General features: G+C 48.7%; 1 protein-coding gene across 4 annotated transcripts; it reads right to left on the reverse strand.

The window, feature by feature from the left end:
* Window positions 1-563: 563 nt before the first annotated feature.
* ACVR1 (activin A receptor type 1) lies at window positions 564-53,153 on the reverse strand. 4 transcript variants are annotated; one of them, XM_065637604.1, is made up of 11 exons: window positions 29,905-29,927; window positions 29,688-29,784; window positions 24,045-24,118; window positions 17,580-17,846; window positions 16,931-17,148; window positions 14,213-14,312; window positions 12,439-12,585; window positions 9,747-10,022; window positions 6,139-6,336; window positions 1,533-1,663; window positions 564-1,065 (listed from the first exon to the last, which is right to left on the reverse strand). In XM_065637604.1, the coding sequence occupies exons 2-11, from the start codon at window positions 29,738-29,740 to the stop codon at window positions 931-933; spliced, it is 1,599 nt and encodes a 532-aa protein (XP_065493676.1). In that variant the 5' UTR covers window positions 29,741-29,784; window positions 29,905-29,927; the 3' UTR covers window positions 564-930. The 4 variants fall into 4 exon arrangements, with proteins under 4 accessions (XP_065493676.1, XP_065493677.1, XP_065493679.1 ...); XM_065637605.1 differs by lacking the exons at window positions 29,688-29,784; window positions 29,905-29,927 and adding an exon at window positions 53,063-53,153; XM_065637607.1 differs by lacking the exons at window positions 29,688-29,784; window positions 29,905-29,927 and adding an exon at window positions 33,459-33,522.
* Window positions 53,154-64,254: the final 11,101 nt, after the last annotated feature.

The raw sequence follows: 64,254 nt of genomic DNA on the forward strand, positions 1-64,254 counted from the left end.
TGGCTATATATATGTTCCGTATTTGAACTGAAAATATGTTACAGACCACACACCTACAAATGTGAAGCACTTAAAATGTGACTATCGAGTTGTAATATGATAATACAGAAAACAATTTATGTTTCAGGTTATACTGTGTTACAAAAACATCTGTGTAAGAAATCATGAAAGAGGCCACATAAAAATAAGCTTTAACTTTATGCACTTATTTTACAGTTTAAAAAACTGGCAAGTGCACTAGTAATAAATAATTTGCAAGTTTTGTATAAACGAGAAATTCCTAATGTTCAGCATTATTGTAAACATCAGTACACATGTAAAATGCAGCTAAAATCTGACAGTTACATTTTCAGTTTACCAAATTCATTTCCTATTAATCAGGCATAGATCAATGTAGTGTACAGCCAATCTTATTTTTGGCAAGTCATGTCATTAAAATTAACAGTGACAGTGCAAGTAAGGAATGCAAAGAATTCCTAGTGCAATAAAGAAGAGAAGCACAGGCAATATTGCTGATTAAAATTTACCACTTCCATGTGTTCACCCTGGGAGTGATTAGGAGAATTTAAAAAAAAAAAAAAAAAAAGAAAAAAAAAGAAAAAAAAAAAAAGAACGAAAAAAGAAAAAAGCCATTCAAAGCCATTATTTAATGCCCTGATCTTGTCTTAGGATTTCTCTGTCTTCCTTCAGGCCACTACCTTCGCAACAGTCCATCCACGTGAGTCCTTAGAGCTTGACCGTCTGTGAAATGCCCGCTGTGGTCACCGAGCAGAGTCCATGCGGTGCCGCTGTCCCCAGAGCGACGGCTCGGTGACAAGGTGGTGACCAGGCGGTGACAACGTGTGCCGGGGCCGCGCCGGGAGCAGGCGTGTGAGCGGCCGGCCAGACCGCGGCCGGCCCAGCGCCTTCCCGCAGGAGAGCACCAGGGGGTCAACAGTCCGCTTTCAGTTTATCTAAGGAATTGTCAATTTTGGTCAAAGTCTTTTTGATTCGCAGGGCTGTTAGTCTCGCTGATGGGTTTTGATACCAGCATTCTTTCATCAACTTGGCAAGAGATGTTAATGTCTGGGAAAAGAATAAAAACCAAAACACACACGTAAGTCCACAAATCACAAGCCAAGGAAGCACTAGATTGGGTTAAGCACTAAGACAACAAGGTTTTATTGCTATATTAATACTCAATTTTCAGAGTCTACAGAGAGTTTACTGTTATCTATCAAATATACGTGTTAAAAAAAACCCCAAATTTGATAACCTGGTTAAAGCAAGAGCAGCTTTAAAACAGTCACTGTTCAATGGTGCTGCTGAAAGGCTGATCTGTGAAGAACTCAGACTTGGCAGTCACAAATCTGCTCATTGTGTTTTCTCCCTGCTCACAGATACACCAATGTGCTTCTGAAACCTGCACAGGTAATGCCCTTACAGGCAGCACCGAGATCGTTTCAATTTCCAGTGATAACTGGGAAGAACGTTCAAAAGCAGAAAGGTCAGCAGGCATCGCCTGCAAACCAGTCGCCGGCGCAGCCACTTACGGGGTCGGAGAACCATCTGTTGGGAATGTTTGGCCTCTGCTGATCCACACAGACCACCTTCCTCATGTCTTCAAAACTGGGATCGTTGGGAACCAAGTCATAGAACGGTGGTTTATAGTCCTCCACAATACCTAGTGAGACACAAATGAGAGGCGGTATTCAATGGCTGTGTCAGTGAAAGAGCATTTCTGCACACAAAGACAACAGATGACTGAGCTAAGCAGCTCAAAAATCTTTCAAAAGTTAACACCACAGTGTCAAGCAGCCATTGAACAACAGAAGAGCACTTACTATCATAGGAACACCTTTTTCTACCCAAAATGCTAATTAATCGGCTCATATTACAATTCTATAAAGTAAGAACTATATCCATTTTGCAGATGCTCGAGCTAAAATGACAAGAAATAAATTCACTTGCCAAAAAGCCTTCTTTTAGAAAGCAGGGAGGTTTACTGACTACACAAAACAGGGATTTCTACTAGCAAATGCAAAAAAATTGAGGTCTGCGTTGTGCTTTTCAATATGTTTACCACACACTTTGCGTGGTTTTATGATTCCTGGAAGAGTCCAGTAAGCATGTCAGCATCGACACATCCTCACGCTAGTGCTTCGAGTAATTTTATTTCTGATTATTAAGACAGTAAAACACCCAGGGTAATTGGCACCACATGCCACCACAAAGCCAAACACCTGAGAGTTGCGGCTCCAGTGTCTGAACGCATCAGCCAGGATTCTGTGTTGAAAATATGAGTTGATGCGTGTGCTCTCACAACTGTCACCCAGCTCACACAAACCCAGCAGGCTCCAAAGCCTTTTGCTGCTCCCTAAGGCACATGTGCAGCACTGCTGGTTCGCCAGGGCACTGAGCTCACAAGTGATCCAGCTTTCTTAGGAAGCCAGTTTAAAAACTGGTGTTCAAAGACAGGCACTTGGGTCAGCAGCTTGCAAAAACACCGAGCCAATGAGGCCTTTATGTCCAGTAGAAACACGGGCAGAACAATCTCAAAACCGCTTTTTAGCAGCCTGACAACTGTGCCACAGCCAGACATACACAAAATCCAGGAGAATTTCTGTTGCTTTGGATATATTGAAACAGAGAAGAGATTCTCAAGCTTTGCTACAGTGGCTGGGATTTCGTTTTCTTGTTCTATTGGGGAGGAAGATCAAAATCCCACAGATCTTCTGTAAAAATCTGTAAATCCCTCTCTGTGACGACTACCGCAAAAGGGAAACGGTCTTCAGGAAACGACAGCTCCTTAGGAAACAGCAGGACAGCGTGGAGCTCTGGCCACCCAGCTGGCAGACGGCAGGGTTTGCCGACGGCACTGCGGGACGGACGCACAGGACAGACTGCGTTCCGTGCTGCGCAAGGACACGCCACCCGCCCTCCTCCTTCGAGCGATTCAGCATTGCATACACCAACCAGCACCTGCGGGGCCCACTCCTCCTGCTTCCTCCCAGAACACAGAATAAAGCTTACTGTGAGAACTCAAGAAAACAAAAAACCTCCCCATTGTCTACACTCCCCTGTCAGATAAAGCAGAGGCTTTACACTCCAGCGCAGAGCTTCAGCGCTACAGCACATGGCTCTGAAAACGGTTCCAGGGTCCTTAGGGTATTACAGATGAACTTTATCACAAAAAGAGTTTGTCTCTGATTTACTATTTTCATATGGTCTTTCCAAAGCATCGGGTGTATAAGAGGCTATTCCAGCTGAGAGGCACGGCAATAAGTGCAAAGTGCTCTGGGTCTGGCCTTTACTCCAGCAGAGCCCGGGTGCCCAGGCAGCCGTCCCGGCGCCCGCCAGCCCGTGTGCTGCCACCCCCGGCACGCTGCCCCGGCCACGGCCCTCAGCACGCCTGGAGCTCGCTGCCCTCTGGAGTTTACAGTATATTGTAGCTTTTCCCGGGGGGCTGCTGGCTTTCTGCCGCTCGAATCCACTAAAGCGCACACACGCAGCAGCGTTTTCTTCACCTTTACTCCTCGTTACTCAACGTCAGCTTGTCCTGCGCGTGCGGGAACCTGGCTGCCAGAGCAAAGCGGGATCCGCACAGTGACCGGCACAGCCTGGCAGAGGTAACAGTGACCACACACCGCGGTGGCTCAGGGCAGCAACCAGCCTTCAGCTCCGGTCTTGCTGTTAATATTGAACAACATCCCAACGCTGGGAACGACTGTGAAGATTCACAAGGAACAGAACCGTGAGTGCCAGGCGCCAGGTGAGCCACAACACGAGGCGCCGTGCGCTGGGAAGGGAGCGCGCCCCGAAGCACTGAACCAACACTCTACCAGGAACTAGCATTGGTCTGTTTAAAGAGAGTAGAACTCTGATTTGGGGGCTTAACCTGCATTTTCAAGTACAGAGAGAAATGCTGAGTGGCTCCTGCTACAGCACAGAGACCATACACAAGCACTCTTGGTTATGGAGAAGGCATTTCCAAGCACATATTCCTCCTTACACTAAGCCACAACAGGAGAGTACTGAGAATTGCTGTGTCACCTTGAGAATCATTAGATAAGTTTAAAAAAAAAAATTTAAAATGTAAAGTAAACATTAAAATAATAATTAAAAAAAAAAAATCAAATTTTAAAAACTATCAGACTTATTATTGGTCAGAATACAGCTTCAGAGTCTCCATGAACTGAAGTACTAAAGCAGGCTAGCTCCCTGGAACAGACTCTGTATTTCCGCCCAGTAAGAGGTGACAAGTGTCCCTCGGCAGGGGACAGCAGCAAATGTGCCAGCACACACAGCTGACAATGCATGCAGCTCACACCAGTGTCCTACCCCGACCTCAGCAGCTCACTCCCAGTGCCAAAGTCTTGCTGCAAATCACACAGGGTGACCCCAGCGACCACCTGATGGAGCAATGATGTCCACACAGCTAAGCACCCGGCGGTGAGAGAAAAACGCTTATTCCATTTCAAACCAGCGCAAGGAAACGTAATTACTTATGGCAACAGCCAGAAATACAGAGCGACTGGAAATAAGCACTGTGGAATAAGCATCACTGTTTTCTTAAGCTTAAGATGTTATGGCCCATCTCATGACATACCTGCGTTACTGTTCACCGTGCTTCCCCGGTGGCGCTGAGCTCAGCCCCAGTCAAACCACTGCAGCGTCCTCCCATCACCTGGCAGCTCTGCAGCCCACACTGAGTTTCACGGCACTTGCTGCAGCTGCTGGCACTATCTGAGCTCCCGAGTTTAAATGTAGCTCAGGTAAGTTGTCTGTGAACTGCAGTTACTGCATTAATACATGTATATCTAAACTTCAGCATGGGAATATTTAAATAATACATACCATTTAATGAAGTTTTTATTGCAAGAGGTACCTAGGTAAGACTGTGTGTATTTTTATATATGCTATGTACAGCATAGAATCATAGAACCATTTTGGTTGGAAAAGACCCATAAGATCATTGAGTCCAACCATAACCCCCCCCTGGCACTACCCCATGTCCCTGAGAACCTTATGTCCGTCTGTCCAACCCCTCCAGGGATGGTGACTCCAGCACTGCCCTGGGCAGCCTGTTCCAATGCCCCACAGCCCTTGGGGGAAGAAATTGTTCCCCAGATCCAGCCTCAACCTCCCCTGGCGCAACTTGAGGCCATTTCCTCTGGTGCTGGCGCTTGTTCCTGGGGAGCAGAGCCCGACGCAGTTCAGAGATCAGAAGGTCTCCCCTCAGCTCCTGTTCTCCAGCTGAACCCCCAGCTCCCTCAGCCGCTCCCGTCACACTTGTGCTCCAGCCCCTCACCAGCTCCGTTCCCTTCTCTCAACTCGCTCCAGCACCTCGAGGCCTTTCTTGGTGTGAGGGGCCCAGAACTGCTCCCAGGATTCGAGGAAGGCCGACTGCCTCCTCCTCCTCCCTTCCGCTTGCAGCATCACCTCTGGCACAGGGAATTCATCAGCCCCCAGCAAGCCCATCGCACTATGGCAATGGGTAAGCTACTGTGCTCCGAGATTGCTGAGACACAAAGTGCAGAATATAAAACTGTGCTTTTCAGTGTTTTCACATTCTCAAGGCATTCACACCGAATGCAACCCAGAGGCATCCAAATATGGGGAAATGCAATGAGCAAGTCTTCGTAATTGCCCACATTCATTTGCCAATAAACAGAGTACATCATAAAAAAAAAACCAAACCACACCACCGTGTGCTCACAAGACTTTCCTCCTTTCTCTAATTAACCACATAGACCTTCACCTGACATCATCATGCTCTGTGATTCAGCTGACATATGTTCTTGTATCAGAACAATACCTGTTCCCGATGCTGCACACATCTCCAGGTAACTCCTCTGACAGAAAAAGTTTAGAGACTTTATTATCTGACTATTTGGTATGAATTATTTCTCATCAGGATTTAGGATGTAGCAGGGAACCCTGTCTCTTCTGTACCTGAACAGAAATGACAACAATATTCAGCCACGGCACCCAACATACCAACAACTTCAACACGGGCAGCAGTGTCAGGAAACAAAATACTTCAGAGGCCTGGTACTTCACTGGGCACGCTGTGCGTTTTGGTGGCAGATGCTTTGCCGTGAATTACCATTCGCTGAACCCCTTCTACAAACAAGTAGAGGAGTCCCCAACACTTACCGTTGCTAACCATGCGCCTGGCTACCTCCCAGAGGACCAGCCCAAAGGCCCAGATGTCGACCCTCTTGTAGGAGTCGAAGCAGTCAGCCTGGATGCTCTCGTCCAGCACCTCCGGGGCCATGTAGCGCTTGGTGCCCACGCGGGGGTTGTTCCCCACGTCCAGCTGGTTGGTGCTTTGGGAGTGCATTACTGCCAGGCCTGCGGGACACAAAAACAGCGCTCGTAAGGCCCCTTTACAACTACAGCAGCATATGTTTAAAATTACATGTGAGCAGCGACACTCAGACAGTTGCTTAAAAAGAAGGAGCTGAGAGTGCAACTGTCCAAAGACCAACCAGGTCAGCTCCAAACGAGCCGTCAAAAACAGCCCCTGTGGCCTAGACCGAGACCAATTATCTCCTCAGGGATTACCATTAAGTATGTTATTGCACTGTTGCAAAACGTTGTCATTAAGTGTTTTGCGGCCACTGGATGTCACCAGCGCTCTGGGCACGTATACACGGAAGGCCAAGCATCTGTTACTTAGAAGAAAACAATTTTACACAGCATTCAAATTTATTTATAGAGCTTTTGGGTAGGTGGATATATCCGAACCGTGGGGAAGAGAGAAGAAAAACACTGCATGACGGATATACACAAGTTAAAAAAATAAAGCTGGAATATAAAAAACACCATATTTGCAGTAGCTTGAAAAATAAACATCCTCAAGCTGATCTAAAATGAGTCAGTCAAAACCACTCTACCTGGTTTCTACTAATTACTAAACATTTAAGCAAAGAACATTATGTGAGGGGCTAAATTACTGTAAATTTGGAAACACAGAGTACTCATTTTGCCACGGTAAACAGAGAGCACTGCAAATTGAACAGCAACAAGTGCATGACACAACTAAGCAATCGAAAAGATGACACAAACTCTCCCTAATTTCCTCAACAACTCTTGTAAGAACAACATATACTATTTACATTTAGCATGAGTTCTTTAGATTAAACTTTAAAAGGTTTTTAACTCGGTCCCACAAAAAAAATAACCTATCAGCAGATCATTAATTCTTTTTCTTTCCAAAAAGCAGCCTGTACTTCACTGTAACAAAAATTTGGAAAACACTTTCCTACAATTCAAATGCACTTCCAAGTAATTTCAAGATGCTAAGAAAATGCTTCTGGCACCTCCAGAAAGATACCGTCTACTAACCCCGCGATTGCTAAGAAGATTGTTTGGAAAGCCTGCTCTCCCGATAAAAATATTTTTGTCATATCCATGTATACACACATGGAGGACGCATATTTATAAAAACACTTAACATTTATGTATTTTTTATATTTATATTCATTTATATTATACAATATATATGGATTATAACATTAAAAAAACCCTGACTTATTTTGGGGTGCCTCCATGACACTTGCCCCATTTCCTGGCAAACTCTGAAGACTTCAAGACTTTGGAGAATGCTCTGATAAAAATGGTAATACTCTATCCAACTTGGGCAAACCAGACTCAATAAATTGACAGGCCAAAGGTTGAAGGCTGAGGGATGCAAGTCACCATCCCGCACGCTACAAACTGAGAAGTGTTGCAATAAGGTCAGGGGCCAGCAGTGTTGTAACCGGGCTCTTGCCACGGGGGCATCTGTGCAGATTTTGCGCTGCTTTGGGCTCTTCTCGCCAGGAGACCTGGGTGCACATTGACCTTCAGGGTGTGTAAGTGCCCGCCAGAGAAACTCTTACAGGAACATACCAATTCTTAAAAAAAATGGTTTTTTAAAAAAGAAAAATCTTGACAGGAATACAAATTGATGAAACACATCAGTTTTCAAGACACCAAAAAATCCTCTCTAGTATACTGGTGTAGCTGGCCAGAAACAAAAATTGAGCAAAAATGGGTTTTCAGCATTCTTTGCACCTTCCTTACAAATAGCAGTGCTTGTTTCAAACAGACATTCACTACTCTGTATGGACAGGGAAGGAAGGAGTAAGTGGAGGGTTGAGCTTTTTCTTCTTTGCCGATAAGCATTATTCTGCTGTTCTATGAAGCTACTCAACTGAGACCTATTACCATGTGTGTGAATTGTGTTAGAAGGGCAGAACTCTTCCTCAGTGCTGACAGACTGAAGTGAGACTGACATCTTTGGGCTTTATCACGCCGTTTCTGCTCAGCTAGAAGGCCCTTGCAGCAGCGGTTTGGGAAGCGCAGCCCCAGTGCGCGGGTTGCTGCTCCAGGCAGGAGTTCCCAGCGCCTGCGGGAGGACGAGCGGCCAGTTCGCAAAGCTCGAGGGACGGGACGCGTGGCGGCAAACACAGCCCCGGCTGCTGGCAGGACAGGTGGGCACCAGACACACAAAGCCAGGTTATTCCGCTGGTTTTAGAGCTGGCACCTAATCTTAACGGGTACATCGCAAGCCCAGAACCCAGTGTGATCGACAGAAGCCCAGTCCAGCTTAGCTCTGAGCAGCTGTAGCGCACCTTTCCATCTGCTCACACCAGTCTCTTAAGTGCCATCTTTCTTGTGCGGTGCATGTGTTTAAATATAGGAGGAGACCAGAGGAGGAAAAGAAAGACAAAGCTCTACAGAAAAAAAGGACATGAATGTATCTGGCAGAAGGAACAAACTCTTTGGTAACTCTCCTTTACAGATAAGGAACGAATGGAAAACATGTCAGATACACACCCGAAGATTTCGTGTTTAAAAAATAGCTAATTTATCACCATAAGAACTAACTGGGAAATGTTTATTGCTGTACTCTTAGAAAATCTCTCCCATATCTGAAGTCTCTCGATAAATAATGTAGTAGATTTCACTTTATTAGTGTGATGTCAATCAATGTCAGCATGTGCTGCCTCCTCCTCAGTGTGAGCCAATCTCTGAAGTTTTGTATTTTCAACTTACTGTACCACCTTTTACTTACTATTCCCTCTGCAAATTTAGAGAGGCCTGGGTGTGTGGCTTTCATGTTTGCCCTGTATCTCCGGTCCCTCAGGCAAAACGGATAGGAACTATGCAGTGGAATCATTATGGAAAAAATCCCATCTCCCAATACACTTTTAATCTAGCTAATGACCCCCCAATACAATTGTTCTGCCCGCTATCTCCTCCCTTGTCTTCAAAGAAAAAAAAAACAGTGTCAGACATAGCCCGGAGGTGTGAATGAGCCATGATGCTGCAGCTGTTTCTCAGCATCCTGCCAGCTCAAAGTCTAAAACCCATGGGTCACAGAGAACCCAGCTCTGGGCACACAGCAGTGGGCTCGAGCTGGACAGACAGACAGAGCCTGGGACAGCGAGCACACAGTTCTGTATGTGGAAGACGTTGATTAGTTCAGAGATGGGCTGAAGCCCAACAGCAGCTGTCTGCTGGGATCCACGAACAGGATTTAACGCCAAACACCCAAGAGGTGCCCGCAGTGTCGGTGTCAGGGCTGCTCCTGGTCGCAGTGACATTCCCGAGGTCTAAGTGCCACCTAGTGGCTGTTGTAAACCAGCCCGCTGCACCACACCAGAGTAGGGCTATTTTAAGTTACTTAAGACTTTTCTCTACAGTTGCAGTTATCCAGTGGATTTGATTTCCACAGGAATGTGCTGGGTCTATCAGCACTGAGATGAACTCACCCAGATCCGCTATGCAGCACTGCCCGTTTTTCTTCACGAGGATGTTTTTGCTCTTCAAGTCCCGATGAGAAATGGCAGGCTTCCCCTGGGTGCCAAAGATCTCAATGTGCAAATGTGCGAGGCCGCTGGCTATGGAGAGGACGATGCGCAGGCAGCTGACCGTGTCCAGTGTGGTGAGCTGCAGATAGTCGTACAGAGAGCCCATCTCGTGGTAGTGGGTGATCAACCACAGCTGCGTGCTGGAGTTCCTGGAAGTCATATCGGACGCGATGAAACCTGAGAGAGGGGAAGAGAAAAGGAGGAACAACAAAATGAAATGACAGAGCTCCTTCAAGACTCGCCCAAGAAAAGAATCAATACTACTTAGGCGCTGCTTACAATTTAAAACTGTTTAATTAAAACTTTTCCACAATTGTACTGCACTGAAAACCAACTACAGGTATTACCATGTTGAAAAAAGAGCTGACATATTCTAGAACTCGTCTGTTCACAAGAATGTATTTATGTATTTTGTCAGCCACACCAAGCACAAGTACTTGTTAGGACCACATCCTTAAAAAAAAAAAAAAAAAAAAAAAAGTTGTTTTGCTTTGTTTTATTTCTTTTTGAAGACCCTTGGGGTGGGGAAGTTTCCAGCCAACCGAAGACCAGCAGGTCACAGCACATCTGCTGCTGTCCACTCCAGAGGATTCCACTGGAGAGAAGCGATACCTTGAACAGACAAGTCCTACGGAATCACATCCACTTTTAAGAACAATGAGCAGCCAGTGCAGGCTGCTGAGAAAAGGGTTAAACACGTTTCACATTCATGTCACACCCCGATAAATGGACACTGTGTGCTGTGCCAGCTTCACCTTGACATCCAAGGTAAGTCTGTTTGGAGCGCTTCAACAATCGACCCTGGCATGTCACAAGCTTGTTGTCCCCCCGGGGACCATCACACCCTTCTGACCACGTACGGACTGAAAAAAGCACAAGCACATCTCAGCACAGCAACGACTGATCTCCGGCTGCCCAAGGGCTGAGGAGGGTGGTTGATGAGCTCTGCACCGCTGCAGGCTCCCAGCACCACATCTCCCGGGCCGCCAGGATGAGGAATTCTCTGCTTTAAATACCAGACAGTTCAGCTGGCGTGCTGCTGACTTCCACGGTGACGGAAGGCACAGCCCCTTCACGCATCACAGCTGTATTTCACTGTGATTTTCTACAAAGGAACCGAGCAAAACTTCTCTCTGGAACTCAAGAACTGCTTTAAAAAATGTGGTGTCTCTGTGAACCCAAACTACAGGAGCAGTTCCCTTCTGTCACCTCTGAGTTTACTGTGCCTCAGCACACTGTTGACCTCAACAGCTTTAGCTAGGAAGCAACAAAAGTTTTATTCCCCAGTTAGAGGAACAAATCACGTTTATTAAAAGCCCACATATGACATTTGTCAGGAAGAACATCCACTGCTTCCTCTCTTGAACTCAGATTTCTGCACAATGGGATACTTTTGTAATCTCTGATATTGTTTAATACTGCATCTAAAAAAATTCTATAAAATAGCCAACAAATTTGACAGTTATCAAGAAAGACTAAACACAGACAGAGGAACATGGGAAACGTGTAATATAATTTCAGCCAAGTTACTTGCTCTCTTGGGAAGGAAAGTTCAATAATTCGCATTTCAGAAGGCCACCAAATTCTTTTTGTAGTAACAAAGGAACTGCTTCAGGAAACATTAGACAAACGTCTAGCAGGGTGAGCTATAGAGCCAAGGAATATTCTCTGACAGGAAACAAGAATAAGGAGCCCAAGTAAAACTGATGGAAGACAGACAGATTGCGGGCGAGGTAATGTCGACACATGGAAAACACTCTCCTGCTTTGACTGTAGAAGTGGCACATGAATGAAAGGTCATGTCTGCCAGGAATCAAAAGGGCTGCTTACACTTCGGCCATGGCTCACAACACAAAAAAGCCATTTTCTAAGCTCTCAGAACCGAGCACATAGGGTACAAGGGACGCAGAAGATTCAAAATCATCATACTTTCATATTTACAGGGAAATGGGATACATCATAAAGGGGCAAATCTAGCTGAAGTTTAAACACCAAAGGAGCTTAGTTGGAGCCTGAGCAGAACAGTTAAACAAAGAAAATAATGGATTCACACTGCAGTTTATTCAGGCACAAGGAAAACTATTCAAATATTTACATCTCATTATAATCTCCTCCCCATTTTTTCTCCCTTTACTTCTCCCAGGTAAACTGAAGTTATATAAACCCAGACCCACTCAAACCTCCCCACCTGACACTCTGCACAACGCTCCTTGCCATTAGGCTGCCCTGCAACACGAGCTGCAAGGCTCGATTCTTGGTCTGCAGGTCTGTGGCGCCTCCTTCTTCCCTGCACACTGCACCGCCGACAAGCCGTTCACCTCGCTGACCTGGCTGACTGCTTCTCCCTAGAACACTTCTACAGGAAGACAACGATTCATGGTTTTTTCGACACTTTCTCCAGCTGAGACTCAGACTTCAGTACCTCCTGCAAGTCTCCTCCTTAAAATTTCCCTTATTTACCGCGAACACAAAAGCTTAATCCCAAAGACTGCAGGATACCTGGCAAACCTGCAGTGTTTGCAAGGGAACTGTTCAGTGAACTCACCTTTATGCAAGCTACATGAGGAAACATGAATACAGTTGCTCTGCTTACCTAAAATATTTTCATGCCGCAGCAATACAGTATTGTACAGTTCGGTTTCCCTGAACCAGGATTTTTCATCCCTAGAAGAGAAGATCTTCACAGCAACATTTTCTCCTTGCCACTGACCCCTCCAGACTTCTCCATATCGGCCCTTTCCTGGTGGGGGAAAGAACACAGTACAAGTTGTCAGCTAACAATCTGCACAGGGCAGGAGGACAGGAGTAGCTCATAGGATGGAAACTCGGCAGCTCTGGCCCAAATATCCCCCAGACGTCGTCTGATCACCCCTGCGTACACTTGTCACCACTTCACAGTCACACAGGGCTCCACTGGCCCCTGATTTCTCCCGTTTGTTCCAGCTGCAGTTCAGAGAGGGTGGACGTCTCTTCGCACCTCGGCACAACACGCAGTTTGGCACCGGACAGGTGTGGTTACGCAGCCCCCTGCAATGACAGCACTTCTGCAGCTGCAGCAGCGCGGGCAGCGCACTGCAGGGGCCCTGCACACTGAGCCTGGGGATCCACCAAGCAGGAGCACTGCAACGGTACAGAATGCTGGGGATACAACCCTTATATCTCTAGGACATCATCAGCCTTTGCAAAAACAATCAGCTCAGCCAGGCGCACAAAATGCAGAATGACAATTAAAAACACAAATAAACAAAAACGCCCATGCGCATCATATTCTACGGTTTCTGATAAAGAGAAATTGCAGAGCCTCAGAGGATGTACACTTGGATTTAAAGTGAGTGTGAACATTTGTGCTACTCAGTAGACATGATAAGCCAAAAGCAAAGAACACTGGTAAAATGTGCACCCAGATCCTGCAGATTCACAGATTCATCTGCTTTAGTCTAGGGCTTGGTTTAACACCCTGATGAGTTAAAACCTCCAGTGACTTGCAGGAAGGTGTTAACTTCATCTGAGTTCAAGTCACTGAAGAAGCACCATAAAACATATTTAAACCAGTTTTGTGGTTGTTTTTTTTTTTTCCTCCCAATAGACAGAACGGCATCTTGGCTCAATGTCTCTGCCTCAGGGTCTCTCTGACCCAAATGCTTCCTAAAATTACTAAATTCAAATCTAACACTATTCAAGTAATACATAAATATACCAAAGAAAAAATTAAGCCATACTTAAGATTAACACTGAAGGCCTACAAAAAAGCCTTAAGACCCAGAAGAGTTTTAGGGAAGAATTACTAGAGAGATTCTCTCTTTCAGGGGGAAGAGCAGCAAGAGCACACCACTGCTGCACAGTGCCAATGCAACGGTGCGGAGCAAGTAAGCTGCAAAACGTTCGTGTTACCAATCCAATGGCACAAAATCACTCTTCTTTTAAACGCCACTTGGATGCTTCAGCTCCATATCTCAAATCTGCATTATTCTTTTCTAATTCTAAAGCTTTCTAATTGAACAAATGATTGCATCACAGTTTGACAGTGTCAGACTGCAAACTCAGCTTGCTTTTCTAAAAAAAAAAAATAGTTTATTTTGCTTCCAAAGTACTCAAACAAGCCTAGTTTGTATTTTCTAACATCACCTTACTGAACAAAGCTTTAATTTTTTGATCATAAAGCACAGATGATATTTGCCTTTTTCTTCTGCATAGATCTGAAAGGAATTTTTTCACTTCACTTTCCAAAACCAAATATGTTCCATACACCAAAGCCTGAAAAGTTCCACATATGATATAAGCAACAAAGGAAAACCAGTTGATTAGCATGGGAGATAAGAGCTTCCTCTCTGCGTTTGGCACTAGATATGAACAAGATTTCCACTGACCTACACACTCCACAAGCGTGATCTGGCGAGCCACTGTTCTTTGCACCAGGAACGGGAGTCCTGAGCCGCTGCCCGACGTGCAGGAATGGTCCAACAAGTCCTGTTCAAAAGGAAAAGCGCAAGTTTACAACCCATGAGAAACTGCTGCTCCCCGTTCAAATACACCAAGGTACACGACTTCACCGGGCAGGGGAAGTTCAAGCTCCCTGGGATCTCAACGGCCCTGCTGATGCCCGAACTATTCCAGTTTGGTACAGTTAATTAAAACTGAAACTAGTTTTAAAATAAACAAGGTGATACGAGTATTACCTGTATCACCTACACTAGATATGTCACTGATACTCCAGAAAATTTTCCATAACAAGTCCTTCTTAAAAGCTTTTTATCAGTTTCTGGTATTTTTAGTGCCTGGAAGCCAGGCTTTAAACTGTAAGCTTATTAAAAAAAAAAAAAAAAAAGATGAGTGAGATTCTAATTGAATGTTAAAATCTTATTAGCCTTTTAAAATGCTAATAGCCAGCTACTGTTCTGGCTGGGTATTCTGAATTAGTTAAAGTATTAACAACTGCATTAGTGCACAATTCTTTCTGCACAAAGGAAAATAAGATTAAAAAAACATAAGCATAATCAACTTTCTAATATTTTTAGCAAACTGCACTACTGGGCTTTAACCAGATCTGATGAAATCCCATTTTTCCTAACGATTTTTTAAACAAGTACTCAAGAAAAAGATAATCTAAGAATGACAGGAGGCTGCTATTTAACTTTTTAATGCAAACTGAGAGCTCATTTTCCTTCCTGCTTGTATCAGAGGGAGAAAAAAAAAATAAAAAAGCTTATCTTCAGCAACTATTAAAACAAGATTTGCAGAGGCCACAGCTCTTTACATTCCCTGTTAGGAAGCCTAGGGTTTTAAGCATTTGCTACACCATAGAGACTAATCCTAAATGTAAAGTAATCTAATGGGTAACAAAGCCAGTCATTTAAAACACACAATGGAGAAGAAACATTTGGAATTTAAAAAAGGCTTACTGTTTAGATGAACATTTAGAAACACAGAACTACCAATTTTTTGTCCATCAGCAGCACTCAGATGCACCGGAGGCACCACAGCCATCCTGCTCAGAGGGGCTGAGGACAAACCAGCTCCTCCAGACCCAGCCTTGCACTTAGCAACTTCTCCAGTTTCTTTTAAAAAGAAGATTGATTTATTCTTCCCAAGTTTTATCACCGCTTCCAAGTAACATTAAATGACTGGAAGTGCAAAAGGTTTGCAAACGGAATGGCAATGGTCTTGCACTGATAAGAGGTGAGAGCTGGTAACAGCTGCAAGTCAGGCTTGGAGACAGAACCAGCTGCACACACGCCTGGTTTATGGTCACCAGACCAAAACTGGCTGTTTTAAAACACTAACACAGAATCAAGCCCCGTGAGCTAATTAAAGAGAGACAAAATCATTACAAAAAGATTCGCAGGTGTAGTTTGTCTCAATCTCTGCAGCACAGCAGGGCAGTGGCAGAAAGCCGCTGCAGTTGGCAGCACGGCTGCTCCTCACCACCTGCACGTCTCACACACCTTCTTTCTCAGAAACACCCGCAGAGCAGCGCTCAGCCTACAGGCCAGGAGCTGTGGACACTTTCCGGTGGCTTTTTTGGCCATAGTCAAACTGCTTGCCTAGTTGGTGGTAACCAACACTTTCTAAGGAAGATAGCAAAGGTTATTCCTCATTTAAAGAAATACCCATTTCAGTTTCTCTCTCCTACAGACAGAAATACAGTTCAAAACACAGAAAGAAAATACCCAGTTGGTGTTAGTAGCATATTATTAAAAATATCTGTGTTTTGGACCATTTTTTTAGCCAGTTTTCAACCGTGCAGTGAAGATACATTATGGTGGGAAAGCACCAAAATAGAAAATGTTTTCCAGCCTCTTCATGTTAAGGAGATTTTATCTCAGAAATGCAAGCAGAAGAAAACTTCTCCTGTTTGTACTGATTTCAGAAACAAACACTCGAGCTGCCTCTGAAGCCTTACTTGCTCAGTTTCGATAACGCACAGGAAAGCTGCTGGGAACACTTATTTTCTGGCCTCAAGTGAAAGGGTAAGATAAACAAGTCTTCAAAAAGGAAACACTGCCCCGTGTCATTTTATTTTCCAGAGAACACATGAACAAGAATGTATTTTAAAAACCGAATTCTGAGTAAGCGGTTCTTGTTTCTTAAAATTCCTACTGCACTTCTGTCAACAAAATGTCACTAATTTCTTAGAGCCCTTCTACTGAGAACATGGGAGTCAGGTTTGGAGTTTTTAACAATTAAAAATATCAGTATTTTCTTCTTCCACTAGCATCTCATCTTTTCCAGCCTTTCATATATCAAATACGCAGTTCACTTTTGCACCTTTCCTATCACTTCAGGCTACCCAAGAATGAGGCAAACTCCGTTCCGCTGTTCAGACGTCACTTCTAGGAACAGCCACAGTTTGGTGGCAGTTTATGGCAGTTCTCCAGGTCAGAGGAGCTATACTTGCAAATCTATCTTTTGGTTAAAATCCATTTAAACAATGGCTTTAGCACAGGGATGTCATCACAGAAGTGCTGACACTAGGCAGCATCCCCTGGCGGCCAGAGGTCCCCCTGTGGACGTGGCCGTGTCTGGAGGGTACGAGCGCTGGGAAGGGCAGAAAGCTCACCCAGACTCCACCACATGCAGGTACTTACTGCCAACGTGCTGTCTCCAACGTTTGATGCAATGAGCCCCTCGATTGTGCCGTATTCTGCATCTCTCGAATTCAGCCTCTCCATGTGGTTCTTCTGTATTCTCCGGATGATCAGCACAGCTACTGCAGAAAACACTATCAGCACCGTCACAGGTGCCAGTATGACGATGATCAGTGTTTCCACACTGTAACCTGCAGCTTCTCCTTGAAAGTTTTGGCCTTGAAGATGGGGGAAAAGAAAAAAAAAAAAGAGAGAGGAAAAAAAAAACCCTGTGAATTCCAAATTTGCAAAAACCAGAAGCACTGACAGCAACACTTAACTTGGCAGCCACCTGGTCTGAAAGAGAGGCCACACAGAGCCAGCCGTGTGCCCTCAGACCCAGCGCCAGCCGTGACGGTGCGCTCAGCAGCACTGAGCCAGCCCTGGCCCTGCCCTGCGGCACCATCGTGCACCCAGCACCACGGGACATCCAGCCTGTGACGTGGGCCTGTGCCGGAGGGCCCGGGGTGGGAATGCAGCAGAAAGGGCCATCCCGTGCTGATTCAACCCTCGCTTCCCCAGCGCTGAGGCCAGCTCGTCCCATCACACCAGATGAAAGCCCAACCTTTTTACTTTCTCGACGCTCACCACTTAGTGGTTAAGCTCTCACCTTTAGAAGAAGGCAGCTGCGCAGTGATGTTCATGTTGCACAGGTACCCTTGGCAGCACTCCACAGCCTGGTCTGGGGACGGAGGGGTTTTGCACGTCATTTTCCCTTGTTCGTAGACTTGGAAGCAGCCTTTCTGGTAAACCTTAGCACCATCATTAATGCTCAGGGAAGCAAAACACTGCTGGCCTTGGCAACGGTCTCCATTCCCACAGGACATGCCTTCACACACACACTCGTAGTGGACCATACTGAGCTTCAGTTCGTCATCTGTAAAGGGGGAGAGTTAAGGAGAAAACACCATTGTATGCTTAATATCTTCAGAGAGATAAAGAAATCATCAGATAACAGAATCTTCTGCTTAACAGAATAAATATTACTTGTAGCTAGTGCTGAAGAACCATCAAGTAGGAGCTAATGACACTAATTTAGCCGTTTCAGCTAGACAAAGATATGAGCTTGAACCATCAAAGAAATACCAGCCATACCTGCGCACTCCAAGTCATCAAGTTTTGAGAGTTCAGTGACATTCTACATCGCATCTGCACACACTGCTGCGGGCATACAACACGGGAGGGTCGTCTACATAGGGACCCTCGGCAGAGGAAAAATCCTAACAGTGTACATTTAAAACAGATTTACTAAACCACTTTATACTTCCATACGGAAATAGTTATTCTCCAGCATTCCAGAAACGATTTTAACTACATCAAATCAAGGCCATTTAAATTTGCAGTGGACACAGCCACACAGGATTTAGCAAGTTTAACAAGCTTGTTTGAAAAGTTAATCTGTACTGCCTTTGCCAGGCAGACAAGCCTTTGAGGAGAAGCAGCATGCACTATCGGCAGGTACAACACCTCTTTCCAAGCACAGATTGGAACTCAGCTTTCGCTTTCCAACTCAGCTTTGGCTGAGTAAGAGGAAGAACTTTTAAGAGAATGTAGAGAGTAGGAAACTGAACTTCTAAGTACCCTCAGCAAAGAGATGCCCAGCAGGGAACAGCCGCTCTGCTGGCACAGAGCCGCTTTCGGAATGGACGTGCCATGAAACACAGGGCGCTGGGTCACGCCAGTCTCTGTGGGAGAAGACACAGCTCCACGAGCTAACGGAGAACACGGCAAGTTCCTCAGTCTCCTGGAAACTCCAGGTGGCCGTGGTGGTGCCAGCCAGGGGCAGCCAGAGCTGGCTGAGCACAGGGGCAGAGCTGCCCAGGACAGCACAGGTCACTGCTCTCCGTCACACACCTCCCGTGCACACACGTGCATGTTTATGGCAACTTAACTCATATCTACGTTGTCTTTTTCAGTTCTAACACACAAGAAAAATGTCCAGCCACAAATACAGCGGATGCTCCTAAAATAGCAGCTGAGCATACCATGTGTTGGACTTCTTCAAGCCTATCATTAGAGCCTGCCCACTGGGAACGTAACTCTGTTTTCTGCTTTGTCTTCCTTCCCTCCTCCCAGAATGAGCAAATACACAAATATAATTTTCCATTTTTGAACCACTAACAAAGTAAATTAGAGAAAGAATCCTGGAATCAGATAGCATCTGTCACATTGAGTTCAAGTACCCGTATACACAAAACCAGTCATACACATACCAAGTAATAACTTCACAGAATCACAGAACTTTGCTAATTTTGTGAAACTTTTTTAAAAGGAAGAAAGAAAAAAATACGCCAAACATTCCTATAACGAAAGCTCCGGTTCTTCTCGTCCCACAACAGCAGCAGTTAAGACACAACTGGCACTGTAACACACAGGCCCTTCATCTGGGTTGGTCAGGCTGGAGCGGCAGAAGGCCCTCGAAGCCAGGGACCACAAGGGACTTGTCCCGAGCCACGGTCACAACCGGCCCAAAGAGCCCAGATTCGCCCCATTGGTGGGGACAGCCCTGGAGCAGCGAGGGGTTCCCCACCTCCCAGCGAGACACTGCTGTCATTGCTGAGAAGCGCTGGCCGGTGAGGACAGAGCCCAGCAGGTCTGCGGGTCACAGCAATGCCATCGAAACAGCTGCAGGACAACTCACCCGCCACCCGGGAGCCCTACCAAGTCCACAAGGAAAATTCATCTGGTTCACAGCCTGGTCAAGCCTAATGTTTCCCTCTTCTCTTGACCCAAGGGCCCTTCAAGCCTGAGCAAACCTCAAGCAAGCCTGAGGTTCAGGAGGAAATCACCTCTGCTCCTGTGGCAGCTCTTGGTGCAGCTCTGCAACCCCAGCAGGGGCCAGGCAGGGACTGCCCGGCACAGGGGAGGTCACCAGCCCGCAGAGCAAACCTGACAGCGCCCATGAGCAACAAACCGGGTCACTGCACCCCCAAACACACCGGGACACTGCGAGGCACTGCACCCCCAAACACACAGGGGCACTGCACCCCCAAACACACCGGGACACTGCGAGGCACTGCACCCCCAAACACACCGGGGCACTGCACCCCCAAACACACCGGGGCACTGCAGCCCCAAACACACCGGGGCACTGCGAGGCACTGCACCCCCAAACACACAGGGGCACTGCAGCCCCAAACACACCGGGACACTGCGAGGCACTGCACCCCCAAACACACAGGGGCACTGCAGCCCCAAACACACCGGGGCACTGCAGCCCCAAACACACTGGGGCACTGCGAGGCACTGCACCCCCAAACACGCCTGTCTGTGGGAAAGCTCGCTCTGGTCCGAGGGCTGGGTGAACAGTCTGACATGACACAGGCTGTGGATCCATGTAACAGAGCCTCAAAACAGAGTAACACTGACCACATCCATGTGAACTGCTGCAGATCTTGATGTGTGCACAGACCAATACAGATCAATTACCCGCTGTAAAAACATTTCTGGTGAAGAACTCCTGGGTTGGAAACTGAGACACTCTCCTTCCTGACTGTTACTATTCCTTATATCCAAACTGCTCCTTTCACTACTTAGTTGTTTTTCCAACTCCATGGTATTTTACCATGTCCCCTCATTAATGCTCCCACAATGCCTCGCTCACTTAAAAAATAGGTTGAGCTTTACAAAACCAGGGAGGCTTTTAAGGCTGCAGAACCAGCCGAAGTGCTGGCCGTGTCCTCCCGCTCCTGCCTGCGGGCCCAGCTGAGCAGAGCCACAGTCAGCAGCCCCAAGCAGAGCGCGGGTGACACTGCCGCGACCGCAGGTGACACTGCCGCGACCGCAGAGCGCGGGTGACACTGCCGCGACCGCAGAGCGTGGGGTGACCACGCGCAAGTGGACACAGGCCTGTGCCCCCCGAGCAGCTGTGCACACCACCAGCTGTCAGGGGCTGCATATTCCAGCCGTGTTTCCCCGAAGCGAAAGCAGGCGCACGCCGAAGCCCCAGCAGGGCAGAGCTGGGCTGGGCGATGTGTCTCCACGGCTCTCAGGAGCAGCTGTGCCAGGTCTGCAGGACAGATGTCAGCAGCGAGGGCCACCAGCCGCTGCCACCCAGAGGTGACGGCTGCAGCACAGCAGCTCCCCAGACTCCCCGGCGTGGAACACCATCAGGACAGCTACCTGTGCAGCACTGGGCAACACGCCGGCCAGCAGCCAAGATTGAAATTACTGCCATTACCAAACACTGTCACTGCACGTCTTTTTGTCTCATAATACAGAGTCTCATTGCTGCACTTCTGGCCCATGTATATTGTGCATGCATGAAAAAAAAAATCTGACCTGCCACACAAAGATACAGGGATTTGCATTAAATTTCTCATTAACTAGTTTATTAGCTCATTATTAGAAAAGTGTCAAAAGTGAAGCTCCTTTATTTTGTTTGCTTATTCACTTTGTGAAAGTAACAACTAGGAGTGCTGACTGTAAATGTCTGGGTATTCCAACAGGACAGGGACGCAGCCGCCCCGCGTTCGAGCGCAGGGGAAGGTGCAGTGTCAGCCCTCTGGTGACAGGGGACACGTCACCCTGCACGGTGAGCGCGCCCGACACCGGACCAGGAACAGGGCTAAGGAGACAAAGACAGGTTATTCGCTGCTATGGGGAGTTTATTTCACACAATCCCTTACCAATCTAGACAGTTTCATTTCATATTTTATAAACAATTCCCAGACTATAAACATTGCTAACTGTTTGGGAAAATACCAAACAGCAACTCTCCGAGGACAAATACACTACTTGTTTCTGGTAGCACATCTTAATTTTGAGGTGATCTCTTCAGCAAATACTGAAGTAATTTTTAAAAGCATAAAGTAAAATCATACACCATAAGGGTCTCAATTTTCTTTCTAAACACAGTGTATCTAATTCTACTACACGTACCTTTTAAAGAAGGGCGTTAACAATATCCAGCATCCCGTCTCAGCAACACATCGCCACCGCGCACCCTCCAGAGTCACACAACACCTGGAGCTGGAGGGGACCCACACGGGTCATCAGGTCCAACTCCCTGCTCCTCGCAGGACTCCACTCCACCTTGCAGATAAAGACTAGCACATCTTACTACACAGATAAATACACACCTAGCACACGCACGCAAGGGCGTGCTCAGAGCGATAACCCCCCGGCACCACGGGGCCTCTCAGGTTGTGGCTGGAACAAGAGCCAACTGGCCAGTGGACAGAGGTAAACGAACTAGTCCTTTGCTCACCGAGACATGGCTTTGTAACTTTGCAAGTTGAAGAGGAACGGTGCCACCTGATGGATTCCTCTTTGCGGAGGAGCGAGCAGAGCCCGGCCCCGCGGCTGCCGGCACCGGAGGGCATGGGCAGCACTCACGGCACCCTGTGCCGGCAGCTCCGGACACCACACACAGGCACTAAAAAGGACTAAACCTCCCGCCCTTAGCAGAGCCTTGACATTACCTAGCAAGTGCTCTGATTTAGCCAGGCTTTAGCTTCTTGGGAAACGAAGAAAAGCCTCCTTCCCCACTTTACACGGCTAATAAAGAAGGGACACAGAAGTCAGTGCTGCAATAAACCTCTAGAATAAAAGGATTTCCTGGACACTGAGGTAGGGAAGAGACATATTTCTGCACTTAGATTTCTACACAGTGCTTGATTTTTTCGGGTTGGGTTGTGGGGTTGCTTTCTCTCTCCTTTTTTTTCTTTTTTTTGAGTAATATTTAATCTCATCATCTGAAGCCTACTGGCAACGCAAAAATGGTCAGTCTACCCCTGAACGCTACCCAAAGATATGCCCAGACATTTTTCACTCATCAAAAATCCCAAAAGCCAGGCCCAAGCAGAGAGTTCTTTAAAAGGTCAGGTGAAACACCCAAGGTGTGCAGGGTGGCTCTGGAAGGGCAGGCACCGCTGCTCTACAGGGGACACTCCGCAGGTTCTGCACATCGCGCGAGAGGAACCAACCACAGCTTCACACCTCGACACGCACCTCGCCCACGTGTTCCTCTGCTCCACCTACTGCTCTTCAGTTAAGGATGTGAAAGGCAGGTGCTTTAACTACAAGATTTTTAATATAAGAAGCTCTGAAAGCTGAAAAAAAAAGTTTTAGAGAAGCAGATAGCTGCACTTCAAGAGTGATAAGAAGGTACAGTGTGATAACTGCTACCAAGCCTTATTTCAAGATAATATTGTATCAATAACATTAGCAGCTTAATGTATTTCCACAAACACTCATCCAATGTTTCTCCCTTTTTTGCCTCAATTTCCTATTCACAGACATGACTAAAGTCAAGAACTAGACCTCCATATGTTTTTAATATTCACTTTCCACCATCCATTCTAACATTCCACTTAATATACTCTGCCTTTTATCATTTGCATCAACATTTGAAAATAAATGCATTTCAGCAGAGTATTCAGAAAGAGATTTCACAGGTTAAATGCAAAAAAGAGCAGATAAGCCATAATGAACACTAGATATACCTCTCAAGTCACTTAAAATTTAAAACTGAAAAAAACAAGTTACTCACAGAAAACCTTTATTCATCATTTTTAAAAGGCTGGTTGCTAAGTAGCAAGTACGAATCTTTCAGGTCTTCTCCCAAAACATCCAGAAGGCCTTCAGATGAACCACTCCTGCCTCTCCATGGCAGTGAAAATCCCCTTCTCCTGTTCTGAGGCAAATCTTAAACACACTGCATGTCATAAAACCTTTATGTGCACACAGCTGCATAAAGGATTTATGAAAAAGTCACTTTCCATATTCAAAGGTCTTACTGGAGCAATCATGGAAAAATATCAACCACCATACTACATACTCTGAAGAGCCTTCCCTGGGAAAAAACTTGGCTTTTAAGAATGCAACACAACTGCACCTCAGCCCATGGGCGAGAAAGACCAACCCATGACACGGCTCAATGATTTGCCCTTCAAATAAGGTTTCCCACTTTCCTCCCCAGGCCCTGCAAGACCCACGCCAATCACACGTGCTATGAATTTTATACATAGATGGGCTACGAATCTTCTTTGCGCACATTGCAACGGACAGCAGGAGCCGTCGGTGCCGGTGCGGCGCTGGGTCCGGCTCCTCCGGCAGCACCGCGCACACTCACCTTGCCAGCTTGGGGACAGCAGCGCCAGCAGCAGCAGCACCGGGAGAACCATCGCTCCATGCACCACGGCAGAGCTGCAGGGAGAGGAGACACGTAAGAGCCAGGGACCCTTGCACCGTCGTCTTTAACTGGAACCACCCAACACCCGCGGTCAGCAACCTCTTTCATCAGTTCCTTTACAACAAGCAGAACCACCAAGGTTGATTGGTCTGCTTTTTACTGTGGCTTGTTTCCCAAGCCATGTCCTTCATTTATAACATTCCTAATTTACTGCAATTTCTTAAATCTCTTTTTTTTTTCATAGTCACAGAAACATCACGTGCAACTACAGTGCATGTATAGGAGCATGCTAGCAGGAAAACACGAACCCTTTCAGTACCGAGCGGGCATGTAAAATACAATATACGTTCTTTCAACCAGCTACTAGAAAGTTAAATTGTGAACGGAAACAAAGGTTTGCAAAACTGTGTATTATTTGGACTTTGAGGGGAAATGGAAAAGATCTCAGCCACAATACCTAAATACTATATTTAACCAGCAGAAACCATTGCTAGATGGTAAGAAAAAAAGTAAGATGTATCTAAGGGAGACACCACTCTTAGAAGAGTAATTCTGCAGTTTAAGTTGCTTTTCCAAGGGTTTTCCTTTCAATGGCCCAGCTTCATTTCCCTGCCCTTGAAGACGGGTAACTACATCTGATGCAGTAACTACATCTGATGCGAAAACTCAGGCTGCTTGCAGCATATCAGCAGAGACACACACTCCCTCTAAAACAGTCAATAAAGGACTGAATTTTCTTGTCTATTTCATATCTTTTCCAGGATACTCGCACTTAACAGGAAAATAAAAACTCAATTTTTAACTGCGAAATAAGAATTATTCAAGAGGTTTCTGGAAATAAACTCTTCCGTAGTTTCTTAAATCCTGCATTTAAATGATCGCCGTTAGCAAGGAACCCAGACGAACTGCAGTCAGTCCCACTGGGCTTCACCCGGCCAAGCGGCGCTGGTTGGCTGGGAAGGGAAGGGCTGGTGTGTCCCGCGCTCCCGGCTCGGCAGAGGCTCTGCCTCAGCTCACGCCACAGCATCTCGGTCAAAAGCAGCGGTGAGTGTGGTGTGCAAAACAAAGCTACTCTCCTTGAGCAAGGCACCGAGTCATTACCATTCTTCTGACGTGTAAGCATTTGTCTTCATTTTTCAGATATAATTCTAGTGAAGCAGATGAAACTTGAAAATAAATTGGATATTGCCATTTTTCCTTCAGATATCTTCTGTTGCTGCCTTTTCAAATCATTAGCAGGCTGCTTAAGTGCTTGGTGATGAAAGCCAAGCCATTTACTTCTCTATTTATTTCCTGACATGGATTTGTTTTGCAGAACAAGAAACATTTCAGTAATTGCTTCATCATCACTTAAAATGATCCCAAATTTCTGAGCCCAAGCATTCAAAGTTTTTGTCCTCACAGAAGGGGTGAGGCAGCGCTCGCCACGGAACCTCCAGGAGGGAAACTCTCCCTTTTAAACATCATTCACCAAATAACTTTGTGTTCCTCATTCTTGATACACATCAATGCATTCTTAATATGTTCCAATAACTAACCTTCAACAGCTACGCTGGAAACACGATGACATACACATCGCGGGACGGTTGAGCAATCCAGCATCGAAGTTTAAAGCGGCAGAAAGCTGTGCCAGGGAGCGGTGAGCTGCTCAAGGCTCCCGCTGGGCTCAGAGGGGCCCATGTCCCTAACGGGGGGCGGCCGCAGGACACGAGAGACACGTCCCCCAGCCACCCCGCGCTCCTGCTGCTGAACGGCTCCAGCACAAGGAAAATGGGCTTGACGAGAGGGGTCCCCTCCTCTTCACAGCCCCCCCCAACCTGGCTGGGGCAGCAGAGGAGCCGGCAGTGAGCTGGGTTCAGTTCTGCCAGGAAAGCAGCTCCAACACCAGAAACACGAGCTGCCTGGGGACGAGGAATTTGAGATGCAGGAAGCAAACAGCAGTACGGAAACCTGGAAAACTCTGTAAGTTGCATGTGCCTCTTGGTTTTCTTTTCAAACAGTTTATTTCCATTTCTTAAAAAAATAAATATCTACATATCTACACAAGCCTCTGCCCTGTTTTCCTCAGAGGGAGGAGGAAGGAAACGCAAACTGCACCCCCCGAAGAGGCAAACACCATCTCATAGGAGCTGCCCGCGGTGACGCCTTCCCTCTCGAGAAGGGGAGTGTAACACGCTCAGGGTGTTAATCAGCTCCTCATCCTCCGATTCCACATGTCCCCAGGTCCCCAGCGCATATCTGCTCTTCGGGGTGACACCAGCACAGGTTGAGACAGACAGCAGTTCATCAACAAGTACCGGGATTTTTACCAGTCCTCACCAAAGGGACCAAATCAGAAAAAACGCCACAAAACCATTATAACAGTCATTCTTGATCCCGGATCCTCATCAACACAGCTCAGGGATGACTTCACTGAGTAACACAAGGGAAATTACACCAGATTTGTCTGTTAAATGCATTTAAGTGCCTAACACCGAAACGCTGGCATCCCTCCTGGGCTCACAGCTGCTGTGACTCAGCAGGGACACGGGAGCCGGGCCAGGGCTGCTCCCCCTGGGGTCCTGCTCCCCAGCTCCATGGGCCAGGAACAGCTTGTCCAGGGCCAACAGAAAGGCCTGAGCACCCGCATTCAGCTCTGCCTTAGCGAGAAATTGTTCATGCAAGCTGCTTTGGAAGGGTTACATTTATGAATGGACTTCTGCTATTATAAACGCAAACAAAATCAGACTGTTAATAGACTCTATGTGTTTCACAGCATGCACGGTCCTCCCAAAGAAAAAAGTCAAATACTAAGAATTGAAACTCTGCTTCTGTGAAACTTTGCTCCTGTAGACATTCATTTTCCCCAAAGCTTCAAAGAATATTCTGTCTGCTTTTGCTGAGAAGTGCTGTGCATACTCACAACAACCCATAAAACCCATCCTGTGTGTGCTTATCACCAATTAAACCCCTGTGCTGTGTGTGTGCAGACTGGGAACAGCTCTCGGGTGCTTGGCAAGCTGCCGGCACAGCCCAGTTACACCACCTCACCTGGCTCTGCTGGGCTGGGAGAGAGCCTCTGACCTTTGAAAATACTGATTTTCCTTCAAAAATGATTTGAGAGCAAGTGCACCCACTGTAAAAATTAAAAATTATAAATGAAACTCTTCACTGTATTAAAAGCGTGTCAAGTCCTTAATCCCTGCTCCGAGACAAGGGGACGTTCCAGGTGGGACCGGCGAGGTCTGTGCTGCCCAGACAGCTGGAACCCGCCAGAGGGGTGACCGTGTGCTCGGGTCCACCCTGTCTGCCCCGCCGGTGAAATCAGCAGTTAAAAATAAGCCTGGAGAGCAGGGAGCTGGCACGGCAGCCAGGGACATGGGCCGGGAGCCCCTGTGCAGGGTCCCAGCGACACTGTCCCACGGCTGCAGATCGGTGCTCTGTGTCACAGCACCGTGTTCCACAGTGCGCTCTGAAGAGAAGACATAAAACCCACATGCAACACTGCAGCCAGGCTTTTCCTCTGCTTCACTTCCAGGTTATCCCAGCTGCAAACTGCAAACGCACCAGGGGATAAGCTTGAATGTCCTGTTTCTGTTGCTTTAGAAAATATTACTTTTTTTAAAATGCAATTAATAATACACATACATAGGAACCAAAACCTGGTTCCAGTGACACCAGCAAGCACGTCTCTTCCACTTACTACCTGTTGAAAGAGAAAGGAAATGTCACCTTTTATTAAAGAATGTTTTGTTCTTTACGTTAACTCCATAGCAAGTTGCTCTAGATCCAGAGATCCACAAGAGATCCAGTTACTATCCGGTGTTTTATTTCACGAGAAGTTTTCCCAAAAGGGAGGATTGGTATTTAACCCAGATAAAGAAAGAGGAACTAGGAAGCAACCAGCAAATGATGCACAGAATTTATTTTCCTTTCTAGACATATCAATCTTGACTATTACTTGACCGCAGCCCTTGGAGGAGTCCAGCGGGAGGGCATTCACTGCACACACCAGCTCCATACCCACCCATGTTGGACGCCGTATGGCGGAGCTGGAGACAGGTTACAGGGGCTGTGAACTTCATCCACGGACAGAGAAAAAAGATCATTTGGTTTTAACTTTTTCCTACAAAAGCATCTCATTAGAAAACCCAAAACTTGCTACAGGTCACAATGGAAAAGTTTCATTTAAAGTGGCAGCTAACAAATTTCCAAACAAACCTGTTGCAAGGTGTAGACAACAACATGAACCTATAACAGCTCTAGAGCACCTAGAGCTGGGACCTGCTCTGAGGCCAGCTCTGGATTCCAGCTGTTTTCAGAAGCCTAAATGAACAACGGCAGATATAACACTTGGTTAGGATACCCAGCTTAACACACAGATACATAGCTAATTGTTCTAGATAAGAGTTGTCAGAATTCTTACAGTTTGTATTCATAAAGCCCCAACACTTTAAAGAACCTACCCTGAAAACCCCAATACCTTTTCCACTTCCACAGCAAATATAAATTGCTTTCTCTTTTCTTCCTAAGAAAACTATTTGTCTCCTGTCAAATCATTCCTTAATGGCCTGACACTACATGGGGCAAGGGAGACCTCGGATCCACAGCTGTCGGGATCGCTGCTGCGAGAAGCCACGGGGGCCAGAAGAACCGGGAGTTAACAGGAAACAAAACCCCAAAGAGACCAGCACGGGCTGTTGGGAAACGGCGTTCGGTCTCTAATGCCACCTGACACAGAGCAAAGGCCACGCCAGACGAAAGAGCAATTCCAATTAGTGAAGAAACTTAAGATTACATTTAATCTCAGTATGACACAGCCATGGGAACACAAACCATTAGAGGAGTTTAGACTTTCCTGATGAGATCAGAAGCACCCACGCTATTGCTGACAGTCCGCGTGGCAATCCGCCAAGAGCCCAAGGGCTGCACATATTTTGCATGTACCTCACCGGATTTGTATCAAAAGAAAACATCCATAACGCTGGATTGTAATTCTACCATCCACAATAGCCACACACAAGCTAAATTCATCAACAGCTGCGTCTTCAGAAGGAAAGATGTGCGCTTAAAAGCAACAATTCACAGCTTGCGCTTTTTTTTTTTTCTCAATTGAAACTCGCACAAACTACCAACCTCAGAGCAGCACACACAAAGGCATTCCTGGTGTCAGAGAACAGCAACCTCGAGTATTCCTTTCTTAAAGTCTAAACTTCATTTCCAGAATTCAGCAAGATGGAAGCCGGCCCCAGGCTCTCTTCGCCACCCACCTGCAAGCGCCGGAGGCACACACCAGTATGTGGCGGCTCCAGAAAATGTGCCGAAGATCGCTGCCCGGAGAGGCTGAGTGCCCCAGCTTCACATCACCCAACAGCAGAGAGAGGAAACTGTGCAAGATCCATGTTCTCCTGTGCTCCTCATACACAAAGCAAAATCACAACACTGCTGAATGGGAATAAAACCACCAGCAGGAAAACAACCTATACAACGTAAAGTGTCATGAAAAGTTACTGCTTAGGAGGTTAATACCTCCGAATATGCTCATGAAGAGCTGCTCCATAGGTGCTTAGAAGAAAGAGGTAAAAAAGCATGAGCGTCACTTACAGCGGCAAAATCCTGCTCAGTCTCCCTCCTGGCATATGCAAGTAAGAATCCATTTATTGACTATGCTGTCACCCAAAGGCTCCGGCTGACACAGCAGCTGCAGGAATGGTAGAGCAAGGGACAGCACATGAGTAACGTTCAGTGTCGGGCTGGGGGACAGACACGCGGTGACATGGAGGGACAACACAACCAGTTATCCAAGAGAAAAAAATCTTACCTAGGCAAAGCAGGGGACCAGCACCCACTCCTTCCTGAGCAAGACGGGGACGGCGGGGGACACGCAGACACAGCCTCTCCGTTAACAGAGGGACACAGTGCTCGCTCGTGCTGGAGCAGGGGTGGCCCTGGGGACAGGCAGAGCAGCTGAAGGCCCAGATGCACAGGGGCACAGAAGAGACCAAATAATGCCCCTTCCCCTGCAAGTCAGCCAGCGAGCAGGGGACTCAGCAGCCTGGCCGTGGGCTGCAGAAATTCTCTGGTGGAAGGAGACAGGAGGCAGAAGTGGCTTGTCGTTAGACAGCCCCGGCGTACAAGTTGGGCTTGTGTGTAGGTATTGCATCAATAGGGGTGTCTTGGGCAACCAGCTGCTGGATGGCTTACTCAAATGATGAGGTAAGTACAGACACTTTTAAATTGATCTGAAAACCCCAATACGTATTGCAACTTCCTGGTGCCTTTGAAGCCACATGCGTATCTTTTCGTATCATTTATTGCCTTGCAGGGTAAATAAATGTGCCAGGAGGCAGCTGTCACGGATTAACACTGCACCACGGAGCACCCTTCCCCTGCAGAGCCTGCACACGCCAACATCCCTTAAAATGCTCCTTTACTGAGTTACTGCGTATGGTTCACTGAGAGCGCTGGGAGCGTCTGGAAGGTTGGTGTGCAACTCCACGTGTGCAAAGACCCAGCTACACATGGTTCCATTTATACGGGTAAGTTAACAGATAGGGATTCACAAGCAGTTTCATGAACAGTCAAGCGGGCAGTAGCTTTGCCTTACAACTCCTGTGCCTGAGGCATCGAGGAGGTATCAGTTCAATAGACTGTCAGATATACATGAACTATTGTGGCTTCTCACATATTTCACACATAAACAAAGATGTTATTTTATTATGCTACATACATTTCATTGCTACACAGGTATTATTACATGGTGCACAGACAGCTCCTACCAGCAGAGAACACTGCATTCTGTAACTGCCATGAGAAAGGCTCCCTTGCACAGCTGCAATATGAAATTTCTTGGACATTTTCCCTATTAGAAACAATTCTGAGCTGCAGACAACCCTGGGTACCACTCACCTGGCCAAGGCCATTCCAGGTGCCCACACAGAGTGGAGACAGTTGCCATTAACATCTGATGACTTAATTTGTGCTGGGGCCTTGGGCATAAGAGGCAAAATAGCCTTTGAGATCCTGCTGCAAGACACTGTACTTTTTCCCCTAGAACTGCTCTCTCTCAGAAGCTCCTGCTGTCAGATCTCAGCACAGAGCTTCCAGTGAAGATACAAACTCCCTCTAATCTAAACAGAACACCTGGATTTATCCACCAGCTGCGACTAAGACCCAAACACAAATATTTTCAACTGACAAATTATCAGAAACTGCCTATAAAAGCTGTTTCTATGTTCTTTAGGAGAAGGACCACACAAACCCAAAATGCACACAGTAACAGCTACTTCCTTTTAACTTACCCAAAGTTACCTCTTTGAGCCTTGGCCTGCTTTTATCCAGCTACCAATACTTTATTTGTTAAAGATTTTATCTGTGCAGTATGGGATGAAGGAGAATACACTTTCACAGTTTGCAGGAATTTCAAAATCACCCATCAGACCCTGCTTATATCATATCCTGGGCATGTCTGTCTTGACGGGTGATGGAAACAAGAAGTATGGGCGGAAACACCGAGCTTAATTCACATCCGCACAGAAAGGGCACACAGTCTGACCCAGGATCAGAGTCAGGTTTTATTGGGGGATGGTTTCACAACCAGTTTGGCCCAATCTAAGCCACAGCTGTGCCAAGACTGGCTGTCCAGCCGTGTCCTCCGCTCGCTGCCGTCACCGCAGGGCTCTCAGCCCTCCCCTGGCTGCGGTGACCATGCCGGGGGGAGCGGATCACACACCACTTGGGACTGACTGTCCCAGGCACAGCCCAGCCAGGCTCAGCCCAGCCAGGCCCAGCCCAGGACACCTGGTGGGAACAGCTCAGCTCAGCGGCAGGCACCCCCGTCAGCGGCAGCAACACCTGAGGGTGATTGCAAAACCAAACCAAATCACAGTGAAAACACAGCTTCAGTGCCTAGCAGAGAATTAGCAAGACAGAAAGCAGGGTCTCGCCCCCAAGAGCTCTCCAAACAAAACATACTTTTTAAAAGATCCTAACAATCTGCCAAGTACAGAAATACTTTGATCAGAACATTCCTCTACGTTGTTTTGTTTCGGCTTTTAGTCTAAATCACAGTTCCCATTTTTCTCCCTCACTGTCACCTCCCTTCAGCCAAGGGATTGCCTGCTCCCCCGACTCAGGCCAGGCTCAGCAGAGCCCTCCTGGCCGGCTGGTCCTGCCCAGTCCTGGGACGGCTGAGGAGGAACTGCTGCTGTGGCCCCAAGGAACACTTTGCTCCCGAAAGCCTGAACAGCCCAGTCAGCCTCGGGAAGGTTTCAGGAGAAGGCCCGCGAGGCGGGATGGCAGCACATCTCTGCACTGCGCCTTGCCCAGATGTTCACAGATGTTCACACACGTTATACCACCACATTGGGCTGAAACCAGGTACCACGCTCGCTGCACCCATGTCAAGCTCTGCAGAAGTCCAAGGTTGTGCCACGGTTTGTGTACACTACGGAGATACCCAATAACCCCACACAGCCCTGTCCTACCATTTAACTCTTCCAGAGACCTGCAATATAATCTTAACAACAACAATAAAAAGATAGTTGAAGATATGGTCTAGACGAGATCAATGCCTACTAATCTAAGATCAGGATCTTAAAATGCTTTTTATTAACTATTTAAATATTACATAGATTGCCTGTTAAAAGTTTCTCATGGAACACTTCGGTCAACACAAACTAAACATTTCTGAAAACAAATCTTAAGTCTTTTGCTGGTGAGACTGAAGCTAAAGTTTTTCCTCAAAAAAGGTGTGGGTTGGTTTTTTTTTTTCTGTCTTTCTCTTTTCTCTTTACACAAATTTTAAACACCCATTTCTTTGCCTTGGGTTGGTTTAGTGGTGTGGTTTTGTTTGTTTGTTTTTTCTTTGAGAAAGCTGGGGTCTATGATATGATGTGAACAGCATTTACAGACCATCTCTCACCCTGGCGAGCCCTGCAGAAAGATAAGTGTAGACTAGTTCCTACAAATATATGATTAAGCAGTGTCTCACTGCAGTCTAGTTCTGTGTTTTCACATATGCAGGGACACGATGAGGTGCTAATGGATTTATTTTCAGGCTCTGGTGTTATCAGGGGAGGGACCTGTGCAGCCTCCTCGGTGACCCAGGACCCTCCTTTGCACAGCAATGATCCCAGCAGGATTTTGCCTGCCTGGGGAAATCTGAACCTCTACAATTATTTTCATAGAGTCGTTACCACTTACATCACTTAGCCCAAGCATCCTAACCATAATGCAACTCAAGGTATTTTGATAAGAGTTAGCTTAAAAAACACAAACATTTTTTTCATCCATGTCATTGCATTGGCAGAATAATATAACTGCAGCATGACACAGCAAACAACACAGCCCTTTGTTAAAATAAAGCCAACCAACCTGTAAAGGTGAGCAGGACAGCAGAGCGAGATGCACAGGGATCTTGCCAAGGGACAAGCGTGTCCCCACGCGATGGAGAGGGGCACGGAGGGGCACGGGGGCTCGGGCAGAGCTGGGCTTTACACCTCAGGCTCATCGCCCGCCGACTGCGCTGGGATCACAATAGCGTTCTTCAGGAGCGATGGGTGGCTACAGAGTACGAAAGGTGAAGGGACACAAAAAAGTCAGGTATTCATTTCGCACGCCACTTTAAGCTTAACTGCTCCCAGACATCAGCGCGCCAAAGGAAGCCAATTACAAATTAACAAAATATTTTTAGAACAAATCAGACTGAGAACAGAAGTTCCTAACACGCTACAGGCACGTGTCGCTGAACAGCCTTTCATCTCATCAGATTCTTTCATTAACTATTACTTTGGAGTCCAAAAAGCTGAATGCAATTAGCAATCCAGAAAAGGAGGAAACACCCTGCTGCACAAGAAAGTAAAATTCTTCACAGATTATATTACACCACCACAGAATTTTAACAATATTGTTCTACAATTTGGTCTTGCCTGTTTGGACAGGCCAGAGCTGTATTACTCTGTTCTCAATATAAAGTACAGACAGGCCCGGGTTATATTACAGGCACGGTGGTCCACCATCCTGCTTCAAAGCAAAGCCGCAGCGGGAGGCGCACGGTCCAGGACTGCCCAGGGTTCTTTCCCAGCCCCTGCACCTTCTGCTGCTGACGCTGCGCACGTTGGACACTACTGCACAGGGGAACACAGAACCTCATTAAACCGAGAAACAGAACATCACAAGGCCAGTCTTCACTAAGGAACTCAAACCTGAGTTTAAGAAGCTTCTAAGGTAAAGAACAATTGGGGTTTTTCTCCATCCTTGCACTCTCCCCTGAGCACCACCAGGCCCTGCAGCCCAGCCCAGCCAGCAGCCAGACCCGGCTGCTAAGAGAGCTGCAGCTCCAGATCCCTCTTTCCAAATCACTCTGTACCGGCATTCCTTAGCTGCTGCTTCAGCCGTGTTTATCTTGATCTTCCAGGCAAACATCTGTGTCCCTCCTGGTAATGGAATTACCCTCATAGTCACAACTGACATTCAGCACTGCCATACCACGCAAGCTTCAGTCCAATAACTGGGCATCTTGTCACCTCTCCCTATGTCAAATTTACTCTAAAGATCTACAATCCTGACTCTTCTTTCCAAAGCTGTCGTAAGTATTCCCTTTCCACCTATTTACCTGTAAGCTTTCAAATTCACGCATCTCACATGGTCTTGCCAAACCCAACTGCACTTGTATATCTTCAGAAAACCATTCCACACATTTACCCAGACTTTTGTTTTAATAGCTAGTACAGATGCCAAATGCAATCAAATTGCTATTTCACAGCTAACTTACTGCGGCTGACCTAGCACATACTCCTAGCTGCAAACTGCAAATGTGAAGTAGGATGCAAGCCAGAAGTCTCTCAGCAGACAAGTCTAGCTTTGGATCTCTGAATGAGGGACTGCCTAAGAGCAACCCATCTACGATCACGCTGAAACAAAGCCATACTTCTCTTGATTAAAGCGAGCCTATGGTACACATCCAACTGGCAATTCCCGAGAGGATCCAGCCATGACTGTTAATAGAACAGACTGCAGACAAGTCAAAGACAACCTTCACCAGCTGCTTCTGAAAAGGAAGCACCCAAATGTGCTCTGGGTCAACAGCCATGCTCACGAACGGGAAGCGATGGAGCAGGAGACCGTTCGGAATAAAGACAAGGCAGCACTTGTTCAGACAGAGGTGACACACCACTTTCCTTCAATGTCAGAAATTATTTGGTATAAAGCCGTTTTCCTCCGAGATGAGTATGCATGAGTTCAAGGAGTGAATATATTTCCTACAAGTAAGCTTTTATGGAAACTGTTCCTACAAAAGGGGCCAAGAGCACTGCCAGAGGCACAAAGAACTGAATTGTGGATGCCTTGGATAGTTATTGCCAACCCGTTGGTGCAGATGATAATACCGATGAAGGGCTCCAGCCTTCAGCATGAGAAGTTTCTGTGTCCTTATTGCTACTCAGCGGAAACAGAAAACAAGATTGGTCGGCAAGACCAGACCTACGTCCACAGAAACCTGTCGGGTTTTCACCTATGTCCTGGTCACAAAATAGACTCTTCCTAGTTTCATGCTGCAAAACTTCCCACTCAAAGAAAACCAGCAACAAAAAGCAAGCTCGGGTTCTCAGCAGCATGGCTCCAGTTCTGAGCGCTCTGCAGTGAGCAGGAACACAGCCGCAGAGATAAAGCACTGGCTGCCATGTCTGCCAGTGAGTGTTCAATTAGGCCAGGAATCATCTTAACTTCAGCTGGACTAGACACTAAGGAAACCACAATAAAATGGACTGAGGCAACCAAAATTATTCTCAGAAAACAGGCCAGACCAGGCACGAAAACATCTGGGCTTGGCTTGACTCATGAACCACATGAGCAAGACAGCCCAGCGCTGCCTGCGGGGCAGCCGAGCGAGGAATGCAGAGGGCTCAGAGGTAGGCAGCAGGACTCTCCCACACCCAGGTTTGCCTTCTGTACCTTCCTCCAGCAAACATGTGCGACAGCCCGTTTATTCTGAAGCTTTTCCTGCAGCCTGCTCCCTTAGCACTGCTAGGGATGACGTTTCTGGGGCATCAGGCAATGCCCACACAGCCACAGCGGCTCAGCCAGGCGGCTCCAGGCACATACTCCCACCTCTGCGGTCAAAACAAGGCACAAAGGGTCAGACCATGACAATCCTAGCCTACGTTAACATGCATGGCCAACTGGCTAAGACTGTACATGCTCCAAGTTTTTCTTACTCCGTTACAGCCACACACTCCAGTTTGCTCCCACCCACCCAAAACACGCAGCCAAACCCTTGTTTCAATCAATTACACAAATTGTGATGTGGACAAGCAGCAAACAGGCAAGACTTCAGATATCAGAAGTGCTGTAACAGGTATCTAAGTTACAGAGGAGCCAGGCTAAGTCAGCACTACTAACTTTTAGCTTTATAGTATTAAACAAGGCAAGTGAACGGAGCATTCTTACAAGAGCTGCTCGCTGAGGGACAACCACACCTCCCTGGAAGGGACAGGCGATAGGGGGAGCAGGCCGCTGCCCAAAACCTGCTATTCTATAGTCTCAACAACAGGGACAAAAAAGTAAGGAGAATATAAGCAGAACTACAGTGATAATTTTAAAATAAACTGCTCATACACTTTAGAAATAAGCATGAACATGTCAGGAAGAAACACAAGACACAGCATATTTATGGATTTAATATAATGTAACATGGAAAATGGATAGACTGTCATACACAAAACCTATAGACTAGTACAGGAAATGGCATTCCTGGCCACCATATATCCACCTAATACACATTTCAGCAGTTTTACTATACTTCAGGGTGGATTTAGCCTGGTCCCTTTACTGAAAGTTGCCCAAAGTCACCCAGAAGAGCTGCCACTGGCTGAGCCCTTTCCGCCCACGTTCCAGGACGCAGCACATCTGGCGCACACTGGCAGCGCTGGCAGGGCCCTCCAGCAGGAACCCAGCCCTGCGTGCACAAACCACTCGGCAACGCGCAATAAGTGGAGCTCATCGGGACCGAGCTTCAGAACCCACCCTGGTGCTCCGGGACAGAGCTCCGGTGCAGCGAAGAGCCAGAGAGCATGTCTGGCGGCTGTCCCTCCACCCGGCTCTGTGCCCCATGCCAGCCACCGGGACCGAGAGCGCAGCACCACAGGGCGTGTGGGAGAGGAAAGGGGGCTGAGAACCAACTCTTAGCTGAAGAAGGGCTGGGATTTGCACACCCGAACCAAACCGCACCACTACTCCGGTCAGTCGGCGTTCAGTTTAACACCCCAGCCGCTGCAGCCGTCTCTGCCGGCAGTTGGCACCCATCAGTGCCGGGTCGGGATGCATTTCCAGAGAGGACAGCACTGGTTTATTGGCTACTTAGGCAGCACAGGCACCAGTAATGGAGTTTTTATCTCTCTATTTTCCTGTCAGTACAGACCCAGCCAGTCTGACTCTGCTAACATTAAGAATGCTTATTTTTCCCCCATTCACTATCTCCAAGCCAAAACAACATCTGGACCTTCAGCTTGCCATACGAAGAAGAGAGACAGATTAAAACTGGAAAAAGCTACACATCAGCTTCCAGAGCTTTAACGTTTCTGCTTTTATCCAAGTTTCCCACACAACCCTTCCAAAACAGCTCTACTGGAAGAAAAAACGAGTCTCGTACAGACTCCCAAACACAATGTAAAGCCCTATTCACTTCAAAATAACCTCAAAAAGGATTATCAGAAAAATAACAGGAACAAAACTGATAGGAAAGTTTAGAGTAAGAATTTACCATAGCTCTTTAAACAAAACAAAGGTGATATGCCAGTGACCTAGGAAAGGAAATTAAATAAAGAAATATTACTGGCGTGTGTTACTTGATAAAGTAATGGAAAAAAACCTGGCGCCATTTCAGCACACAGAAATGTCCCCCTTTAACAGACAGCTGTCTCCAGTGTCATTTAAGTATGCTTTTTGCTTAGATCATGTGCAATGAATCATGAAAATCAATACAGAGAAAAAACATAAAACCACGCTGCAGACATGCACAGAAATCGAGCATGTACCAACAAGCACCAGCCTTTTCTGGAGAAAGACGTGCCAAATAAACACAGACTAGTTTTCCCAACAACATTTACTTAACTCTCAGTAGTTAATTAACAGAAGTCATGACTACTGGTTATTTTCTAACCAGCCATCCCACTGGAGTTCTGAACCTCACGCTCACCGCCCCAGAAACACTTTCCCACCCATGTGCTGCCTTCCCCGCCGGAGGGCACGGCGAGCCCCGGCACACACGCCTTCCACCCAAGCCCGGGGACCCGGGCACGGTGCTGCCTGCGGCCCCAGCCCTGCCGCGGTGCCCCCAGCCCTGCCGCGGTGCCCCCAGCCCTGCCGCGGTGCCCCCAGCCCTGCCCGGCGCTGCCCCCAGCCCTGCCCGGCGCTGCCCCCAGCCCTGCCCGGCGCTGCCCCCAGCCCTGCCGCGGTGCCCCCAGCCCTGCCCGGCGCTGCCCCCAGCCCCACAGCCACGCCGCCGTGCAGAGCAGAATGCTGCCAGAGGAAGAATTGTCACTTTGTCACGCACAGGCCCTCCTGCACAAGCTATCCAGGCCGTAGGCCTGGGCTGCAGGAAGCTGCCTTGCTGCTGAAGTGCCGCCAAACACAGCGTTTTTTCAGCTGACAATCACGTAAAACAAATTGGAATGAGCAAAGCAGAATAAAGCGTATGTTTTCAGGAACAAACAAAACATATGTCACAGGTTTTCTACATCCAGCAGCAGAGTTTTAACATAACACAGAGTGGAAACCAATTAAAATAGTCCCTGTTGACCAGAATCCATCGTGTTGCAAGTGGAAGGACAGAGTGCCAACCAGTACACTGTACGGCCATTCTAACGAAGTCTCATAGCAATGACCATCGGCTTCAACCAGACATCTCATGCCAGCTTCAGGGAAGCAACAACAGCATACGCTCCAATGATAATGTGCCACTGAATATATACAAAAAAACCTCTACGCGACACTTTAGAAATTACTACTCTTTCAGTAGATTTTTGCTTTGCACCCAGCTGCTGCCTGTTCCCAAGGCATCCATTAACGTATTAGCTATTTCCCTTTTGAAAAGAAGGATTAACCAAAAGCAATAGCAGTCAGCAGCACCGACACCTCAACAGCTTCCTCGCAGACCCAGCTCGGCTATCAGCAGCTGGGTGCCACCACCCCTGGGGCCCCAGCACATGGCCCTGCCACCCCATATGCCCCCCAGCACAGGGCCCTGTCACCCAGTGAGTGCCCTGTCACCTCATGTCCCCCCCAGCACAGGGCCCTGTGACCCCCCGGCGCCGGCAGCCCGACACTAAAACAACGCCGAGCACCCGCGAGCAAACAGACTAGAGCCGAATTAGTGGATTCTTTATCAGTGCTTTTAATACATTATTTTTCTATGTCAGTTGGCTGACGAAACACAGAAATTACTAAAACATCTCAAAAACTCACAGAATTGACTGAATAATATGAACTCACTCGACAATTTGAGCTAGTGATCTGTCCAACAGTTATTTGCCTTTTGTTTGTGTAACACACCGTGCACATGCATAAGACTGAATCTGTTTGGACTAGAGCTTTGGGCTTCAACTGCTTGACTGGTGCCTGAGGGAAGATACTTACTCTTTGTCCTGCTCACAGTTTACAGAAAATACCATCTGATATTGCTCATGGATTCCCAGAGCAAAGACAACCAAGCCCGGGGCCAGCAGAGTGTGGAAGTACCAAACCAGGTGGTAGCTGGTCAGGTTTGGTTTTCCTGAACAGCTATTTATACAATCGAACAAAATCTTCTCTCTGCCTAGAGTTTCCCTAAGTTAGAAGAGCAATGCAGCATTTTCTTAATACCTACTTCATGACAATGCACTCAATTGAAATTTAGCTACCTACAAAAATTACATAGCATAAATCATTTCAGAAAAGCACTTTGGTTTCTTCTCTTTTTCTATTCTTTTACTAACACCATGATCATTTTCCCTCAGTACAAGTCCTTCAGAGCTATCTTTCTTTTCCACTCCATTTTCCAGAACCTCTCCTGCACCTTCGCATCTGCCTCCCAGTCCACGCGCTCTCGTTCTGGCCACCCTCTACACTGGAAGAACTTCACATACACTACATAGCAGAAAGTTTGCAAACATTGTCACCTCACTTGCAAACTGATTACATTGAACTTGTGCTAATGTCAAAGGAAGAAGTTCAGGGAAGCAATAACGAGGTGCCTGGACTATTTCCACCTTCAGCCCTGCAGCCAAAGGAATGTGGAGCTCAGGTCGATCTCATCCAGGACACCTGGCAGCAGAAGGCTGAGAAGAGGGAGGTGACTGACTGCCTCTAAAAAAAAAAAAGCATGAGGGTGGAAAAGTACTTTTTATGACTGAATGCACTGCATGATCTCAAACTACTTTTTTCTAGCTGGGCCCAACACCTTTTTGTTTCCCATCGTGTTCTGAAGGGCACACCAGGGTGCCAGCCAGCCACGATCTTTAGCAAAGACACCAAACGTTCAACACCGCAGCATCTGGGTTCTGGTGAAGACAAGCGCTGCTGGTCACAAGTGAGCACTGATCCATAGATGTAAAAAAAACCTGCTGCAAGAAACATAACTATTAACAACAGATCTTTAAATAACAGCCCTTTCAAGAGGCAACTTCTTACCTGCAGCTGTTCAGAGAATCATGCGTTTCTGGACCTGCAACTGCACATTAATCACTGCTTGAGAACTGGTGGGTAAATACACATCTCACCATGGCACTCAGTCTGTCCCGTTTCTTTAAAGTCCTGTGACTGTTATCTCTGTATGACCAGAGGTAGACTATCTCATATTAGCAGCGTATAGAAGCCAGAGAGCGTAAGGCAGCTCTTGTCTACAAACTGCTGGAAACACGAAACCTGAGCAAAGGTTCTGCTAGATGGTCTCCATTTGACCATATAACAGCTGGACTCGGTCTTATAGGTCTCTTCCAATCTAAACAATTCTATGATTCTACATCAACACAGCCTTAGCTCACCTGTCACCAGCTGGGGAGGAGAGGGTATGAGATGTTTGAACAGCTCTGCCATTGCCCGTGCAAAGGCGGCGCAGGCAGACTGAGCTACGGTACAAAGCCCAAAAAACACAGAGGTTCCCACAAGCAGCACTGCAAAGAAATCAAACGGCTTCAGAATAATTTTGTGGTAAACTTCCTAGGGGCAGAGTTGCCAAACCAGCAGTTCTGGGGAGGGCTGTGCAAGCTTGGGATCTGTGCAGGTCTGCACTGCTCCCCAGCAGCAAACCGTCCCTGGCCACCTGAAAATCCAGCCAGTCTGCACACGCTGCTCCAGGCGAGCCACGCTGCCCAGAACTATTCTGGCACTATACAGAGCATTTCCATCTTTCCTAGACTGCTCCAGCCCTCTGCTCCACAGCTCTAGGGGCTGGGCTACGCCGCACTTGGCATTAGAGAAATCTTATAGAAGAGGAAAGGTTCATTGGACCTTTGGTTTCTTTGGACCTTCCACATTGCTTATGATTTCACTCCATCTTCATCCTCTTTCTCCTGCCTCCTCCCTCAAATTCAATCTCTTATTCTTACAAGTGCATAAAATGATTGTGACATTATTTCAAAGCACTTCATAACCCCAACCATTCTCAGCTCACGTTGGATAAACCCACAGAATGGGACCCCCCTGAATGCAGCCACACTCCCTCTCTGCTGCAGCCACTGCAAGAGGGAATTCTGCACGCAGGAGGGATGCATGGCATGGAAGTGTCTTTGGACTACTACCAGGAAAAAAATAGCTACAGAAACGCAAAATAAACCCTACTGAGTAATTGTGTGAGCAAAATGATTCAAATAAAAGCTAAGCAAAATTCAAGGTTAAAACAAACAAACAAAACACAACATGCCATTTGGAATTTTTCGTGGCTTTGTGAAATTGTCAAAACAGCATTTTGCCTTTGCACAGGTGGAATATTCATTTTAGGTTTTGGTATGTATTTAAATACTTCCAAGTTGATCAAGGTGATATAAATTACCAAGTTGAGTCACAATTTAAATAACCAATTTTACATCTGATTTTGCACTTATTTTTTTGTTCTCTTCTAAAGAAATGTTAATTATTGTCCAACACAAATGAACATGATGTTAGGACTAACTGAATATAGACTTTAAAGAGCATTTCCCAGGGAAAAAGGCAGTCTTGGTGAGAAGAACAGGGGGTGGAAGGGAGGATGACTTGAGGCTGCTATTGAGCACACGCTGTGCAGCCTGAGGTGCCCTGAGCCCCCGCTGCTGACGGGAAGGTACAAACAGCCCTGGAGAAACCTGCAGAAAGTCTGAGACTGGGAGGGAGTGTTTAAGCACCTTTAAATCACCTTCAGTATGCAGCCAGGGCAAGCAGTTAATAAACTTTATTTAGCATTTACTGTGTTCTTTTACAAAAAACAACAAGCAAACAAAATACGAATTAAATTAAACCCAAAACAGTTCAACCATTTAGGTTCATTTTAACTTTTATACTTGAAATGCACAACAGCAAAGGTGAAGTCTGTTTCTCCAGGACCTGGGTATACCTCAGTATTGCTTCAGGGGCAGGTCAGCTCAGGGATTAAAATCTCATTATTTCCTCAAATTCTTCCACAGAGGTGCAAGTTTTAGCTTTCTAGTTTTTAACTCAATTCAGAGTAAAAATCAAATGCTAACTTTATTTTGCATGTTTTACATGGAAAATCTTTATTATGTTCATTTATTTTATTGAAACATTTTAATTATTTGCAACAGAGAAGACATGTTTTTGCAGGTTTTTTGTTTGTTCTATAAGAAAGTGGCCTTTCAAGACCAGAGAAAAAACAGCATCTCCTTTTAACATTTAGATATTCAAATATTTCCTCAGTGTCTCAAGATACTCATCAAATACTACTCAGAAAACCCACTGCACTTCTTGCTGTGTGACAAAACCCACTTCCATCCTACGCTCTAACTCATGGTTTGCCATACAAGTCTAATTTCTTTCCTCTGGTGTTGGTTTGCTTCTTGACACAGTAGCTACTGCAGCCTTCTTGACCAGTAATTATTACCCAAAAAGAAGATAACATACTAAGCATCCAGTTTTCTTCAGTTGTTAGAACAAAGACGACTGCGTGTCGACTGTAATCCTAAAAACAATTTGGGTAAAAACCATAAACCGCATCAAGATGTCAACTAACACATTTAATAGACATCTTTTTCATACAACTGTGATATGTAAATTGAGTGTTAACTCAGGTATTCTTGGCTTGTCCAACGTTCACTTTGTAATTAATATGACATTATGAACTGCAGGCGGGACACTCCTGGCCTTGCCGGGCCGTCCAGCAGTGCCGATGGGGCACAGCACCAGGGACACACGACCTTCCACCCTGAGCTCAGGCAAACGGCAAACTGAGAAAGCAACCGTTCCACCTGTTCCAGGCCAGCTGTGACTCCAAAGGATGAGCCACAGAGAACCCAGAGGAGCTGTCTCAAAGCACCTTCGAGAGCTAAGGACCAGCAAGCACTATGTGTTCATGCACCAACTGTCTCAACTGCAACATGTTCATTTGCAGAAGAATCGCTCACTTCACATACGACCAAACACACCTGTGGGACTGAAACAAGATCAATCATGTCAAAAGAGCCTGAACATTTTTGGAAGAATATTTCAGAACTTGAGCAAAAAAAATTACATTTAATACCCTTGCACACTGTTGGCATGCTAAACCCTGAGAGATTTCATTTTACAGGTAATCATTCACTTCTATTTGCAGGTTTGGTTTGTTGGGGTTTTTTTGTTGTTGTTGGGTTTTTTGTGTCTTTCGTTTGGTTTTTGTTTGTTTGTTTTCCCTTCATGTTCACATTGGTCAGCATTTTGGAAAGAAACATTTTCTATGCACACTGGACCTCCATGCAGGAACTCAGCAGATGCTCCCCGAGCCCTGCGCCTGTGAGGGACCTTGAGGTTGGACCCGCCGAGGGTCACTGCCGTGCAATCCGCACCCGGGGACAGCAAGGTGTCCAGCTCTCACACCTGGAGGGGTTGGGGCTGATGCTGCAGAGCAAGAACGACAAGAGGACTGTGCAGAGGAACAGGAGCCTCTGAATCGCATCTACTTCACTTCTGAATAGCCTCAACATACAAACAAGCTCTAAAATCCCTTTCTTCTGTCTTCATCTGCCACTGTGTTCATGTGCTGTGGCTCTATTAACCCAGCCTTGCAGAACAACTTCAAGTTAATTCACCTTTTCCATTTGCTTTAGCCCAGTCCCCAGAGCTCTATAGCCAGTAGATATTTATTTTAAAGCTAAGCCAAAACCATTCAAATGCTAATATTTCAGGGCCTTCAATGTTCTTGTTTGCATGCAGTAGGGCCTCTGTTCGAATAAAGAGCATCCACTTTGGGAACTAAACCAACATAATTATAATTGGTCTACACGTCAAAGTATTACAAATCCCCGGACTGGAAATAAAGCAAGTTTTACCCCTAGCAAACCCTTTGTTAAGGAAGGCATAAAACTGCACTGCAGACTCGGAAACACTGATTTCTCACCAGAGACTCCAGCAACTGCATAAGAAAACTGACAGCTTCAAAAGGGAGTTCGGTCTTCTGGCTCATAACTGCGTGGCATTTTGGCCTTCCTAATGGAGAAACAAGATAAAACTCCCTCAAAATCCTGGACGTTGTTGTACACCAAAGTCTAACAAATGTTTTACTTGAATGTCTAACCAGCATCCAGAATCAAATCCCAACCAAAAAGATGAAGTCAAAGACTTTTCCACTCATTAAAAAAATGCCACTTTTGCACAAGGCATGGAAATACTGTATTTCTTTCAAACAGTATTTTAATGGTGCTTAGGTTTTGATTTCCATAGTTTAGGAACAGTCCTATTGATGCACTCATTTTCAAAATATTATTTATGTCATAAGGAACATGTATGGAGGGAAGGGTCTAAATAGCTTCAGATTTTAGAACAGGTTTTGCAGAACAATTATGCACAAGTTTGCTTCAGAGGTATGGACATGAGCCTTACGAATGTGTAAAACGCCTACACAAAGACAGAAAAAACACCCTATTGTTTAGGCAAGTTGGAACATGTTACTCATTTAGATTATTCTCTACTAAAGGCTGATGCAAACATGCCGGGTCCACAAACACTCACAAAAGTGTCTACGTGGCACTTCTGGCACATTTGCAAAGCCCTACCTGACAATCAGCTAATGTGAGGCTAAGACATGGCAAAAGCAGAGCCCAGGAGTTGTTCAAGAATTTGAGAAGTGCACAGTCCCAACAACAAAAGCCAAGGGGCAGGATCCACGAGGACAGACATAGAAGACAGACCAAGCTACAACACATTTGACAATGAGGAGGCCACCAGCCATACTCCAAGCTGTACCTTCATCGGTGCTGCACGTGCACCATGCGGGAATCGGAGGCAAGGACACCAAACCCCAGGGTTCTTCACAGGCTTTTAGGTGGAGCTGCTGCTTCTTTCCCAGTGACGTGAAATAACTTGCATGTTTCTCTCTGGACAGAGAGGGGTTCAAATGACGTAAAGGTGCTGGAGGACGGCCAGCACTGCAGCGATTTCCCCTTTATCAGCCCCCAAGCGGAGCCAGGCTCTGCTCTCAGGGTGCTGGCTGGGCACACAGCGCCAGGAACCGCCGCAGAGCTCTGCCCGAGCTGCACCGCCGCAGCCCCTCCAGCCCACGGGCAGGGACGCCCCGCACTGCCGCTGCCCCCGCTCACCTCCCAATGGAAACGGCCATGCCAGCATCTTTTTGTCATCAACATTGCATTTAGGCTCCAGGTGCACACAGGTTTTACAATTCAGTCCAAAAATACCAGTCAAGTAGAATAAAAGTTACTTCGATCTGTGCCCAGTAAGAATGAACATCCGGAAAATAATTTCAGCCCAAGTTTTCAAAATATTTACTTTATTTTTCTATTGCAATCACAGTCACCAAAAGCACACACTCCCCCATTTTTTTTTAAATTCATGACCATCGGCACGTTTTTCATGACTTAAGAGTACATCTAAAATACTTTTTATTATAATTTAACTTGAGTCAGTATTTAAAAGTCAAATTGAAAATACCTTTTTTTTTTTTTAATGCACAGCTTATTTTAATTCCACTCCTAAAATAGAAATTAACTAAACTAATACTCAGACTAGTGCACTACAAGTCATATATCTTCATTCTGACAATAAAAAATACAGAGTCGCACACATTATAAACTACAAGAGTGACTATCACATCAAATCCATTGCCAAATCATCCTACAGGCTGGGATTCGTCCAGCCCATACAATCACAACCAGTGTTTTAGCAGGCTGCTGCACACAACTGCAGCTTCAGCAGCCAGTTACACTCCAGCATCAGTAAAGAGTATAATTTCACAGACTAAAAAAATAAAAAAAATTACCCCTTATGAAGTCAAGAAGAGTTTCAACATGCAACAGGGGTGTGATTTCTACCAATAAAAAGCAACTGCAAGGTAACATCTATCTTTTCTCTAAATATAACACGATACAATTTATTCTCTTAAACCAAACCATTATCTTTTCATTTTATTTTCTCTTTTAAGATTCAGCCTTTAAAATGACTTAATTGTTGCAATCCACCCACACAAACACACGAGACAACTTTATTGCAGTGAAGCACCCTAAATAGCACAGTCTGTTTTAGGCTGACTAATACAAACACGCATTTTGTTTAATTTTACATTTGTTCCTAGGGAGATTCAGATCTCTCCTACCTCCCGTTTCACACTGCCTGACATTGCAGGTAGTTGTCTGCCCCTAACCGAGCACGGCAGGCAGACCTGCCGCTGCGTGCGGGATCTCACAGCTGCCACGCTGGTCACAACCCTCACCAGAGACCTGAGAGCCACGGCAGAGGAGCCCTGGTGTGCACAGCTTCCAAAATGTGCGTCTGCGCCAGCCACCGTGTGAGCCCCGGGGACAGAGCCAGCAGGCAGCAGAGGCCCTAACCCAGCAAAGACAGACCAAGTTTTTACCAAATTAATGATTACCAAGTTCACCATATGGCCACAGAAATGCCAGGCCCAGAGAAAGAACAGCACATAGAGAGGGACAAGCACAACTACTCACTCCCCTGGCGTTAGCAGCCAGGGAAAAGGTTTGCCCAACCCCAGCACCAACTGCCTGGGACGGCTCAGCCAAGACCCCAGGCCATGGGGAGTGGGGGGGGCTACCAGGGCACACTGACCCCAAGGCCATGGGGAGCCAGGGGCACACCGACCCCCAGGCCATGGGGGCCTGTGGGGCACACCAGCTCACCAGAGCAGAGACCAGCGGCTTGCAGGACTTCAAAAAGCAGGCACTTGGAGCCCCCGAGCTATCCGCCCAGCCAAAGGCAGCTGTCGAAAAGCTGCCAACCTGCTCCTACGGTTACAGGATACTTGCCAGACAAATAGCAGACCTGCAATTAGAAGAGGTGTTTGTTGGCCACTCTTCTGCAGCTTATTAGGAGAGGTAAGGTTTGCAGACGGAACAAGGCCTGACCTCCAGTGAGCACAACTAGTTACAACTGCTCCACGAGATGAGAAAGAAGTCCTGAGAGCAGTTTCCATTCAACCGAGGACGATCCGTGGCTTCAGCATGCTGAGGAGGAACGTTCCAGGTACTCAGGACAGAAGGCAGGAGTTGCAGCATCATCTCTTCTGTAAGAAGGCCCAGATGACAGCCCTTGGTGCTCCCCTCCACCATCTCCCACCTCCATCTTCCTTCATTTCAAACAAGGCAATTGAAGAGTCCAAAGTCAGCCTCAGAGAATCACCAAACTGGAGGTCTGCTGTTTTAATAAGCTTTGCCTAATCAAGCCATAGCCTCCTTTTCCTAAGAGAGCTAATTTACAACAAGCTACAGACACTTCCATCTGCATCTTTCCAGAAGCACCATAGATAGCAAACAGTAACAGGGTTTGACACTGTCAGGAGCATTTCAAAACAGGGAGACTCACTGACAAAAATTATTTCTGGGCATGAGCCACTATTTAGCTGCCTTTTCAGGTCAACAGGAGAAACAGAACAACAAAACGTACACCTAATTGGACAATAGCCGGCTGACTCCAGGAGAGGCTAGTAGCAGATGATTAGGAAGACGTGAGGACATAGCATGCAAACATCATTCTTCCACCCTCCTTGCCCCCCAAGCCCATGCTTCCCAGTCAGAGGTGAATTCCCAAGCCCAAAACTGCATCTGGACTACCACATTTAATGGTCTACCACAGACCTACAAACATGTCAAATTCCTCGCTTAAAAAACAACAAAAAAAATCTCTCTCGAATTTCCCATTGCAATAATTCTATTATATAACTTAAAAAGGCACCACATAAAAACTACTTCTAAAAATTTTTTAAAATGGCTATTGACTACACGTGGTACTCTCTATTTCTTACATCATAAGAAATTATGTAAAATCATCACTTCCCATTTACTCGCAGTTCAATCGTGACCTTAAGACCCCTATAATATTTCCTTTCACGCATTTATCTCCTCAGCAAAAGAGTCAGTTTATTTGGACATGCTGCATCTACACCATCTCACAAAGCTTTGCAGAACAAGACGGAGCCAACCCCACGTAAAACTGAAACAACAGGTCCTGAGCATGAAGGAACTGCCAATCTGAAGGACAAGTTATCCTAATTGTTCAGAGACTTATGCTGCCTTTGAGCTTTAACAGAACAGAGCACGATCACTTGAGATGAGGGATGATGATCTTGGGGGCTCTAGGGGTGTTTAAGAGCTGGTGGCACGCTGATGTGTGCATACAAAATGCAAAACATGTTCCAACTAGAACAGGGCGGACTCCTGCGTCCAGCAGGCCCTGGGATCTGCAGCCTGCCCGCCAGGCACAGCCACCCTGCCCAGGGCCACGGTCACGGCCAGCACTGCTTCAGCAAACAAGATGGAGCACTGGCAGCCAGGGTGAATCCAGCATGAAACGAGCAGATCAAAAGAATCCTGGTTACAGACGGGATCGGATAATGACTGGCAAAGACCGCGATGCAGCACCTGATGTTGACTGTTCACCAGCAAATGAATCACGAAGTCAGTCCTGGCCTTCCAGGGGAAAGTCAACATCTGAACTGCTAGCAAAGGCACCGTCACATTTCTAAAACATAGTACTACTTTCTTGCACATAATGAAGTAGTAACATACTTATGTCACTAGGATTATTGGTACACTCTTTATGTTCCTTCTAGAAAACAGTTAGCATGCCACGGAATTAACGTCGAAGGTTTTCAGACAGTGTTGGATATCTTTATAACTAACATGCTCTTAAATTGTCTCAGTCTTGACCACCGTCAGGTCTCAAAGCAAATGAACCACCTCCAATACACATGCACACTCTCATCAAGGCCACCTGCACCCCACTGCAATGGGTCTCCAGGAATTCCCATCCACAGAGAGGCTGCAAAAGCAAAATTGTCACTGGGAAATCGACCGCATTCAACACCACCACGGTAATCTTCTGTAGCTCTATACGGCTGCACAGGTGAGTGGGCTAAGTTTTTAACCTGTTTATGTGCAGGGAAGTGATAAAAGATACAAGAGCAGGTATTGAGATGCCCATTGAGAATTCAAATACCAAAGAATGCAAGTGAATTCAAGCAGGGGTTTTTTTTGGCAGGGACAAGGAGGCTAAAAGGGTGCCTAATTATTTTACAACGGCTGTCCCTCGATCCTATTTTAGCATCAGGCTTTCATTAAATTTAAGCATGACTTCAGAGTACCAGCTGGCCAAAAAAAACCCCACCACAACAAAAACCACAAACAGCCCACCCACAACACCCCACTGGTGTTCTTTCCCCCGCCTATGTTCTCTTCCTACCCCAAGAGCTTCTTCACTGCTAACGAGCCCACTGCTTTGTACTTCCCAGGAAGAAGGCAGCTTGTGAAACAGCAATGCAAGGACAGAGCAGGGGCTGAGAGAGAGGGTGTTTCTCTAAACGATTTTTATCCCTCTCCCAGACTCATTTGCATCCCTCCCAAAGAAGCTGTTTGATGCCTGTGCAGTTGCCGTGTCTGGCAGCTCCGCAGGCCGGTGCAAGCCTCCATCCCTGCCCCGCAGCACACAGGCTGCGGCCGCACAAACCAACCTGATCCAGTGAGGCTGCCCCGTGTCCCCAGCCCTGGCCACCCACCCCTTGGTGTGCCCTCACACCTGCAGCAGGACCTGCCCACCCCAGCCAGGTGTGGTAACTACAGCGCTATCTGTGAGCAGCAACACAGGAACAGAACCCCTCTCTGTAGGCTTGGGCAGACAAGTTTCATGTGGACAGCTAGCCTCAAACCCAGATAAGTTCTGCAGGAAACAGCTATATTTAGCCCTCCCCTTTCACCTCAGCTCCTCAACGCATTCGCATTCTCCTGCAGAAGAACCTAAGTGGTATTAGAGGTGAGCTTTATCAGGTCACCTCAGCAGAAAAAAATGCAACCAACTTATTACATCTTAATATAGAAGAGTGTAAACAATCATAATAATATCAAATATACAGCTATTAAGGCTTAAAAAAAACAACTCGCATCTTTGAAGTGTGTTAAACTCCAAGATCCAAAACCAGAATATGGCCAAAGTTACTTTATGAGTTAAGTCTATGGAAGGCAAAGCTGAACTTCTGCGTGCACCATTCAGGTCTTCACAAGTACTTTCGTAAGTAACTAATGCAGCTATAGTATTCTCTACTGAGAGTATAAACACTAAGGAACCACCTCAACAGCTACGCAACCAAAATATTTCCATTTTCCTAACGTACACACAAATCACGAGAAGCGGGACTTCTGCAGGGTCTCCGGAAACACCATCAGAACCAGGTCAGGATTTACCTTTCTCATCTTGCAACTTTGAAACGCGTTAGAAGACTTAAACCAAAAAAATACGTGACAGAGTTTTCTCCCCTCAGGCTGTTTCATTTAAATAACAGCCTCACCTTCTACAGTGTTGGCCTAACTATGATTTAGGCCTGTAAAAGCTGATTATTCACAAACCGAAATGGTTGAGAGGTGATCTAAGTCACAGCAACAGACCTCAAAGTTTGTCCTGACGCAGACAAAATGAAACACATTTGTCATTGCAGCACGAGAAGACAAACGAGCAGAGATTTACAATCACGCACTTCTCCCAAGTCGGTGGCACCGGGCGAGGAGCGGCACCCCCGCCCCCAAACACAGAGGAATGCGGGTCTTATCCCAGCAAACCCAGTCCTGGGAGGGAGGGCAAACCTCCCCAGACATTGCACACACTTAGCACCTCCCAGGGAGAGCACAGCGCAGACAGGAACTTTTGGTTCCCCTAAAATAGGTCTGTAACACCTCCTCCAAAAAGAAGTTACGGGCATCAAAGGAACCAGACATGCACTTGAGAGCTTTCCACATCCAGGATTTCAGCTTTCACTCATTTCAATTTCAAGGCGATCCAGCACTCTTCAAACAGCACTAGACCTTCAAGGGCAAGACCTGGAGAGTATTTACAAAGTGCCTGCTGCATTCCCGGCCACTGCCCTTTCTCTGAAGATGAGGCATAAGGATCACTGTGAAAATCTTATTACAGCGAACAAACAAAACGAACAACAACAACAAAAAAAGAAACCTGAAGAGTTGAAAATATACTTGTCATTGCCCACAGAAAACTGCTACAACCAAAGGAGTTTTCTTAAATGAAAAGCTGAGATCTAGAACAGATTAACTTTAACACATACCAAGAAAACGTGAGATTTGGGAAAAGAATCTGTTCTCTTCTGAAAGCTCATTGCACCATTTCTAAAAAGCGTTTTAATACAAGAGTGCCAGCTCTGCAGCTCCATCCAGAATCTGAAAGTTTCCAGCTCGTGATGCCACCAGTAACAACGCTGTTTTGATGGATTAGTCCCTCCAGCACACCTCCATAAACCCCTGCTCTCCCCAAACCTGCTGAAGACGAGTTTCTCTTTCAATTTGGGAAAAATGAAGTGGTTTAGTCTCAGTTTTCTGTAAAAGTACTGCTGGAAATAAGTTATTTTAACACATTTTTATAGACTGGCAAAGTTGGAAAGACTGCCCAGACAGCTTCCCCCACTGTATTCATGCCACAGATTTCACAGCCCAGCATGTGGTTTTAAAAGCCTCGAGGTGAGCAGGCAGATGTGAGCAGGCTGAAGTGACTGCCAGCTTCTAGCAACCCGTCCTCGTCACCAGCAAAAGTCCTGAGAGGAGCTCAGGCAACAGTCCCGCCACCCCCTTTGTCTCCTCCCGAAATGCGGAGCTGTAAATAAGCCGGCTGGCTTAGACCTCTACTGACTCACTGTGCAAAACGCCATCACGTTTGGCAGGGGAAGAAGCACCTTCAGCTGATTAACATGCACAAGGCAGACACTCTGGCCTGTAACTATATTTTTCCTATCAAACTACGGAACCTCAGCACACTGACATCAGGGGCACAGCTACGCTTTGAGAGCTCATTCTGACACACCACAAGTTCGCAGCTCCAGTTTGAATAAGCGTACGTAGTTTTTTAAAAATGAAGAAACAGGCGGACGGCTGCCGGTGTGGGCAGCAGGGCAGCCCGCTCCCCGCAGCACGGCGCGCTCATTAACCGCTACTCGCGCATTTTTCGGCAGTCCCAGCGACCCCTTTGTCCCGCCCGCAGCGCGGACACGGCTCCGAGCGGAGGTGACAGCCCGGGGCGGGGAGCGGCGCCAGCTCAACCCCCGCTGCCGGGCGCCTCGGCCGCTGGAACCCGCTCCGGGTCCCACGGCGCTGCCCCCCGCCCAGGGCGGGCACGGCAGCGGGGCCGGCGGCTCGGGCAGCGCCGCGGGGGCGGGGGACAGAGCCCCTCAGCCCGCCCGCAGGGCCCGGCCCGCCCGCAGCCCTGCCCCGCCGCCCCGCTCCCTCGGCCGCTCACCGGCGCGGCCCAACGCGGCTCCTCCCGCAGCCCCCCCCGCCCCGCTCCCGGCCGGCGGCTGCACTCACCTCCTCATGGCGGCGGCGGGCTGGCCATGGGCGGCACGGCCGGCGCTCTAGGCCCGGCGCTGGCCCGGCCCGCGGCCCGCCCGCATGCCCGCGGCGGCGGAGCGCTCACAAAGGGGCGGCGGCGGCCGCAGCGCCCCGCCCGCAATGGCCGCCGGCAGCCGTCGCTCCCGGCCCGCGCGTCACTTCCGGCCGCCGCGCAGCGCCGCGCCCCCTGGCGGCGCCTCGCGGTCCGCGTGCGGGCAGGGCGGCGGCGGCACGGGGGGCGGTGGCATGGGGGGCGGCACGGGGAGCGGCGGCACGGCACGGGGGGCGGCACGGGGGCGGTGGCACGGGGGGGGCGGCGCGGGGGGCGGCGGCACGGGGGGGCCGGCACGAGGGGGCCGGCACGGGGGCGGTGGCACGGCACGGGGGGCGCGGCACGGGGGGGGCGGCACGGAGGCGGTGGCACGGGGGGGCCGGCACGGGGGGCGGCGCGGGGCGAGCCCGCGTGTCGAACCGTCCTGGGCCACTCCGAGCACACCGGCCACATCGGAATGCCCAAACAGCGTTGGCCCCCCGGTGCTCCGCACACCCTCCGGACCCCGTCCGTGACACGGGGCTGCCCGTCGGGACACGGGGACACGGCGGCGGGGCGCTCGGCGGGCAGCGGGAAGGCGAGTCCCGGCCCCGGCCGCTCGGGCTGTGAGTCCGTCCTGCCGGGGCTCGTGTGCCAAACCCGCCGGGACACGGGCTGTGTTCCCGACGGCACGGACGGTCCCGCTGTCACCTGTCCCGCTGTCACCTGTCCCGCTGTCACCTGTCCCGCTGCCGCCCGTCCCCGCTGCCGCCCGTCCCCGCTGTCACCCGGCCCCGCTGTCACCCGGCCCCGCTGCCACCCGTCCCGCTGTCACCCGGCCCCGCTGCCACCCGTCCCCGCTGCCACCCGTCCCGCTGTCACCCGTCCCCGCTGCCACCCGTCCCCCTGCCACCCGTCCCGCTGCCACCCGTCCCCGCTGTCACCCGTCCCGCTGCCACCTGTCCCGCTGTCACCTGTCCCGCTGTCACCCGTCCCCGCTGCCACCCGTCCCCGCTGTCACCTGTCCCGCTGTCACCCGTCCCCGCTGCCACCCGTCCCCGCTGTCACCCGTCCCCGCTGTCACCCGTCCCGCTGCCACCTGTCCCGCTGTCACCTGTCCCGCTGTCACCTGTCCCCGCTGCCACCCGTCCCCGCTGTCACCCGTCCCGCTGCCGCCTGTCCCGCTGTCACCTGTCCCCGCTGCCACCCGTCCCCGCTGTCACCCATCCCGCTGTCACACGTCCCCGCTGTCACCCGGCCCCGCTCCCGCGGCCCCGCCGTGCGGACAGCCCGTTAACGCTCCGCGCTCCGGACGGGCCGGGGTTTGACTCAGCGTGAGTAACTGGGATGTTTTAAACTGGGAAAAGAACACTAATTCCCTTAAAAATACACACAGGTCTGCATTTGGCTCAACGGTACGAAGCCAGTCGTTCCTCACAGTGACCGCCAAATAACGGAATGTGACATTCAAGCAGCTCACGTGTAGGTGTTCCTCAGGAGAAAACACAGCTCTAACAAGGACCATTTTCCAAAAGGGAACACTAAAGGTTGGATATCTAAATACAGCTTTACAGAACCAAAGTACACACCTGAATTTCCAGAAACGCCAAAGCTTCCCTTGGGGCTCCACAGGTGGTGCTGACAGCCAATACTTCTGAATATCTAGCTGCTTATTTGCAGCCTAAGGCGCTTTTGAAAATAGTAGCATGCGTGGTTAATAGATCTCATAACAAAGGGTGACGTTGTTGGATTAAAAGCCATCTCGAACTAATGACAGGTTGCAGGATTTCCAGGTGACATGAGAAACTGCATAGGTTAGAAGCACTTTGCATGAGAAAGTTTCTGCTTCAGTTTTGGTAAAACGACATCAGTTTGGGAAACTGTCATTTTCTGAATAACCCACCCATGGCTTGCTAAGGGACAGCCGTTGCCAAGTGCTTGTTCAAAGCCACAGAAGGAACCAGTGCTAGAAACTGGAATTAGGACTCAGCAGCGCTTGCCCACAGCCTCCTATAGCTGGATCACGTATGGTTTACATGCAGCTGATTTTTAATTAATAGTGAAGATCAGGGAAGAATTTGGTTAGTGATCTCAGCGTAATCTGTAAACATAACTAATTTTCTGCCCTTTTGAATGCTATCATTCATCATCATAAGCATCCTTACAAATAGATTTGCTTTCCAAAAGATGCGGGTTTTTTTCAATTAACTTTTCTATCACTGTCGTAAGTGTTGACAGGAAATTCCAGCTGTAAGTAGAATTTTATCTGTAATAACATTATTTGGGGAGAAAAACAGGGCTGCGATCTAAGCTGAATATTGTGACAAGGTTTTGTTTAATGGCTGCGGCGGTGTCTCAGAATCAGGGCTGCTGGTCCTGCCTCTGGCTGGTGATTTGGGGAGGATCCCAGGGCCATCGCTCTGTGCCTCGGTCATCGTGACAGCACAGTGAGGACAACAAAACGCAGCTTTTCAAGTGTTTTACAGTCCCCCAAGGAAAGGTGTTACGGATTTAATGAGCGTGCTCATGCGTAGCTGACTCTGCACAGCTGTACGGGGAGCGGCGCATGATTAAATTTGGGGATCGCGGCAGAGCACCTCTTGTAGCTGCTCTTGCCCTGTCAGAGTCCAGCCTGTAAATTTTTCCTGGATAATGTTTGCATTAATCAAGGTGTAACAATGGCGTGTCCCTGTGAAAGGAGTTCTATGCACATAAATTGCCACACACAGACATTAGAATAAACCCACTAATGTTAATGCAAATATCATGCTCTTTGGAAAGACGTGGGCCTCAGAAGAAAACTGCAGGCAGAGCACACCTTGGGCGGCAGAGCAGGTTCGCCCTGTCAGCCTCCAGCAGAGAAAACTGCCAACAAGACAGCCAGTAGAGCAAAATCAGGCTTCTCTGTTTTGAAATTATTACCATGGTAACCTGAAGCCCCTTGTACTTCATAAATTCTGCCTCCCTCTGGAGCAGCTGAAATTTCCAGTCAGACTGCTTCGCAGTGCTTTTGAGTGCAGAAACAGCTCACGCCATTTAAAGATGACATGGAGGAAATGTTTGGAGGACCGAGGAGCTGTTGGACCCCAGACCAGCCACCTCATTCAGTAAAACAAACTCCCTGTAGACTCCTGTGCACTTTCAGTGCAGTGAGAGGTTTGCCATCCTCACGGCCGCGGCTGAGGTGCGGGAGGCTTCGTCACATAGTAGGCATTTATTCCATCTAAAATACACAGAAGAGGAGATTTTTTTTTAAGTACATAAAATGAGACTGTACATGAAAAAGCCTTCTTAATAATTACTTGGAGTGTTGCTAAGGTTTTAAGCTCTTTTAGCATTATTAAAAACAGTACATAAAGAGTTTGCTTATGTGTTGGAGGTGAGCTGCGGTACAGAAATAATAATCCTGCTGACCTTCCAAGCTGCTACTTGCAATGAATTATTTTCTTTTGCCTTGGGGAAATTTCTAAATATATATGTGTATATATATATATACATGCAAATAAGCAAATCTTTCAGGTGTAATCTGGTGACGGTTACATCACTGCCCCTTCTCAAGTGTACAGCACAGCGTTGTTCTGAGCGCAGCTGCTGAGAAAACCCCGGGAAGTACTTGGGTTTGAAATTAAAGAGTTGTTTTAATAGTTAGCTGTGATAGACTGGGCTGCGGGTACATGTATTTCATCAGGCGTCTGTGAGTCAGGCGCGTGAGTCACCAAAGAAGCCGTGCTCGGGCTGCTGGAGACAGATGGCGAGGCCTGTCCCAACAGTTCCAGTGCGTGCAGAACTCCCATTAATTCCTCTAGGAGATTTAATTGGTGTGAGGCCAGGGCTGAGGACACGTGTGCTGTCCCAGCTGCTCTGAGAGGGCCTGGCCCGGGCACCTTCGGCGTCCCTCGGTGTCCCTGCATCGCACGCGCAGCTCCCTCGCGTGCACCCCAGGGGCTGCGGGGGCGTCGGCAGCCAGGTGCGATTCGGTGTGAGCGCAGAGAGAACCCATCTCCAAGTAATTAACGATAACATGGAATTGCTACTAATTCAGTTTTACACACATTACACACTATTATTATTATAAATTAAGCAATCCATATTCTTGCATCTGAGCATTAGTAGCACAACTCATATTCATTCCATTTTTTTAAAATAGCACTTTAAAATAGCATTTTAAAATTAGTCATCTCTGCTTTCCAAACCGATCACATGCAACATTTTGTTTTTACTGAAACACCCACCAAAAAGTGTTCAAGTTCTCTAATTGCAAAGATTCGCTTCACGTGGCTGTGCAACTTCTTTCTGCTCTGGTTGTTATTTAGGAACAGCCAACTGGAATTTATTGAAATGATGTCAAAAAATAAATGATTAAAACTGCTCCCCAGCTGGGTGGGAGACTTCACGTGCCAAGTCCCAGCCCATGAGAACTCTCCCGGCGGCGGCGCGGGGCGCAGGGCTGGGCACAGGAGGCCAGGCTCAAGAGCTCTTCACCATTTCGAAGGCCAGAACCGTCCCCGGGTGGGTTGTCCCCTGCAGGCGCTGGGCTGGGACACGTCCCTGCGCACACCCGCGGGGTGCAGCTCGGTGGGTTTGCTGAGCGATGCACCGGCCCTTGCTCCCCAGTGCCCGCGGCCGGGCTGTCCCCCTGCCTGCTCCCGCCTGGCACCAGTGTCCCCAGCATGTCCAGCACCCATCCTGCACCAACAGCCCTGCTGACCCGGTCACTCCCTTCTCTTCCCACTTGGCTGGGGACGGTGCTTTTTTTGGCCTCTGCCGCTGTCATCTGGCATTTAAATGTAACAAGATCTCTTGTTGCTAACATTTATAGCAGCAAAATATTTAAGTTCCAGGGTTTGTAACACATGTTGTTAATGTCCTGTTGCCAAGCCCGGCTGAAGGCTCCCCAAGCCCTGCTCTGCACTTGCTCGGGTCCGTGCCAGCACACGGCCGTCACCCCTGGCTGCGCGATGGCTGCGTGGGAGCTGCTGGGGGACCAGTGGGCGCTGGCGCCACGAGGGAGAGGACGAGCCCCCTGCACCGCCAGCACCGCCAGCCGTCAGGGGCTGCCGGGGATGCCCAGCTCATAGGCACTGCCGGCTACCAGCTGGGGGGGAGGCGGCGAGCTCAGAGCTGTGACAGCCACACCACCTCTGCAGTGACAGCCGCGTCACCTCTGTCACCTGTCTCTGGCCAGGGTCTAGGCTCACCGCCGCGGCCGGCTCCAGCGCCGGTTAGTGCCGGCACATGAAGGGCCAGGTAGAGTTTGTCCAACGGGTCCACGCAACGGGGCTGAGGAGGAAGCAGGAGAAGGACAAGCTATGGTCATCAGCCTGCCACGACTTCAATCAAAGGCAGTAATTAAAGAGAGAAAGTGGTTTAATGTGCCTGATTTAGTAACGCCTGTGCCAGGGTGTGTATTTACATGCTCCCGCTGCAGCCTGGGCAGTCAGTCTGAAAACACCCCTGGAAAGGCGAGGCAGGGAGCAAGCACGGCAAGGCAGGGATGAGCACGGCGAGGCAGGAATGAGCACGGCAAGGCAGGGATGAGCACGGCGAGGCAGGAATGAGCACGGCAAGGCAGGGAGCAAGCACGGCAAGGCAGGGATGAGCACGGCGAGGCAGGGATGAGCACGGCGAGGCAGGGATGAGCACGGCAAGGCAGGGATGAGCACGGCAAGGCAGGGAGAGAGCATGGCAAGGCAGGGATGAGCACGGCGAGGCAGGAATGAGCACGGCAAGGCAGGAATGAGCACGGCGAGGCAGGGATGAGCACGGCGAGGCAGGGAGAGAGCACGGCGAGGCAGGGAATGAGCACAGCAAGGCAGGAATGAGCACAGCGAGGCAGGAATGAGCACGGCGAGGCAGGGAGAGAGCGTGGTGCATCCTGCACACAGGGACCCTCCCGTCCCTCAGCCCCCTGCCCTCTGTGGAGCCCACAGTGCCCAGCTGGACGCTACTGCCCCTCTGCACCAACTCGGGAGGGGAGCTGGGCAGGGGCACCGGGGCAGGCAGAAAGCAATGCCTCAGCCCCACAGCTGTCTAATACAGATGTTCCTGGCTTTTGAGTCAATCTCTGGATCTGTCTCCCTGTGGTCTGAAGCTCTGGGGTCGACTCGAGGGAGCCGTGGCCTCTGCAGGAGCAAACCAGGCGGGCAGCAGCTGTCGTGGCCGCTGCCATCCCTTCTGCCACTCCTCTTTCTCAGGACTCCGCACCTGCCCGTGGGCTAAGGCATCCCCCAAAGGTCTCGTCACCTGCTCCACCCCTGACAGACCCACTCCGTGACGGGTTTCTTCAGCCTTCTGCTTGGAGGTTGTGGCCTGGCTCTGTGCTGGAAAATCATGCCAAGTATTTGGAGCGGCTCATGACATCTGCTCTCCTGTTTGAAGAGTAGACACAGGAAAGAGAAGCAGGCTGCAGCCGGTGAATTTACACCTAGGAGTGAGAGGAGGAACTGGATGTGAGCTCTCGGCCCACCCTTTTACAGCATCTGCCATCAGAGACCACAGTTCAAATGCCTCCAAAGCACAGGGCATGAGATGAGAGCAGCAAAGGACAGGTCCTTACTGCTCCTCTGAGGTAAAGGCTAAAAGGACTGGCAGCCTCAGTATGAGCATGGCTCTCATAAATCAATTCTCATGAAGCCAGGCACCATTTTTATTTCCCTCTCCAACAGCGGATTAAGTGGCTGGTGAAGGGAGGACGTGTAATTCATCGTCTGACTCAGGACAAGGAAGCGAAGTCTGCTCACTGTGATGCTTCTGAACAGCTGGAAAGGGAAAGAGGGAGAATGTCTGTTAATATTGGACATGACAGAAATAGCCCAGCGATATATCGGAGGGCAGACAGCCTAATGCAGCTAAGGGCAGCGTGTGCTGTGAGATACCATTATGTTTAAAATAAAGCATTCTGGAAGGTCCCAGATTTCTTCAGATCTTCAGCAACTGGCACAGATGAGGCTACAGCCTGACTGATGTTCTTCTCTCTTGGACAAGCTCAAAGTGATTTAGCTGGATGCTGACTGGCAGGGGCCTTTCTGGGGAGAGCGGTTGTTGTGTGCATGATAAAACACGGCTGAAACATACTGTGGTCCACGGCAAAGCGCCCCTGCCACAGCTCAGCTCCAAATAGCGCGTGGGCGGCTGAGCGGAGGGGACGGGAGCAGTCACAGAACGACTCCTCCCCGGAGCAGCTGCTCGCAGCAGGTAGGATTGCCGGCCAGAGGTAAGATATAAAGCCAGGTCGTCGTCGTAAAAAGGATGCTTCGCTCTACTGGCCTTAGTGTGATTTATTTGGTTTAGGTTTCTTTTTGCAAAGCAATAAGGAAATTGTATAGATTTGGTGATAATCTGGGTTTCATCTATATGACAGAATTGCAACTGCTGGCCAAGTAAAGGAAGTGCTTTCAGAATTCAGCAAAGTGAGAGGTATATGAAAACTAAGAACAGCTACACAGAAAATATACTATGTGCACACCTGACTCTCTTGCCACATTTAACCCTGCATAGTTGGGTAATTGGGAATTAGAGGAGCAAACAGCTCATGTATCAATTGTCCTGAAGCTGCGAGTGCTGAAATCAGGCTTCTCTGTGGTCAATTGGTAGGCTGTCCGCCCTGGCATACTGAATTAAATTGTCTTTATCTCATTACCTGCAGTGGGAAACGAGCCAGCAGAGCTGTACCAGGCGTGGGGCTGAGCAGGCGGGAGGGCAGCCCCAGGGAGCACCCAAAGCCCGGGGTCGGCCAGCATGCAGCTCAGTGCTGGGGTGACCGAATGGGCAGAACGACCCTCCGCCAATCCGCCTTACTTCTGCCTTCTCTGACTCGTCTCCTCCATAAAACAGACACCAGAGCTGTACAGACAGGGCAGGGCTGCTCCGCAGGGAGTTTCCCTGGGGTTCCCCATGAGCCCCAGGAGATATCCACACGCAGACCCTGTGCACCCAGCAGCATCGCGCTGCATCGTTCTGTTCCTGCCTGGTGTCACCTGCGGCCTTTTCCAGCCCAGTTCGGAGAGAAAAGAACTGGAAATGCAGCAGGAAGCAAGTCTAAGCTGCAATTTTGCTTGGCTGTCGGGAAAGCACCCACCTGCTCTCAGATGGCTGGTCCTGGAGCACCGAGTGACCGTGGGTGGCGCTCAAAACGCTGTTAATGCCAGAAGCGACATGTGTCCGCGAGCCGGGCGCCTCCGGTGCACCGTCCGCCCGGCCTCAGCCCGCTGCCCGGCCCCGGCACCCAGCCAGACAGGCCCGGGGCTCGGCACTGGAACTCTCCCGCCGTGGGAAAAGGGAGCTGAACCGAGCCAGTGCGGGGAGAGGGGGAACCGCACCTGGGCAGAGCTGAAGGATGAGGAACTGTCCCTGGCGGGGGACGGCTGGGACCGGCCTCACAAAACCGGGGCAAAGACAATAAAAGGACGTGCTCTCCTGGTCGGGGCTGCCTGTTTAACTTTACAGCTGTGTAATTAAAAATCTGTTCTAATAAAGACAGAAGAATATTAGCGCATTTTCTCGAAAAAGCCCATGAAGTTACTGAAATGAAGAGCTGGCTGTGTTTCAGTGATAAGTGAAGAGTTTATCAAAGACGTGACCAAAAAAAAAGAAAGGAAAGAAATTGTGCCTACTGCCTGAAGAGAGGTTTCCACACAAGGTGGCAGCTGTCTCCTTCCCTTCTGTCCTGCCCTGGAGAAGCTACGGGGTACCTGAGACTATTCTCTGAAAATTAACTCCTAGCAAATAGAACGCATAGTTCGTCATTAATTCACGCATTAGCAATCATTTTTCCCCAGGCGCTAACCAGGTGTCAGTTTTGCCCTGATCAGCACTGGTGTTCAGCAGGGAGGAGCGGGCAGGACGACGCTGACAAAAGCCGGGTCAGTGTCCCGGCTGTGGGACAGGCGCGTTCCCCCGAGGGACAAGGACAGTCCTGGGCCAGGGCCCCCAGGCTGGGGACACCTCTGCCCCCGGGCTGGGGACAGCTCGGCCCCCGGGTTGGGGACACCTCTGCCCCCGGGCTGGGGACAGCTCTGCCCCTGGGTTGGGGACACCTCTGCCCCTGGGCTGGGGACACCTCTGCCCCCGGGCTGGGGACAGCTCGGCCCCTGGGCGCTGCCCGTCCTGCTGCCGATGGGCAGAGCCTTATGTGCACCCAGCAGATCTGCACTGCGCTTCAGCCCATGGAGCTTGGTGTTTCGTGCCTATGATTCTGAAGCACAAATACGGTATTTTACACAGAGCAGAGCAGTGACAGCTCTGCTGACGTGTGACGTGCCTCTGCATTCCCATGCAGGGTGTTGAAGGGGCCTGCCTTCCACTGCAGGCTTCTGCTCTTGGTCCTGACCTTTCCACACAAAGAAAATGCAAAAGTATTAAATATTAGAAATACAGTGTAGCCAGAAATAGCCTCTTGCATCAAGTAGCGAGCCGGTAACACCGCGGTGGCCCGGCGGAGATGCCGGGCGCGCCGGGCAGGGTGCTCGCTGCCCGTGCCGGCCGGCCGGCCCGAGCGTGACGCCCCGACATGCCACCTCAGCCGGGTCCGTCCCAGCCCCGTCCTGGAGCTGGCCCACAGTGGGTAAACTCGGGGAGGAGAGGTTCCGCAGGATCTGTCCAGGTGAGCAGACTTCAGAGAGCAGCAGCAGCATGACGGAATCACAGACATGTTTCCTGTAAAAAATGGAGGATCCGGGATGACATGGCTTTGGCAAGGGGGCTCCATCTACAGCCAGCTGCTCCCCGCTCCTCAGACCCCTCTCAAAACACAACCAGTTCAGCACTGCAGACTGGGCCTGGCTGCGGGACCGCGTCCCCAGAGCTCAACCTCACCCGGCGCGGCGCCGCCCGCGGCACAGCCGCCCGCGCACCGGGAGCGCACCGCTGTGCCGGGCTGGGGCCAGCGCGGCGCGGCACGGCCGGGCACCCGCACCCCGGCACGCACACCCCGGGCACCCACGGCCCCTCTGACCCTGCCAACCTGCTGCCCGGAGCCTCGGGCACGCTGCGGTGCAGCTGTTAGAGCCATTGCTCCTGTCGCGGGATACAACATGGCATTCCTGCCAGCAGCGCCAGTTCATGTCTGTCTCAATATCGAGTGCAAGTAAAAGCTTCAGTATTTCTCCTAAAATCAGAGCTAGGCTGGGGTAGGGCTAGACTTTTTAGTGTGCTGCAATTTCAACTTTTTTTAAAATGGCCTTTTCTAATATAAAAAGAAACATATTTCAAAGCAATGAAGTTCCTACATGGCAATCGAGACATCATGTTCTGAAAATGTCAGCTTGGGATGACATTAATGAATCCTTTTCTGTTTGGGTAGTTTGTTGAAGTGGAAGTTCATCAAAACGGACTGTCTTCACTGAAATGGATTTGCTTTCGATGAATTGGCCTTTTACAATGGGAAAAGGGTCTGTGTGAAAACAACAGACAGTCGCAGCCAAGAGGCTGCTGTCGAGCCCATTTTCCCTTCCGAACGTGACTGCTGCCGGCTGCAGCCTGCACCCCGTCCGTGTCTCACCTGTGCCGCTGTGACCCGCCAGCCCCTGCTCCTCACCTGTGCCGCTGTGACCTGCCAGCCCCTGCTCCTCACCTGTGCGCTGTGACCCAACAGCCCCTGCTGCTCACCTGTGCCGCTGTGACCTGCCAGCCCCTGCTCCTCACCTGTGCCGCTGTGACCTGCCAGCCCCTGCTCCTCACCTGTGCCGCTGTGACCCAACAGCCCCTGCTCCTCACCTGTGCCGCTGTGACCTGCCAGCCCCTGCTCCTCACCTGTGCGCTGTGACCCAACAGCCCCTGCTGCTCACCTGTGCCGCTGTGACCTGCCAGCCCCTGCTGCTCACCTGTGCCGCTGTGACCCAACAGCCCCTGCTGCTCAGCTGTGCCGCTGTGACCCGCCAGCCCCTGCTCCTCACCTGTGCGCTGTGACCCAACAGCCCCTGCTGCTCACCTGTGCCGCTGTGACCCAACAGCCCCTGCTGCTCACCTGTGCCGCTGTGACCCGCCAGCCCCTGCTCCTCACCTGTGCCGCTGTGACCCAACAGCCCCTGCTGCTCACCTGTGCTGCTGTGACCTGCCAGCCCCTGCTGCTCACCTGTGCCGCTGTGACCCAACAGCCCCTGCTCCTCACCTGTGCCGCTGTGACCCGCCAGCCCCTGCT

The sequence above is a fragment of the Caloenas nicobarica genome, chromosome 6 (assembly GCF_036013445.1).
Source record: "Caloenas nicobarica isolate bCalNic1 chromosome 6, bCalNic1.hap1, whole genome shotgun sequence".
In the NCBI taxonomy this organism is placed as follows: domain Eukaryota; kingdom Metazoa; phylum Chordata; class Aves; order Columbiformes; family Columbidae; genus Caloenas; species Caloenas nicobarica.

Excerpts from the sequence above, each read along its gene's own strand:
- ACVR1 (XM_065637604.1), bottom strand. The coding sequence starts at position 29,740 with ATGGATTCTTACTTGCATATGCCAGGAGGGAGACTGAGCAGGATTTTG. Across the intron at positions 24,119-29,687 it reads CTGAGCAGGATTTTGCCGCT|CTCTGCCGTGGTGCATGGAG; the intron begins GTAAGTGACGCT and ends CTCTCCCTGCAG. Across the intron at positions 1,066-1,532 it reads ACAGATGGTTCTCCGACCCC|ACATTAACATCTCTTGCCAA; the intron begins GTAAGTGGCTGC and ends TTCTTTTCCCAG.